We start from the raw sequence: 72,089 nt of genomic DNA, 5'->3' as shown, positions 1-72,089 counted from the left end.
CAAGAAAGTCCTTAGTTCCCACTGTGATACCATATGACACTTTGCGCTTGTTTGTGTAACGCAACATGTATACAGAGCCGCAACGTACACGCTCATTCACTGGTAATGAAAACACCTCATCAGTATTCAAGTCTGTATAACTTTGGCATTTCATCACCAGGGTGCAAATGTGCCATATACGAAAACGCGGATATCGATTACTGTAATATCAGCTGCACATTAGGCAAATTTAGTAAGAGCATGGCAGGAAAGAACGTCACTGTCACTTTTATTTGTATTCCATTGCACTGTAATAAATATGAACGTACAAGCCCAGTAACAAGTGCCTATAAGTTGCATTTATTCTGTAGATGGTCCTGCTTTTGTTGCTCTCGGACTTCAAGAAGGGTTTCGTGCTATAGCGCTTATCGCCTATGCAGCATGCCACGCGTAGTACCTGACGTATTCGCTTGACAAAGGTGTGGGGCCGGTTGAATACAAGGCCTGTTTGGATTAAAGGTGAGGAAGCTTGGGCGAGTTTGTATGCCTGCATGATGTAGCTCTACAGCTCGAAAAAAAAAAACGTTCGCTCAAGGCGACTGCCTCTTCTTACCTTAATTGAGTTACAGTGCCAAGAATGCGTGTGTGAACATGTGAACCAGGTTTATCAGATGCATCGGTTGTCTATATGCACGCTGATAAACTAACCAGAGACAAAGTGGAAGCTTTCCTTATTCAGAGATGGCAACATGTGCGTTAGCCAAGCGCTGCTGACTCTGCTCAAGAGTGAAGCTCATCTGATGAAAGAATCCGGGATCGTACAACACTGAACCCCATCGTCCACGCATGCACGCACACATGCGTTATGTTAGTTATCGTTCTCACTTTAGTTTCATGTCTGTAATGAATTTAGGTTGGAAGTCAGAGCTCTGCCTGAATTTTCTTCACCTATGTGCACGTTTTTGGCGCTCTGTGCACCAACACTCTGTTAGGAAATATGAAGTCCTTAGTTTTTTCTTGCTAAAAGATCTGTCGTACATGGAAGTGACTCTCTACCCTGCCTTGGTCTTACACTGCAATCTCTTGTGCCCTAATGCCCGTAATATGTATGCACTTGAAAGCCCATTAAGAAGTAGCAGTATATTACTGTGCGTAACACTAATTAGCGATAATAGGGTGTTTTTGACCGAGTAGGTATTTCTTCAAAAACAGTATTACGCCCAAATGAAAGCACGGACTAATTCAAAACGACGTTAGCCTGAGTGTCAAGCCCATGAAATAATGTGTCCTTCAAAAATTCTGTGGACTTCGTTCGTCTTTTCTCTTCACTTAATGCGCATGTATACTGGAGGCTCTGTCGCATTCTGTCTAGCGAGCGCAGTTGCCTCAGTGTAATAATTTGCACCTACTCCATCATCGGCCATAACTTCACCGCCACCGCGAAGTTGTTATTGTGATAGAAGCCCTCGAAAACGCATGATTAGCGATGTGATGTGAGATCTCAATGAGGCACCAAGTTTAAATTTTGAGAAAATGGAGTAATGTGAGACCTGATAAGCGGAAAAATAATGAAGTGTGTGCATAATTTCTGAGGCAGAAATTGCTAAGCGCTCGTTTTCTTCTGTTTGGAAAACTTGTATGAAACTTTGAAAAGGTCAGTGCTGGCCCGTGTCCTTGTAGTTCTCGCGCTGCGGCGAATTATGTGAACCAAGTGAATACAACCCTGCGTCACACAAGGTGACGCAGGGTTGTATTCACTTAGTCTAATCAATGATGACTGTCGAATAACTGAAATTTTGTGCGCTTTGATGTGATCTTTTCTCTTTCTATACTTAGCGTATATGTCCTAACTTTTCCGCCATAGTGACGTTGTAGGCACTATTCAATGAACTGACCGAATTCAACATTTTATGAGACTACCCATGCTTATCACTGATCGTATACTGATTCTGCATTATGCGTATGTACACCTTCAACTAAGTTCATTCTAGCATGTGTTTCTGTTACTATAAGCAATTTTGAAAGACTTGGATTGTTTTAGTTTTCGTTCTGGCTCCATTGTTCTCTAGATTAGTGTTTACTATTAGCGAATATTTGAAGATAGCGGGCTCTTCACTAGCCAAGCTTCCCACACTGTCACATTCAATAAGCATCAATGAGTAGTCAATCTTTGTAATCTTCGTTGGCGCTCTTTACCGAGGTTATGTTACAGATAAAGTTTATTTGATTTTCGTTTGAATAGTCAATGCACCCACCTTTTACTTACCGCATAGTTACATTGGAATATGGCGTTGTGTCCTTGCTGGACTGCTTTTCTAAAATGTTATTTCTTGTCTTAGATGCAACTACAATTTTGAATCGCAACATGTGCAGTGATGCAGCGTGTTTCATCTTAACAAAATTAGTAAGAAAATTTGCACAAAAAAGGCAGGTAAGTGGGATGCAAAAAATTAATGGCCAAAGAAGGGTGGGGAAAGTTCATCTGGAAAAATATATCATTAAAATGAAAGCTTTTCGTTAGATATAAAAGTTGAAAACTTGCACCGAAATTAAGACATAAAAACTTAAAATGCTATGCCAGCAAAGTTTAACTGAGTGGTTTAATTACGGCGACTACAAAAATGACGATTGGAACTATACTCCAAAAGAAGAACCACCATCTCGGAAAATCTCATTTAGATTCTGCAAGGCAGCACGTCTATTATTTTTCGCCGGCAATATATTCAAGACAAAACTTTCTATTTTTAAGTGCCTCTAAATTTTCAGTAAAAGCTGATGTCTTTTGTCTTAATTGTTGGCGGCATCGTCACCGTCGTCATTGTTACTATGGTTGCATTTTACTAGTGAGTTCATCCAACTTTAGTATGTGCCCTCACTTTATTGCACTTATCTGGATGAACGTTGTGTTGTTGATTTGTTGTGTACTTATGTGAAAGCACTTTACCCTGTTCGCTTCCAGCGTCCACATTGTGGGCACTTTTATAAAGCCAAGTACTCCTGAGCGAAAACTGGCGCGACACTAAAATGACGCGCATTTTTTAGCCTGTACTTCACTCAGTTTTCAAAGGAGAACACCATATCTCCCTTCAGGTGGCCGTTAACGTACAAAGATCATCACCGCGAGCTTTTTCACAAATTTAACTGTTCGCTACCAGTGTCCAGGGTTGTGAAAACTTTTTCTTAAGCCAAATAAATCTCAGCGAAAAGTTCCGAGGGATTCCACGAGCGGGATTTATCAGCCTGCATGCATCATATGTTCCCAAACGAACAAGACCTACTTGCCCATTGCAAGAAAACAACAAAAAGCTGACAAGAAAGCTTTGGTACAATTTTAGCTGTCTGCAAATCAGCCCATAGCGTTTCATAAAATTATTAGAGGGAAATGTGGCGCTGGTGATTACGGAAGCAGCAAGTTGGACAATTCAGCCAGCATGGAAATGATAAGTAGTACATAAATTTGCCTAAACTTCGTCCGTCTCGCTTTAAAATTTATTCGTAACATTGCAAAGCGATCATTTTTAAGAAAGTTTTGCATAATAAATAATTAAAAAACATCAAAATTTTCCGAAGGCAGAATTCGAACACAGGACGCCGATCACAGACGCCCGATATAAAAGCCATTACGCGACGGACAAGCGGAACCACTGCAATTAGCAGCGATTATGCTCGCGTGCAAATTCATATTACCTTCCGGATTAAAAAATAAAGTATAAAATGCTTTGACACTTGAAGCGGACTACTTCTGGAATGTGAAAAGAAGACGAAGAAGGAGAAGGGAGCAGAGGAAGAAGAGGGGTCGGCGGAGAATAATATTAAATGGCAGACAACACCCGTCTTACCGAAGTTATGTCTGGTGATTAGTTATTCTACCCGGACTGCTACATATTTTGGCGCAGCGGACGACGAACATGTGGGTTACGTTCTGCATCGACCAGACGTCGCCGCAACATGTTGTCTTCAAGAGTTACCAAGTGCAAGGAGAGCCATCAACTGACCTTCCACATCATGTTAGTTCAGCAGACCTCATCGACACAGTTATGAAAGAAGCCTCCATAGGACGCGAGCAACTTCTTCAAATGCAATCGGTGAAGGTGAATGTCACTACCGGCACTGGAACAACTGATCCTCGAGCCAATGCGATGTGGACGCTTCACGCAAGGAACCACTGCGGAGAAGGTGAGCATCGTAATGAAAATTATTGAAGAGCAGCAGCGACAAATGACGCAACACGGTCAACTAATGAAAACTCTAGCTGAGTCACTCAGCTTAGACAAACCAGTGCAAAAGCTTCTGGAGCCGGACATTTTTGAAGGCAACCACCAAAGTCCTCACCAATGGCTATCCTTTTATGAGTACGCATCGGAAAAGAATAACTGGATTTCTGATGTTGAAAAAATTAAAAACCTGCGATGTTATCTTCATGCCACCGCCAGGAAATGGCAAGATTTGCAGCTTCTTGACAAGGCAGCCCCGTGTTGGGAGAAATGGAAAGTGAGTTTCCTGGCTGCTTTCGAAATCAGTGCTGTAAAAAGATGGGATGCTGCTCTAAGTTACCAGTACGCATCAGGATCTCCTCTAAAGTATGTCCTTGAGAAGCGTCGTTTGCGGCATGCCGCTGAACCTAGGCTCGCCTCAACGACAGTTCTTGCCTTAGTTATGCAGGGTCTCTGTTTGGACATTCGAAATGAAGTTCAGATGAAAGCCCCGAAGACCCTAGACGAGCTTTTGCAGTGCCTCCAGAATCTGTTACCAGGACCAGAACTCGAACAGGAAGGCTCAGTGGGGAGAAGACAACTGGTTTTTAATAATCAGGACGTGAATAAGTTGAGTCCCCATAAGGAGTGCCTATCCTCGAACAGCTATGCAGGTAACTACATTCACAGTTCGGGCCAATCTGCTGATAATGCCTGGAACAGCGTCGAACACCATTCTATCAGTGCACAGGATCAAGAACCCTACCAACTAGAAGCAAAACTGGGTGAAAGTCATCGGCACCACCGTAACGATCACCATGAGATGGTGTACGTAGTGTCGTCAAGTTTACTACAGGTACCGGTCAAGATAGATGGTGTCGAAATGAAAGCCTTGGTAGACAGTGGAGCTTCAGTATCAATTATGAACAAGAATCGATTGGATATCAGTCGTTTTCACACTGGCAAAGCTGTTCGTGTACAAGGATACGATGGTTCGGTGAGCTTACACAACGAGTGGGCGTCCGTAGTAATTGAATTTCAAGGACATTCAGTCACCAGCCAAGTGTTAGCAATCCTAGATGTTACATATGACTTTCTGCTGTCTCGCCCTGACATGAAGAAACTCAGGATTAATCTTTATTGGGACGACAAAGTGCTCGTTGAAGAAGACTCAACAGTGAAGGCAAATGCTGAGGTACCTAGATCACTACGAGAAATTCAGTGCGATGAAGACATAAGAGCTATGTATCCGGAGCTCATTTGTGTGGGAAACTACCCGCCAGCGATGAAGTCACATGCGGTTCCATTTGAAATTGCTGATAAAAAGGTGGCACGAAAAGCTCCATACAACATGTCAAGAGAAAAGAAAATATGGCTTAAAAAGGAATTGCAAGCAATGTTAGAGGCTAATATTATTCGACCTTCCGTCTCACCGTTTGCCTCACCCATAACAATTACACCCAAAGAAGATGGCACCTTCCGTCTTTGCACTGATTATAGAGCCCTTAACCAGCAAACGGAACTGATACCTTTCCCTATGCCAAAGATAGATACCATTATTGACGAAACAGGTGGATGCCGCTGGTTTTCTCCTATCGATCTTTGTAAGGGGTTTTGGCAAATTCCGCTTACTGAGGACACAAAGAAGTACACCACATTTGTTACGCCTTTTGACTTATTTGAGTACAATCGCCTGCCGTTCGGTTGGAAGAACTCTCTGGCTTGGTTTCAAAAGATTATGAATGACATATTGAAACCGCACCTAGGTATTTTTTGTAATGTCTACATAGATGACATCATCGTTTTTTCGAGGACTAAAGAAGAACACGAGAATCATCTCTCTCAAGTCCTGAGTGCCCTCAGCGACGCCCACCTTAAAGTCAACTTCAAGAAAAGCGCATTTTTCAAGAGAAAGTTGTGTTCCTTGGCAGGGTGTTCGACGGGTCTACTAAAAGCACGAAGCACGACTCCGTTGAGAAAATTTCAAAGTTGGTGAAACCATACGATGTCCACTCTCTCCGGGTGTTTCTAGGCCTTCCTGGACATTTCAGGTCCTTCATCAAAGACTATGCGGTCAAGACCAGGTGTCTTACACGTTTGATGCAAAAGGACGTGCCTTTCCAATGGAATCTGGAGTGTGACAGGGCCTATGGTGAACTTGTCGAACTGATATCGTCAGATCCGATCCTGCGCTTACCAGACTTCTCGTTGCCTTTCGTGCTCAATACTGATGCGTCGCACTACGCAACGGGCGCAGTTCTATATGAGAAGCCACCACGACATTCGGATCATCAAAAGCACTACGTCGTTGGATATTACAGCTATACATTGAAGCCAGCTGAAGTCAATTATACTACCACAGAAAAAGAAGCACTGGCAGTTTTAAAAGCTGTGCAATATTTTAGAACTTACCTAGAAGGCGCTAAATTCACTATTTTTACCGATCATCAAGCTTTGACTCATCTCCTGGGCATGGCACAACCAAATGGTCGAATCGCGAGATGGGTTAATTACCTACAACAGTTCGACTTTGACGTTTCACATCGGCCTGGCCCACTACTGACAGATGCGGACGCTTTGTCTAGATTACTTGTCCACGAGACAAGCCAACATCCGCAAGAAATAAATCACCTAAAGTTGTGGGAAGGCACTGAGGAAATGAAGTTTGGGGACGGAAGATATCACGTGCCATCGACAATGGTTCCCAAGATACTTCAACTATATCATGACAGTCCAGAGTCGGGGGGACATGACGGCTTCTGGCGCACTTACAACAAACTGCTGAAAAGGTTTACTTGGCCAAGTATGAAGGACGACATCAGAAATTACATTCGCACGTGCCACCTATGTCAAGTGAACAAAGTGAATTTCAAGCAGGCGACAGATGTGATGATAACCCAAAAGCATTCAAGCATCCCATTTGAAGTCGTTCACTTAGACTTCGCGGAACATAAAAAGAAGGGAGAAGGCACAAAGAAAACTCAAGCGTTTTCACTCAGTATCGACGAATGCACAAGAATGATCACTGCCTAGGCAGGAAAAGAAGACGCCAACAGTGTTATTGCTCTTCTTCAAGCTCAATGCTTCCAAAATACAAAGACGATAGTGTGTGACAATGGCTCGGCCTTTCGGAGCAAAAAGTTAGCCAACTGGACACGAGATCATGGGATAACAGTAAAATTTTGCTCACCCTACCATCCTGCAGCAAACGGCCTTGCTGAACGTGCTATAAGGGACATCAAGCAATACATGAAGATGTACCCAAATTCCGAGGTGGCTGGAAGTGCTGCCTGGAGGCTGCTACAAGACACCACAACCGTTCCTATACGAGCGGTTTAGGATGCAGTCCTATCTTTGCCACTTCTGGAATTGTGCCTACTTTTCCTGCGGATTGCGAACTCGGCATCCTGGAGAAGCTTAGGCTTAGTGAAGCCAAGAAAAGCGAGAAACAAGAAGACGCCTACAGACAGCGCATGAAGAGGAACTTCCACAAGAGGCGGAACAGCGACATACCAGATATAGAAGTAGAAGACCACGTCCTAGTCAGGAAAGGAATTGGAAGTACCAACGCTACGTTTTACGGACCCTTCCCCGTGGTTAAAACGGCATCGCAGCTCGGTGTATTGAAGAATATTTGGTACCTGGGAGCCACCGGCCAAACAGAGTGCGCCTCAATCGGCAATGTGTTCAAATATTACACCCGGAGGTGTAAACAAAAGAAGCCGGGGAGGGTGAAGCGGACTGCTTCTGGAATGTGAAAAGAAGACGAAGAAGGAGAAGGGAGAAGAGGAAGAAGAGGGGTCGGCGGAGAATAATATTAAATGGCGGACAACACCCGTCTTACCGGAGATTACCGAAGTCTGGTGATAAGTTATTCCACCCGGACCGCTACAACACTTAGGCCAACTTCCTTGATAAAGCGTAATAAACGAAGCCGCAAGAACTTCACAAGCCTAACGCAAGAAGATCAGACAAATTCATCTACTATATATCCATCATTCCCATCCATGGTGGCCGAACGAATGCTGCGAAAGGGTTACCTCAAGTAATTGCAGAAAACTCCATGACTTAGCCTTATGCACAGCGGCTAATTTTCATTTCACAAAGAGCATGCTGACGTGGCGGCGTGGCTTGCGTAGTTCCGCTTGTATTCATGTTGACAGTGCGAACACCAGCGAATAGATGCACAAAGAAAAATCAAGAAGCGGGCCGACAGATGGAGTAGCAAACTGCGTTATAAATGTTATAAACAGGGTTTATTTAGGTATACATTTTTGAAAAGTTACTTATACATACTGCATCCTCAATGAGGCGTGGGATGAACAAACATATGAACATTCATGAACGTGAACAGGCTACCAAGAATTCTTTCAATGGTAGCGGAGGAATGTTTCCGGCAACGAGTTCCAGGCTTCAATCGTTCATGGAAAAAGGCTGTATGTGAAGAGGTCGGTGCGAGCGAAAAATGATGAATGTTAAGGGCGTGGTTCCTCCTCGTAGATAAAGGTCAGGAAGAAGTAATATAGTTATATAGAGTATCGAAGTGGGGACAATTGATTAAAGTGTAAAGGAATTTCAGGCATTCAAGATGGCGACGCATTGTAAGTGTAGTGAGACCAAGCTGCGGATGAAAACTGGACGGTGAAAAATCCTTGTCATATCTTCTGCACACTAAGCGCACTGGCCTTTTTTCAACGGACTCCAGGTAATATCACATTTTCTATAGGGGTTCCTTACAACGCAACCCTATTCGAGAATGGGACGCATGAGAGTTTTATAAGAAAGAAGTTTGGTTTCTTGAGGAGCAAGACGGAGCGCACGATGTAAATAACCTAGTCTTTTAAGGGCCTTGTTGCAAGTGAGATACATCATCATCATCATCAGCCTATATTTTATGTCCACTGGAGGACGAAGGCCTCTCCCTGTGATCTCCAATTACACCTGTCTTGCGCTAGCGTATTCCAACTTGCAGCTGCAAATTTCCTAACTTCATCATTCGATCTGGTTTTCGGCCGACCTCGACTGCGCTTCCCTTCTCTTGGTATCTGTTCTGTAACTCTAATGGTCCACCGGTTATCCATCCTACGCATTACATGGCCTGCCCAGCTCCATTTCTTCCGCTTAATGTCAACTAGAATATCGTTTATCCCCGTTTGTTCTCTTATCCACACCGCACTCTTCCTGTCTCGTAACGTTAGTCCGAAAATTTTTCGTTCCAGCGCTCTTTGTGCGGTCCTTAACTTGTTCTCGAGCTTCTTTGTTAACCACCCAGTTTCTGCCACATATCTTAGCACCGGTAGAATGCAATGAGTGCACACTTTTCTTTTCAACGACAGTGGTAAGCTCCCAGTCAGGATTTGGCAATGCCTGCCATATGCACTCCAACCCAATTTTATTCTTCTGTAAATTTCTTTCTCGTGGTCAGGGTACCCTGTGATTATTTGACTTACATAAACGTACTCCTTTACAGACTCTAGAGGCTGACTGGCGATCCTGAATTATTCTTCCCTTGCCGGGCTATTGAACATTATCTTTGTCTTCTGCATTTTCATCTTCAACCCAATTCTTACACTTTCTTGATTAAGGTCCTCAATCATTTGCTGTAATTCGTCTCCATCGTTGCTGAATAAGACAATGTCAACTGCAAACCGAAGGTTGCTGAGATATTCGCCGTTGATCCTCACTCCTAAGCCTTCCCAGTCTAAGAGCTTCAATACTTACTTCTAAGCATGCAGTGAATAGCATTGGAGAGATTGTGTCTCCTTGCCTGACCCCTTTCTTGATAGGTAACTTTCTACTTTTCTTGTGGAGAACCAAGGTAGTTGTGGAATCCTTGTAGATATTTGCTAAGGTATTCACGTATGCCTCCTGTACTCCTTGATTACGCAATGCCTCTACGACTGCGGGTATCTCTACTCAATCAAATGCATTTTCCTAATCTATGAAATCCATATAGAGGGGTTGACTGTACTCCGCAGATTTCTCGATTCCCTGATTTATGACAAGGATATGATCCATCGTAGAATATCCCTTCCTGAAACCAGCCTGTTCTCTTGGTTGGCTGAAGTCAAGTGTTGCCCTGATTCTATTGGAAATTATCTTTGTGAATATTTTATACAATACTGAAAGCAAGCTAATGGGTCTGTAATTCTTCAATTCTTGAATGTCTCCCTTCTTATGGGTTAGTATAATGTTGGCGTTCTTCCAGCTCTCTGGTACACTTGAAGTTGTGAGGCATTGCGTATAAAGGGCCGCAAGCTTTTCAAGCATGATATCTCCTCCATCTTTGAATAAATCTACTGTTATTCCATCTTCTCCAGCAGCTTTTTTCCCTGGTCATGCCTTTCAAGGCTCTTCTAACTTCATCGCTAGTTATAGAAGGAGCCTCTGTATCCGGTTCATCACTATTTCGAATGAAAGTAGCTTGGCTGTTTTGAACACTGTACAGGTCAGTATAGAATTCTTCCGCTGCTTTAATATGTCATCGAAATCGCTGATGATATTACCATGCTTAACTTTCAGTGCATACATATTGCCTTGTCCTATGCCAAGCTTTCTTTTTACTGATTTAATGCTGCGTCCATATTTTATGGCTTCCTCAATCTTCCCCACGTTATAATTTTGAATATCGCTTACTTTCTTCTTGATCAGTTGGACAGTTCAGCGAATTCTATCTGATCTCTTGAGTTGGAAATTTTCATGTTTTGTCGTTTCTTTTATTAGGTCCTTTGTTTCTTGTTAGAGCTTACCGCCTGGTTGCCTTGGTGCCTTGCCTCACAATTCAACTGCTGCTTCTGAGATCAACCTTGTTACGGTTTCATTCATTACCTCTATGTTGTCTTTATCTTCCTTTTCTAAAGCTGCATATTTTTGCGAGTAATAGCCTGAATTGGTCTGCTTTTACCCTTACTGCCTCTAGGTTGGCCTGTTTCCTCTTGACTAATTTCACTGTTTCTCTCTTGAAATTGAGAGAAATCCTAGACCTCACTAACCAACGGTCACTGCACTTTACCTTACCTAACACTTCTACATCCTACACTATGCTTGGATTGGCAAAGAGTATGAAATTTATTTCATTCCTTGTTTCTCTATTAGGGCTTTCCCAGGTCCACTTCTTGTTGCTGCGCTTCCTGAAGAAGGTATTCATTATTCGGAGCCTATTCCTTTCAGCGAATTCTACTAACATCTCTCCTCTTGCATTCCTAGAATCGGTACCGTAGTTGCCAATTGCTTGCTCACCAACATGCTTTTTCCCCACTTGTGCATTGAAGTCGCCCATGACTACAGTATACTGAGTTTGCACCTTTCTCATTGCTAATTCAACATCTTCATAAAACTGTTCTCTTTCTTCATCATATTGACTAGAGGTTGGGGCGTAGGCTTGTACTACCTTCATTTCCTACCTCTTATTCAGCTTTATTACGACGACTGCTACCCTCTCTATAACGCTGTAGAATTCGTCAATGCTGCCCGCTATGTTGTTATGGACTATAAATCCTACCCCGGATTCTCTCTTATCTGGAAGACCTCTGTAGCAGAGGACGTGGCCGTTAGTCAGCACTGTGCAAGCCTCACCAGTTCTTCTAACCTCACAAAGGCCAATAATATCCCAGGCAATGCCTGATAATTCTTCAAATAGTCCTGCTAAGCTAGCCTCACTCGAGAGGGTGCGCGTGTTGAACGTTGCCAGGTTCAATTTCCGTTGGCGGCCTGTCCGGACCCAGAGATTCTTAGCACCCTCCGCCGCGTAGCAGGTCGGACCACCGCCTTGGTCAGGTGCTCCACAGATACTGGGAACTGAGGGCCATGGGATAATTGTCGGAGTCATGAGGGAGGTAGTGGCCGAATACTGCAACAGGGAGGCCAATTGCTGTTCTGGTGAGGGAGTGACTTTGATGAAGCTTTAGTGGGCCTTCCTAGTTTGGTTGCACCTGAACTAGTATAGCCCCACTAGCTCTCGGCAATATTTTTTTTTCTTGCAGGTGTCAGGCACCCCTCTATGCCTGAAAATGTGGTGGAGTGGAGTAGGATTCGAACTAACGACCTTCAGATTTGAGGCCGGGTATTCTACCTCTCGGAGTCATCAGGGAAGTAGTGGCCGAATACTGCACCAGGGAGGCCAATTCCTGTTCTGGTGAGGGAGTGACTTTGATGAAGCTTAGTGGGCCTGCCTAGTTTTGGTTGCACCTGAACTAGTATAGCCCCACTAGCTCTCGGCAATATGTATTTTTTTTTCTTTGCCGGTGTCAGGCACCACTCCATGCCTGAAAATGTAGTGGAATGGAGCAGGATTCGAACTTACGACCTTCAGATTTGAGGTCGGGTGTTCTACCTCTACTCCACGCCACCACTGAATGAAACTATGAATGAAACCGTAACTAGGCTGATCTTAGAAGCAGCAATTGAAGTGGGAGGTAAGGCACCAAAGCAACCTGTAGGGAAGCTCTCCCAAGAAACAGAGGACCTAATAAAGAAATGACAAAACATGAAATGTCCAACTAAGGAGATCAGATAGAATTCGCTGAACTGTCAAAACTGATCAACAAGAAGAAAGTAAGGGATATTCGAAATTATAACGTGGGAAAAATTGAGGAAGCTGTAAAATATGGACGCAGCATGAAATCAGTAAGAAGAAAACTAGGCATAGGACAGGGCAAGATGTATTCACTGAAAGATAAGCATGGTAATATCATCAGCAATTTCGATGACATAGTAAAAGCAGCAGAAGAATTCTATACTGACCTGTACAGTAGCCAAAACAGCCAAGCTACTTTCATTCGAAATAGTGATGAACCGGATACAGAAGCTCCTTCTATAACTAGCGATGAAGTTAGAAGGGCCTTGAAAGACATGACCAGGGAAAAAGCGCCTGGAGAAGATGGAATAACAGTAGATTTAATCAAAGATGGAGGGGATATCATGCTTGAAAAGCTTGCGGCCCTTTATACGCAATGCCTCACAACTTCAAGTGTACCAGAGAGCTGGAAGAACGCCAACATTATACTTATCCATAAGAAGGGAGACGTTAAAGAATTGAAGACTTACAGACCCATTAGCTTGCTTTCAGTATTGTATAAAATATTCACCAAGATAATTTCCAATAGAATCAGGACAACACTTGACTTCAGTCAACCAAGAGAACAGGCTGGTTTCAGGAAGGGATATTCTACGATGGACCATATCCATGCCATCAATCAGGTAATCGAGAAATCTGCGGAGTACAATCAACCTCTCTATATGGCTTTCATAAATTATGAAAAGGCATTCGATTCAGTAGAGATACCAATAGTCATAGAGGCATTGCGTAATCAAGGAGTAGAGGAGGTATGCGTGAATATCTTAGCAAATATCTACAAGGATTCCACAGCTACCTTGGTTCTCCACAAGAAAAGTAGAGAGATACCTATCAAGAAAGGGGTCAGGCAAGGAGACACAATCTCTCCAATGCTATTCACTGCATGCTTAGAAGTATTCAAGCTCTTAGACTGGGAAGGATTAGAAGTGACGATCGACGGGGAATATCTCAACAACCTTCGGTTTGCAGATGACATTGTCCTATTGAGCAACAATGGAGAGGAATTACAACAAATGATTGAGGACCTTCATCGAGAAAGTGCAAGAATTGGGTTGAAGATGAATATGCAGAAGACAAAGATAATGTTCAATAGCCTGGCAAGGAAACAAGAATTCAGGATTGCCAGTCAGCCTCTAGAGTCTGTAAATGAATATGTTTATCTAGGTCAATTACTCACAGGGGACCCTGATCATGAGAAAGAAATTTACAGAAGAATAAAATTGTGTTGGAGTGCATACGGCAGGCATTGCCAAATCCTGACTGGGAGCTTACCACTGTCGTTGAAAAGAAAAGTGTACAATCATTGCATACTACCGGTGCTAACATATGGGGCAGAAACTTGGAGGTTAACAAAGAAGCTCGAGAACAAGTTAAGGACCGCACAAAGAGCGATGGAACGAAAAATCTTAGGAGTAACGTTAAGAGACAGGAAGGGAGCGGTGTGGATCAGAGAACAAACGGGGGTAGACGATATTCTAGTTGACATTAAGCGGAAGAAATGGAGCTGGGCAGGCCATGTAATGCGTAGGATGGATAACCGGTGGACCCTTAAGGAATAAGGATTATAAACAGGGATAAGGTGCAGTCAGCCATCTTTTTTTGACGGTGGACCCTTAGGGTTACAGAATACCTACCAAGAGAAGGGAAGCGCAGTCGAGGACGGCAGAAAGTCAGGTGGGATGATGAGGTTAGGAAATTCGCAGGCGCAAGTTGGAATACGCTAGCGCGCGACAGGGGTAATTGGAGATCGCAGGGAGAGGTCTTCGTCCTGCAGTGGACATAAATATAGGCTGATGATGATGATGATGATGATGATGATGATTCTACCTCTGCTCCACGCCACCACCCTGAGATACAAGCGAGTTAGAAGTTTGGTCCATTACAAAGTAGCCACTTATTACCTTATTACTTATTACCTTACTACCTTATCCACTTACTACCTTATCCCATGACAAGGATAACGTGCGTAAGAGAGGGATAGAGAAAGGGTCAACTTTATCTGCTCCAGACGTGGGTTTCTGCAGAGCGCCTGTGGATGGGTCCTCAGTCCAAGACTCCCGAGGCTTTCACTGCCCGTCTAACCTTTCTGAGACTGGCCTCTCTGAGACAGCTTATCACTTTTTTTCTTTTATACCGCAAATTACAAAGAAATCACATGGGCGGGACGAGCGCTGGACACCAACAGTTTTCTCAGAAAGCGCGCATTCCAGCTTTCCTCAGAAGCGAGGGTGCATATTGCTATGCTTCAACAAATACCTGAAAAGACTCTGAAAACAGGGATTATCGATGTTATAAACAAAAATATGAATAACGGGGCCCGTGACAGGACAAAACTGACAATTTCACGCGTTCCATGCATTCATTCAATTATTGTAGCTATTTGTGGGAGGCCAGTGGTGTTGCGCTTATTTAATTGTAGCTTTTGTTCATAGCGACTGCTTTGATTTAGCGACGGACATGAAGCCTTCGTTTATTATAAACACGATTGAGGGCACTGATAATTCAATTCCGAACTGCACATATGACTTTCCTTTTTCATATAATTAGCGGGCTTTTTTCAGAGACCGCAGGACGAAATCACGTGAGCGATAACTTCATCCGAACAACTTCATTGGGTGTTGCAGAGCACGTAGTGCTTTTACAATACAACCTATGTTGTAACATTAACAGTTAAAAGTTCCATAAATAAACCTAATTAGCGAACTAATCCAGCTTCAGAAAGCCGTGTCAACCAGTCAACGCGGAAGATGACAAGGTATCGATCGACATACATTGTAAACGAAAACAAAGTTTATTTAAGCCAGCACTTGCGAGAGTGAAACTCTCTTCATCAGGTCAGTTTCACAGTTTATGCGTCTTTCGTCGTGGTAGCGTGTTGTATCCGCGGTGGGGGTTTCCCTCACTCTCGAGCACATTTGAAGACGAGGAGAGGGTGGCCCGTGCGCCCGGCCGGTTCTGGTTCACTTCTACGCTGGAGCTGCCTGTTGTATGTTGGACGACTTCGAAGGTGGTGCAAATGTGGGCCGTTCCCGTGGCTATGTGCCACTCTCCAATGAACCTCTTTGACGCGAACTTGGGTATGTGCCACTGAATATTTGCCCCATGGGCTATTAGGTGCATACCTCTCTGCAGTGCGTCTTTGACACCATGTTGTATCCGCTGGGTATCACGACAACAACAGAGAACACCATGTCCTGCACACCGCATTAGTTTTCAACGCGTCGCAGAAGCATTAAACGTTCGCTGCAGAAGAGTTACATAATTCGTAAAAACCATTCTCTACTAAACCAAGCATGCTTCGCATTACACAGATATCAATTGAATAGGTGAAGATTTCTTTTTTTTTTTTTTGCCGGCCTCCCCTTCCCCCTCCTTCCCTCTGTACATAGTTTGGAGGCAGTAAGTGAGTTCTTTTTTCGCTGAGCGCATGACAGCGGCCCTGAGGCTGATGAATCGGTTGATACAGGCTGTTTCAGCTAAGTTTTGCAAGTCGTGAATAATTAAGCGTGCACTGCGCGAATGCCGCGCACCCAGTGTTGCTCACCGTTACGTTTGGCTGCCTAATCTATTTTTTTACTATATTTTTTACTATGAGCTTACATTATTTCTTATGGATACTTTGTCTGCCAGAGTGTAAAGCACGGATTTATACTCAACACATTCATTCGAAAGATTCCAGAGGCTATACACAGGTACGCAACTGGGGCTAGATTCACAAAGCTTTCCTTTCGTAAGTTCACTTTACCATTGGCTGGCCGCCTACACTTATGATATGTCTGGCATCCAGATTGGCTACAATTCCTACATAAGGAAAATTCAAGCGTAAGAAGTTTGTGTGAATTCGGGCCCGGATTTTTTGCACGAATATATGCGCTACTGTGATTTTCATTTTTCGGGGGGCTCCAAAACGCGCGAGCTTTAAAAACGTACCAGGCGGGCAGACACTGGTGTGTTGCGACATTTGTTTCAGCTTTCAGGTACAAAATAAACTCTTTATGTAGCACGTAGACGAAACGCGCGAATCAACCGCAAGCAAAGCTATTGGTAAGGAGGCGACTGTCATGATCATTGTTTTCGATGTCGCGTCAGCCACCACCAAAATCAACTCACCCCTTACGCCGACTGTCAACTGCAAGAACGGTGACAGACCTCCAAGAAATGTGATACGATTTAGATGGCTTAATTTGCTCCATCGCTGCAGCAGACAAGATTTATTGCCGAAAGTTGAAGCTGCTGTCTGCGATCCATCTCTGTTGTTATCAGTCTATTCACGCATCTCGTTAGCCTGCAGCATCCGCCATTCGTTCGAACCAGGTTTAAGGGCACTAATGCAGCTGTACGTGAGTGCTTAGTCACGTGGTACGTTTTGCAGATCTCGCGCATTTCCTAATGTGCACGTAAAAAATGTCGTCACACGAGTCAAGTTCGTGGAAGAAAATCGGTTGGATATTGCGTAACAAGGTTTTCAGCTTGTTCGTTTAATTTTCGCGTTTAAATCAATCGTCTTTATATATTAGACAATCTGGTTAAATAATGACAAGTTCTCAGAGTAAAAATTACGCTGACTTGAGCAAAACGACAGTGAACAATATCAAGGTGGTTGCATTTGCACAGAGGGCATGATTTTCTAAATGCTTGGCACATGTTTGCTGAAACACCCTCTACAGCCATCTGCAATGTTCCTGTAGAAATGAGCCACTGGTCATCCCTTTTCTCTACTGAATTACAAAGTCAGAAATTGTGCAACATTGCATAGCCACAATATTTTGCTGTACCGTGACCCTAGGCAGGTACGCTATTGCAAGAGCTGATACCACCAAACCTGCGTAGAGCGAATTTTTAGCTTTTAACATTTGAGGCAGTTCCAGAAAATGGATTATACTGCAGGTGATTCGGCTGACAGAGAAGCAAGAACAATAAATGAAGAATGTATATCTTCAACAAAATGTAATATTAAAGGCCTACTAGGCTACTTCTGGCCTACTGTTGTAAATACTAAGCTAAAAATAGTGTCCTAATAAGACAGGCAGACTATTTCTACAAGGAAATCGAAGGATTGTGCCTACAGTCTATCAAAATTTGATAAATTCGCGTAACACTTAAGTAGGAACGTAAGTAGGAACAAAAGATGCGTACTGTTTGTTGTCTATAAAAATAAATTATCTCCTGTACATGTAATCGAAAAACAAAAACATAGTTCCTGAGCAGAATGTTTTCTGCAGTCGACAGAAAACTTCAGATATACACGACGCACACAAGTAAACACCAAATAAATAAAGATGAGGTCCTTTTTCTGGTATATTTGACCGAGTGCTTTTCAAGATGCGTTGAAAACATGCCGAGCACTGCATAGCCAAGCTTATGCATGCGTAGCATTGCAATACACCTGCGCGGCCAAATGTGTCGTACGGACTGCATTGTTATTAGCTCACCGGGGCTTGCAAGAAAATTCCCGCTACAACACCTACATTGGAACTAACAAGATGGCACGGGAATTAATTCGGGTGTCTGCATGGGTTCTTTGGCTCCTGCTAAATTTGCAAGTGACCTAGGCGTACGAGATCTGTAAGTGCATGAGTGAAATTTCGACTAACTTGATATGCAGTTTCAATTGTCATCCAGCCTTCATGAAGCAAAAGTATTGGTTTCATGCGCACCATGCCATCCTAGTCAAACATTTTCAGACAGTGTTCAGAAAGTCTGTGGGAGTTTTGTCATTACGTTTATGCCTGAACACTTAGTGCACTGTACCTACAGTCTTGTCGCGCCCACTAAATTGTTCATTTATTGAAGTGCGTTTTTTTCACGCTCCAAGTTCAATTCATGTTAAGTTTGGTAGATTCATTGGACAACCAAATGTTCTGAAATGTTTTGAAAGGTTACTAACATTTTAAGATCATCAACTAAATCAACTAATAAAATCAGTTATAGAACTTCTATAAACAACCTGTGATCTTAGAGGTAAACATTTTCAGGGTTATTGGCATTTTGCGCGCAATTCATTAGGGATTGCACGCTCCGCCATACAACAACGAAAATTGGCTTGTTAAGCGACTTTTGTAGCAAGGCAGCTTGTATTTTTTTTGTATACTCAGAGCGACAGATCTATAAACACTCTAACAGGTCTACTTGAAGTAAGCAGCCAATGCATACGCTTTTTCTTGAGGAAGACAGCGCAAACAGAAACGAGGAAAACAAACAAAAAAAAAGGTTCTGCTAAACATTCTATAGGGTGTATGGATTTATTGTTCAAAAAACAGACTCATGGTTTCATCAAAAGTACATTTATCGTGCTTCAGGCGGTGCACGTGCAATTCGGTATTTAGGGAGTTAAATCTTTGCAGGTTGACATTTGACACCAACTAGCTGTTACTTGTGGCTCATCATTATAGTAGCGAAGGCAATTCGTCCTTCACCACATTTTCGTGGTTGTCCAGCGACACTTTGCCTCCAGACAGGCCAACTTACATAAAAACAATTTAACTACCGACAGCGGCAGTTGTTCGACTATCAGTTCCTTCTCTCTCTCTCTCCCCTTCCTCATTCTTTGAAGCTGGATTAAATACACTTTTGAACTTATGGCGGAATCCTGCGTGCATTCTTCTTACCGACGATTTCTTCTGCACATAAAATTTTCAAACGCCAGAGTCATGAACCATCCCTATGGTAACCGTCCTATCCAACCTATCTCCATGACTGAGGCTCTCAGGTGCCATGTGCCCCTCTATTCTTTTATTGATGTCACGTGCGTGCTACGCTATGGGACTCACACAAAAAGTCTATACACCTAGGCCAATCCGACTTCAGTTCCGCAAGGTCATTGGCGTCACACGAAAAGTTTATATGCACTTATTGTGTCTGTCATCATGTGGCGGCACACCTTGTGGACCCCGCCAAGTGCACTCTCAGTCACTCAACCACTTTGAACATGCCACGGAGCCTTACGTATGCGTGGCGACGCGGCTCCCGTGTCTCCAGTTAGTGGCGCTTGACCAACAGTGCAAAATGTCCATACAATCGCCGGCGTCTCAATGGAAGCTCGCCCACATCAGCGGTCATTGTATTAGACAGCCGCACATGTTTAGGAACGCTATCGAGCGCCGCCGGTTTCGAAACAATAAACAATCGGCGCGAGCAGCTCGTCGGTTTCACCTCAAGCGGGTTCCGTGTAGCTGAGAGCATACACGAGCTGCCTTCGCGTCATCACCCTGTTGCAACACGCGCAACGCTATTTATCGTCTAACAGGGCACAACGAGTGTTAATTTGTAACATTTGTGGGCATCCACCTCAGTACAAGGCTTAGTAAGCGTCACTTAGGGAATGCCTTTCGAAAAAAGAGGTTATCAGCCAAATAATTAGCAAACTTAAATAGATTTTATTGCTCCAGTCACCATTCAACTTTACCCGAACACGTATTAAGCTCCTTTTTGCTTCTGCTACGAGAAGATTGAATATTTGTTGTTGATGCGGTTTGAACGTGCCAGCTTAGTGCGTCCCTACTAGTAGTCCGTGTTTGCTAAGGTTTAAGCCGCTATAGATGTTTTCTAATTGTTCGTGTTATGTCTGGCCGGTGCTACACTTTAACCACAAGTAATGTGGCGTACTGTGTAATACGACTACTATGGTATGGATTGATGCTATTCATTCATAGTTACTTTCAGGTATAGCGCAAATAAGTACACCTACTCACACAAAGACACGACAGACGCGGATGAGCGCTACAACCAACTGTTTATTACAATTGAAAAACCCTCCGATTTATAAGATGGACCACGTACACCAGTGTCGCGCCCCCTTTCCCATGCTTGGTGATAAAAAACAAATCTAAAAAAGTTAACAACACTACTATCTGCCTCAGGCAACGCAGATCAAGTAGTTCAGTTCGGCACTGTGCAAAAGAATTGACGCTTTGCTTATACAAATAGCTGAATTCTTGTGGATCCCACAGAAGGACGGCCGAGATGCTGGCGGTCCTTCAGAAGTGTATTTCTAGTACATTGGGCCCTTATTTCTGTTGAAGGTAACTATGTTAGACCAACTAGCCCCAACAGGCGGTCCTTCATTCATTTCTTAAGTAACCAGTGGTAGTTATCTGCTGTTGTGGCGCAGTGGTTGCGCCGGTCTGCTGCAAAGTAGAAGGTCGCGTGTTCAATTTTAGCCATGGCGCTCGAAATGACGCAAAACGTAAAAAAAAAACGTTGGCATACTGTGCATTGAATGCGCGGTAAAGATTCTGAAGTATTCGAAATAAATACGGAGCGTCACATTATAGCGTCTCACATATCGCGGCTTTCCGACTTTAATGCCAGAGATTAATTACTTTTTTCATCCGTGCCCGCTTTACCCTCACTGTTACATCACTGATGCCTGTCTATGCATTGTTTTCTTTGTTTTCCGCTAGACAGGTGCCAATGCATAGTCCACTCTTTTCCTTTCAATGAGCCCACTCGGAGCACCGTGAGCGCATATAAAAGATACGATCGCCTCACGATCTTATCAGGCAGAACGAGATGAGCACTCGACCTTTTTCATCTGCAAATGTAATAAAATGTAGTACGAATGTAGTAAAACCTGAGGTAGGCACATAAAATGCCGCAATGGCAGCCCTGTTCTTCTCCAACAGAATATGTAACATCTTGACCCGCAAGTAGGCCAAGATGTTGACCGCTTTATACCCACCAGCAGCTTCTGCCAGCATACCGAGATGCTGGACATGATATTAGCAAAGGCTGCCCCTGCTTGGCATGTACTATCGTGAGCAATATGAAAGGGAACACGCAAACGCGTGGCAAATAGCCTCGAAACTGAGCTACGGCGATACGCGCATGACGTCCGCTGTCAAAAACAAATTGGAAAGGGGGGCGCTCTTCCGCTAACTGTTGGCACTTCCACCGCGCCTGCGTTTGTCGAAAACGGCAGCTTACGGCGTTTCACTGGCCGCCGAACGCCGGTAAGACGGTTATGTGCCGCAGTGACTTAAGCGAGTCATTTTTTTATTCTTTATTGTTTATTTATTTTTCGTTCTTTGTGCAACTCTATGACGGAATTTTTTACCTTGGCTACAGCGTAGGCTGTTATGGGCTCATTCCAGTAGCCGTTTCGGTTCGCAATGATGCCGCCGCCGGCGTTCGGCGAACGCGTAGCCGCTATCGCCGAAAACGCGAAAGAAGTACTCGATTCCCGCCGGGATCAAACCCGCGCCCGGTGCATGAGAGCCAGATACTCTACCCCTGAGCCACGCAAGCGTTTGTTATCGGCCGCCGGAAAAATGACATTTAAATCAGGCGCAGACGATCCGAGCCTCCGCTAGTATGGTAGCGCCATCTAATTAAGGCCCCTGCAAACATATCGCCGACGACGAGATGCCATTCAGACGAGGTGCGCCATAAAAAAAATGCTATTCCCAGCCTCCGCCAGTATGGTGGCACCATCTAGTTACGGTGCCTGCAAACGTCACTTATTTACTTACTAACGCGGCGTGCCCGACATGTAAGTTGCAGTTGTAAGGCTTGATCGGGCTCCGCAGACTGCTGTGCCGAGAGCATTACAAGCCGCAGCTCGCCGTCGACGCCGGGTAGACAGTTCAGATCGTTCTCGTCAAAGCGAGGCGAACAGACCGCCGCGAAGACCCTGTTGTGCGTGGTGCCCAAATTCGGAGCTACTCTTGAGCCGCTCCACCAGCTTACGCTGTGACTGTGCTGCGTGTGCCGCGCAGGCCTGTGACTTCTTTTATATCCATTGACGCGATGAGTTTCTTAAGCCTTAAAACAGTGCTACTTTTGGCCACGCTTCGGCGCAGAAAGTTACCAGTAACCGCAATACCAAACAGTTATCACTGTGCGCTGGCGAGAAGTTCCGCACTTTGTGTAAACAGACCCATGGTGGGAGTACTAACAGTTATTAAAACAGCGTCCCCCTTTTCCACAATGTTTTCGACGGCGGCGGGCCGCGTATCGCCATAGCACGGTTAGAGGCTATCTGACACGCGCTCCTGCGTTCCTTTTCATATTGCTCACGATAGTACAACCGAAAGCCTCGACAGATCCAGTTTGTTGCGCAAAGATTATTGACCCCTAAAAGTAGGCAGATAGCTGATAGAGAAACCGAGACACACTCAATAGTTTCATTCAGCGTAATTCTGCCGGCAAAAGAAATGTTCTCATTGTGACCGTGACAGTGGTGATACTGACAGTGTCATTGGTTGTCATTGATACCGACAGTGTCAGTGGATCTATAAAAGCTTCTAGCCACCAGACTTTTATTTATTTCATGTAGCACGTTACTATTCATATCAGCTTCTTGGTCACCCAATTATGAACTGGCTGAATGAAGAGATAGGAATCCCAGATGCGGGCTTTTTTCTTTTGAATATTTTCGTTGTATTATTTCTATCAATGCTGAAGTTCCATAATGTGCTACCGACATGATGTACTGGGCTTGCGACGATCGCACTACGTCGAGGAACTGCAGCCATCGCTACATAATGGCACGTATTGCCATTACATCGCTAATATAAAAGCAAACAAACACATACAGTGACAGTTGATATCGTAATCACAGTCGGATGCCCCAGGCTCACCGGCGTTCTTTTTTCAAAAACTAAGAAAATGATAGCAGATACAAAACATAACAGACACTGGTCTCTACTACACTAGAGATCAGTGACAACCCAGGCAGTGCCTGTCAAAAGCGAAAGATCAGCAGGCACTGTAAAACAAAGTATACATGATGCTTTACCCTAATGCTATTTTGACGAACGAGCGAGATGTTGGTCGCCTAACCGTTGACAGAACTTTTGGTCGCCTAACCGTTGACAGAACTTTTAACTGTGGATTTTCTCGCAGTCGACAGTGTCATCAACGCCCGTAGAAGGGAAGTGCTCAAGATGAAAGCTGCGCATTGGAAACCGTTCCTGCAGCGCCTCGACTACAGCCTTCACCAAAACCTCGAAGTCAATGCCACTTGCCTCGAAAACATGCGGCTGTTTGTCGATTTCATGATGCTGCAAAATGATGCCGGACTAGAGCGTAAGCTTTCTTGAAGACCATGTCTTCCTTGGCGAGTCTGTTTGTCTGCTTGTAACGTATCTTTCTCGCCGCTTGCATGGGCTGATCTCAAAATTAGGCCAGTCTATGATTGGGACAAAACTGATTATGGTGATGCAGATGATGATGATAATATTAATATTATGATGATGATGATGAACCATGTCATTTGCTCTCAGAGCTGCGCTGATGATGCCAACGATGATTCGACGATGAGTTGGTCAAATGCATGCGAGTATATGCTCTCTTCTGTGTTTGCGTCGTTTTCACAAGTAAATATTTGTGCTGCTTAATAGCTAATTTGTATTCGCTTTTCAGGAAAACTGCAGTATCGTGCCAAGCCTCCATTACAATGATATATGTATGGAACACTTGGTTTCCACTCAAAATCGACCCGATGATAAGCGGCAGTTACCTCTCGAAGCAAATGCAAACAAGACCGAGTTCTCCGGAACTAGGTATTTGCGGCTTGTGACGCACTCGCCTAACATCATTGAGCCTGCGAGTGCAGCGTCGATTTTTACGGTGAAGCTGTTATAGGCTAGGTTCTAGTAAATAGCGTTTGGCAACAAAAATAGATAGACCGGAAGTACATCAACAATTTTCGGCTCCATGTGCGTCGCGGTTTCCCGTTAGCTGTGCCTTAGCACAGGTATCAAAACGGATGTTGGATTGCCCATTGTTATACTCCTCGCCACCGCCGATGCCTGTTTCAAAAGTGTCGCGATATTTGGCGGCGACACGTCCAACTAATCGGTGTGCCCTTTTATCTCGTGACGTAGAGATCACGCTGTTATCAGCAGATTCCCTTCTAACTCGCTATGGGACGTACGCTCGTTTAACCACATCCTTCAGGACCCTGACGATGCCGTGCAGTGTGCCGCGCCTATGAAAGATGTGGCTCATACGCTAGTCTACAGGTGTATGACGATGGGGCGGACTTGGCGCAGCAAACGCACTACTTGGCTATTGCGCAGGGCGAAAACACGACGCCGGTGTCCTTGCTCTTTGACGAGCACGCCGAAGACGCTCAATATAGTCAATAATGATAATATATAAATTCACCATAGCAATATTCACTATAGCCTACCCGCTATAATCACAGCTTAGCTGGCTTCCATTTTCACAGTAGTGGAAGGGCTCTGAACAATTTTTTGTTATTGACAAGGGAGCAGCTTTCGGAGCTTCTAACACCATGTTCCAGTCAGTGCACCATTGGGCAACTTTCCATAGGGAGTAAATAAGTTCCTGTATTCACAGTATTTTTCTTCCTGTAACTTTATGCAATTATCTGCGAATAGTCAAATGCTAAGGTCAGTCTGATTCGCTGCATAACGGGAAATGGGATTATGTGTAACGGGAAATGTAACAGGAGCAATACGGAGCTATGTCTTGCATCAAAACGATAAGGGCGGCTGTATTTGATACCTGGTCACTGTATTCACGTCTAGTGGTCTGACAGATACATTAAACGCAATTTTGTTTTACATTATTTTATTTCGCATCTCCCATGCCATGGTAGTCAAGACGATCAGGGACCGTTCCACTATCGTCCGTTTTAGTGTGTGTGCGTGTGTGTGTTTGTGTGTCTTACACAATGTGCTTGAGTACTGTTTCGGCAGCTCAAAGTAGCCGGATTGCCTATATATCTCCGACAACACACTGATACTCTGCTGTTCTTGAGGTCAGAAGCTGCGTGTCAGCATGGAGGCGGCTGTCGGTACGAGGAGCTTACAGCCGATTTTGAATTCATCAGACCCCCCAGCATTTGCAAGCACATCGATTATCTCAATGGGCTACTATATATTTTTTCTTGTAAAAGTAAAACTGAAGTATCCGCCGACCATATTGCGCCCCTTTTAAATTCGTTGCTCTCATTCGCGCACAATCATTTCCCCAGGCCTTCAGTTTTAAGAATAGCGCTTGGAGTTGCTTACGTTCGAAAACAATGTGCTTGCGTTCTGCCACATAATGCAGTGCTTGACTCTCTCGGATCCTTGCCCAGTGGAATACTGCGAGGGTCGTTGACGGATGAAGGATCGTACGAAGGGTGCTTTTCAGCAAACGTCACGGGCAAAAATGGACACTTCGTTGCGAGGAAGTTCTGCGACGTCGTTGTGTATCATCGAGAAGAAATTCCCCATTTCCCAGAAGTTCTTCATAACCAGGTGATGTAAACAACGTCATTCTTCGCTAATACACATAAAATCACTTTCATGTCACCTATCAAACTAAAGGTCGTTGATGGGGTTAAGATGTTATTATGCTCTGCACTGCAGATGTTTACTCACCTGTGAAATTCAATGTAATCCTCTTTTTCATGAGAAAGTATCTTCGCATGACTCGCATCCTGGGCTACAGGCGTGGCGATGCCCACGAGATAAAATGCAAGGCAACATGTCAAAGGCACATTAACCACACGAATCACAGATTTTTTATCGAGCTAACGTGCAAATGTATGTTATACCATCATTAAAATGTATTTCTTCAACTTATGTGGGAAACACATAAAGGAAGCACAGGAAGCATAAAACAAGCTTATGTAACGACGGATTAAACGTGAACCGCAATGTATCATAAGGACATAACGAAAGAGTAATGTTACATACTATAGATGTAAGCGCCACTTTATTGTCTAAAATGTAACAGAGTTAATACACACAGAATTTTTGTTTATTTCACTTGTAATAAAAAGTACACTTTACGTAAAAAGGACGTCAGAAAAGTTTAAACATAGTTGATTTACTGTCTGGACAGCTTGTAAAAGTGGGAAAAATATAATTCGCCACATTTTTCGTCTCACTTGCAACAGGCGCTTGAAATGGTTCGTGCACTAATTGCATGCAGCCTTTCATTTGCAAATGCAGAAAGCTCTTTCTTACATAAGGCTGGAATTAAATACACAAAATTGAATTGAAGCACAACTCATCCAGTGCATGTTGGGACGTGTCACTGTCGTGCTCCTTATCTTATTGAAAAAAGGACATCCTGCAAACAATGACAGATCCAAAGTTACATTTGTACGTGCGTACAACTAGATAACACGAAATCTTTCAGCTAGGGTTCTATTCTTCACAGGTTCCCTGCTGTCATGTGATAACCCACTCCACTTTTACTACATTCACATTGCAGCAAAGAGAAGCAACAATGTTCGCCTTCATGCAGTCGTTGGTTAAAATAGGCGTATGCATTCCGTCTTCGTGCACTGGTGAAGATTTCGCAGTCATAGTGAACAATGGTGAGTGGCTTCTGATTGCTGTCGCGACCAATTCTAAGCACATTACACGTGAAGCTCTAAACCGCAAACGCGCATTGCCACTGTAAAAAATGGATATATCATGAACACAAAGCAACAATTAGACTCTATTTTCCTATTTATATAGATTTCATTTGTGCGCATTCTTGCAGAAAAGAGAAGGAAATAGGGATGCAGCAATCGTTGTGGAAAGTTTCGAATTGAAAGATCAACCAATGCCAGATATTGATTCTTCACGGCCAAGAAATATGTCAAGTCAGCAGTTTATCTGCCTACACTAGCCAGCCTTCAGATATGCTGACGAATGAAAACGCGCACAGCTTAATTGCAGCTTATTTACTTTTGATGAAGCAACGCTAATTACCATAATGTTAATCCTGAAAGCCTACCCCTGAAAATGATCCAAATAACATCCTCCCATATACTTTCTGCGGCTGCTTGGTCAGTGCGCTTCCCATTCTATTCCGCAGTCCCAGCTACTTGCAAAGCGAGCCACCAGGTGACACCTGCAGATATGGTGGAAAAAAGATTTAATTCAAAGGATGGTGCCATACTGTTTGAAGCCATATGACAGTGTCCGGGAACGTGTAGTTATAGCTGAAAATTTCCAAACGTGGAAATGGTATAGAAAACAATGAACATGTTCTTTGAGAGTCTCATAGTATCCATGTAGCAATAAATGTGGAAGTGTATGGGCTTGACCGTCGCGTTAGAACTTAGGAACAGTAGGGAAAATAACTACTGCTTTTGCAAGACTTAAAAATGCAGCTGGCAAATTGACACTGCAGAGCAAAGGCTAACGCTCAATAAAGAGCACATTCTAGAAGATTAATGCAGCTTAGAGTATAGAGGTAATGTCATGGTCCATCATGACGCCGAAGGGAAGACGATGAAGACTAGCGGGGCTTAAATAGTGGTCGCGTGGTACTCTCGTCTTTTTAACACAGCGTTGTAATTAGGCCAGCTTAGAGAACCATAACAACATCCAGAGATTTAAATGCACGAGAACATTTTTTAAGTGATCTTCGTCGCATGTGCAGCCGGCCCGTTTCAAAGGGATGGTCATTTCATCATCGTCAGTTCAGACGAACGAATAGAGATGCACTCATGCAATCAGCACGGTGAAACCATTGATGAACGTGCAAGGAAAGCCGTATGAGAATGCAGAAACAAAAATGATAAGCTTTGTCCACTTGTGTGAGTTCACGGGAGACATCTGCTTCACATATGAAGGACAGACTAAAGTGGTATAGATATGATGAGTGGCACATGCACATTAACATACACCTGCCATCTTACGTATCTTCCAAACGCCCTGTCTATGGCGTGCTGTCTCCGTTTTAATAAATCACAAAGCCACACCCTAACTCATAGTCATGCACAAGTATCATAAGTCTTTTTGTTTTATATGCAGCTACGTAAGGAAAACCAAAGTACTATTTGCTGCTTTTCGACTACATGAACCTACCATGTTGAAGGCCCTTTGTGACTACATAGACCAGAGCATCGTAGCAATACAGCCTTAGAGACCTTACTCTCGGCCACAGCGCAAACAACATTACTGCTGACAGATTCTTGCAGAGGTTTTGACATTGCTCCATCGGCATTGTCAGCCAATATATGTCTACTGCAGGACGAATGCCTCTAGCGTATTTGAGTTGCCCTTACCTTGCACTATCTGACCCCATCTTACGCCTGCGAATTCCCTTCATTTATCACCCCACCTAATTCCCTGCCATCCGCGGCTGCGTTTCACTTCCCTTGGCACCAATTCTGTAACTCTAATCGACCACCGCCTATTTGCCCTTTGCATTATACATATCCTGCCTAAATCAATTTGTTCTTCCTAATGCCACTCATTAAAATAAATTCTGAGGCATTACGTGCTAAAAATACGATATGGCTGTGAGGCACGCCGTAGTGTTGGACTCTGGTAGAATTTTTACCACGTGGAGTACTGTGACGTGCACGCAATGCACGATTCGCGATCGTTCTTGCATTTTGGCCCCCATCAAAATGCTGCTGCCGCGGGTGGGTTTTGACCGTCGCTGGCGGATACCAAGTCCACCACGCCACCATCGCGGATTATTAGAATATCGGCCACATTCGTTTCCTCCCTAATCCATACCACTGTATTCCTGTCTCTCAATGTTACGCCTGTCACTTTGAGCTCTATCACTCGTGGCACGGACCTTAGCTTCTTCTCAAGCTTATTTGTTACCCTCCAAGTCTCTGTTCCATACCCGGTAAGATATAATGACTGTACATAAACTTTGACATTCCAGGGTGGCGGTACGGTGATGGCGATGATGGTAATGAGCTTGTTTTGCCTGCGGTATGCGCTCCAACCATTTTCATTCATCTGTAAACTTCTTTCTCATGATCATGATCTGGCTTTACGTATGCCAATCACTCATTCTCACAGCCGTGCACTTAGTTTCGCAGCATCGATTTGCTTTATTCCTTTCTTTCTTTTTCGATGTGACGATGCTTACTTCAGGGATACAAAACTGCACGCCTGTCTCCCTATCTTTCGTTCCATCCCCCATCCTCTATCCCCCTTCCTATGTGTAAGGTAGAAAACTGGACAAAGTCTAGTTAACCTCCCTGTCTTTCCCTTCTCTCTTCTATCTCTCTATTTCTCTCTCCACCCCTGTCTTAATGTCCGATCAGGCTGTCACTGGGCCCTCGATGTGTTTTGTTTGGCATAACTAAAATTCAGATACCCCAGTCATAGCAAGCGCTGAAGTGTCCACAGTGAGAACCAAGCTTGCTCGATTTCTTAGCAAGTCCTGAATAAGTGCCTTTGATTGAATTGAACGAGAAGAAAGGGAACCGAGGGGCCCGATTTGTATTAATCATATAAGTAGCTAACAAACAAAGACACCAAGGACAACATAGGTTGTCCTATGTTGTTCCTATGTTGTCCTTTGTGTCTTTGTTGGCTTCTTATTTGATTAAACTGGAAATTTGTACGTCTTCATTACCAGTTAGTTGCAGCTTTATGATCATTTGAAACCTAACTTTTAGCATCCACTATATTACTGTCTGAAACGGAAATTATTCCTGTGTTGAATACTTTTTCACAGCAGTCTTTAAGTACAAATATTAGGGAGGCTGCACTTAGATGGTTTCACATGCATTATACGTTGGTTTTGGTTTTGACTCCCAGTTCAACACACACACATGTGTATATATATATATATATATATATATATATATATATATATAGAGAGAGAGAGAGAGAGAGAGTCGTCTAAACGAGAGCAAAAAGGAAACCGAGGATCCCGTTTTGGTGAATCGTGGTCTTCTAAAGCCAACAGACAATGAAGCCAAGGAAAGCATCGGGGCATTATTCTGTGCTTGAAACTGAACTATAGAAAATTATAGAGGAAAGGGAACTGAAAGTGGAGGAAAAGATAACGTGTCGCCGGTCGGAGCCGAACCCACGACCTCCGCATTGGTAATCCCACACCCGTGTAATGAGGAGGTTGTGGATATCTTATATATGTATTGGTTAGGAATTACTTTAGTCGACATTCCGATCTCATATCTTCACCGTATTATCGGAAGGGGGAAGTTAGCCGCACAAGATCCTCAGTGGGTTCACACTGCTTCCCGTTCTGCATGTTTTCAAGCGATGCTTCCTTTGCAAATCCTTCCGGATGCGGCGTGCCAATCTGCCGGTGTCTTTACTGCGACGACATGCGCCAACACACCGCGAGCGCGAGCAGGCAGACTAATGTAAATTGGTTCTCGTAACTCGATGTGGCAACATATTTCACCTTCCACAGTGGTGACCCGGACATGATCCCTACATTACCCGGATTGTCTCGAACGTTGCTTCTATCCCGCCGAATAGCTCACACCTAACAAAAAGTTGAAGTACGTGCCTGATTGTAAGATCGAACCTCGGTTTCTGAACACCGCGGCACGATGTTCTAACCATTAGGCCACAATCGCATGTTTACTTATATCGTTGCCCACGCCAACTAGATCATTGAGATGACAGCCGGAAGCGTTACATTGCGTACCAAGGGTCAGCTATAGCACGTATGCGCCTTCACCAATTTCCTTCACGCCAAAAGAGACAAGAATAAAGTAGACAATATTATGGCATTTGATGAACCACTTCTCGAAAGCCCCGCTGCACATACATTCCAAGATATGCGTTCGATCTGCACAATTTTTTTTGTATTAGTCACATGCAGTAAGCTACGTCCAGGCAAACTACTGATGCATCATGTTCCTGATATAATCTCTTTGGCAAAATTTACCGAAGGTTATGTTACATGTCTGTCTCACTTCTACGTCAACTTCAGCGCCGCTATCATTTCTCCTGAACGAACCGGGATAGCTGTGTGCACATTCATTGATTCAATGTTGAAAGCATAAACATGCTTTCTTGTAAGAAATCCTAATGTTGTGGCGAAACTTCCCTGCTGTATGTTGTAGAGTCTTTTCAAATAACAGGATGTGATCTAACCGTTCTTGCGCATGTGGCAGGTTATGATTTCCGACCTGGTGTCCTTTATAAAAAGATGGCATTGACAAAAGGCGACAAATAGCCTTCAGGCGGGAACATCGGGAAGCTTTTTCAGCTGTTAATTCCAATGCGCAGAGATCCTTCTGAACAGCAAGCACAAAAGTGATCTACCAGAACTGGCCAACCTATCGTAGAAATTTCCTACTCAAGCCGGCCTCTCCAAGTAACCTCTTGTTTTTTTTTGCCAATTGAAGACATCGTGAAGTCCTCATTACAAACACGGCAGTGTACTTCGGCTTGCTGGGCAGTCAACTTTTCCAGTTCTGCTTTCAGACGCTGTTTCACAGGACTTGTCCATCAAGCTTCACCACTAGTACACCTCGTAAAACTCTACACTGTTGGTCGGCATCATGTGCTTAATAAAATCCTTACTTCGCACTATCTCATGGATTTTTCCGATGGATATTTACGATAACGCAGTTACTTGAGAGTTTGTAGATTGTGATTTTTAGGTGAGTCGGATAGGTTTCTTGCAATGTTCCCGCGTGGTAGCTAGCTATTTCAGAAGCTGTGTGCGACGCCACCACCTTGGAATCGACCACTACGTCCCAGTCCTCATTTCGTAGCAGGTAAAGCTGCGTAGAAGGTTTTCAACATTGTGCCACCTTCAGGGTCAGTATAGGCTGAAGCCGTTTTAACTTATCTTTGTCAGAGAACAAATACTATCCTCGCTGAAGCATATATCAAATGATCTAAAATATTAGATGCACGATTGTACAACACCGAGTCGCAATTGACGTCAAAGTGGCGTTTTTCTCGCTTACGACCATCCATACCAAGTACCAATATAGCACCCAACAATAGGCAAGTCGTCGAAATCATACCGTCACCGCCAAATGATCGTAGTCTCCACGGTCGTATTCTTGCTGCTGCCGTCACACACATATAAGCACTTCACTTATGCACGTTGGTCCACATGCCAAAACATTGCGGAATCCAGAACAATGTTGGAAAGCCAGCTACTCCAAATTCTTTGCAAAATTTTTATTCCCACAATCTATTTGCATTATTGGTATTTTTCATCCTATCCCAGTAGGAAGTTCTTCGTGTATTTGGTCTTTTGCAGAACAACGAATTTTTCGAAAACTAACTGTAGCAAGCACACATACTCATTGGCATTTTTCTTTTTGAATCGCTTCTTGGAACGCTCAATTACTAGTTACCTAAAAATGTGCCAATGTTTCCCATATTATCGCGCATATTGTTTAGTGTAGCTTCTGATAAATAAGAATCATCTTGATAAGCTTGTGTTGCCTGTGTTTTTTTAATTCAGCTGATGTTGACCATTTAGTATATTAGTGAATATTTATATTGATGTCTGAGTAATAATTGATTTGGTAATGCCAAAGGAACGAACAGAAGAGAAACAAGTGCGCAATGGCCTATTGAAAGCAGACTGCTCTTGTACCACTTTTTTACAACTAAATACTTGCACCGCCTGATAGCTGTACCATGCGTTGACACAAGTAACGTGCCAAAATAAATATGCTGCATACAGCAAGTGGCCTACTTGAGCAGGCCAACGATGTTGTGAAACAAACGTTATAATGTGAGCGAAAAATGCGACTTTGCCGCTCTCGCTGCTTTCAGCTCTTTCACAGTGGAACCTCGCCAGTGTCGTTGCAATCTGTGACGACAACGAACGACCGGAGAAGACGCCTGTGCTAATTATGTGAGTAGCCTGCGACAATTTCTCACTGTTCATTCAAACCTATAGCAAACGTACATGAGCTCCATATTGAAAAACATTCGCCGCCAACTATGTGATTACTAGTACGAAATTCTACAATCTGTTCTTTATGGAAGCATTTCTTCAAAGGTGTGCCTGGCTAAACCGCATTGTAACCGTTCAACGTATCGGCGTACGCGTCACAATCTCATATACAGTCAAATCCGCATATATCGAGCCCAAACTTTTAATTTTATATATCAAATTATCTATATAACGAACTTTTTTGTTATCAACTTCAGATTCGATATATCCGGATTCGACTGTATACCGTGTCAATTTATTTATTGCTGCTACAAGCTGAAACAGAGTGGTCATACTTTTCTCCCTTCACAGCTGCTAGTATGCGATGTGACAGTATTGGCTAACGCAAGAGCCACTGCTTCGGAATAAATCTCATTATTCTACAGTATCAAAGGAGTGGACTGCAGTCTCCTCTGCACAGCTCTGTATTCTCCAAATCCCACGGTGACGCAGTTGGTTCAGGATTTCATTATCAGCTTTGCAGGCTAAGAACAATTCGGAATTTGTCATGGCTACCGGGCGCGAGAAGGCAGGATGCATCCAGTGACTCTATGGTGCTCGGAGACAAGCAGTAAATTGTAGCCCGCTGTGCGCACTGAGATGGTGCCAATAGGCCGCTAAGCAGTTATGCGACAACTGCCTCGCCATACCTGTCCTTGTTTGTCATCATGTGTATTAACTCCTTAAAGTCGGCACGTCACTAACAGTCGTAATTAATTCCACACAACAAGTCCGTCTTCCTTTGGTCTGGCGACAGTATGCGCAAAGCCATAAAGTTGTGCCTGTCAATTTTCTGCCAAAATAGTCACTTAATAGTAAAGCGCACTGGAGAAGCGCGTCAATCGTAAGCGTTCGCGCCATCTCTGAAGTCAAGCGTCACCACGCTGCTAGTTGTCGGTGAAATCCCCGCTATGGCAGACATGCATAACTTACCAGCTCCGATTTTGCAGTTGCAGCAGTCGGCTTTCAAATATTTGTCAAGCATGTAATTAGCGAACATTTATTCAACGAATAGGCTATCGGCCGTTATTGCCGAATTTCCGATGCCTGTCGCTAGCATGAAATTATTCCAAAACTATTAATTGTCTCCAATCACCTATAATTGACTATTTGTTACATTGCAACCTAGCGCACCAGTATAACCACGGAACTCCATTAGCAGGCCGCTCCAGAATATGTACTTTGGCTATCGCATAAGCCAGATGCTGTCCCGCGTTCTGCCCTCCTGTGTGTCACAGAGCCTAGTCCTCTGGCTCATCCTGTACTCTGGCCGCTTCTCGTAGATTAGCTTGGAACCGGCACATGCCACATAGCGCTGACTGAAAATATCGCTGCTAGCAACTTTAGAAGGAAAACAGGTATCGTAATGCATTCTTTAGCGATCTCTAACACTGCGGATTATTCGATGTCCGACATAAAGTTTTAAATCACAAGCCTCATGAACGGGAAAATTGTCATCCGGCCGTACTGTAACGTGAAGGTGAACGGGAGATTTCACCTTTCAAGTAGCTTGACCCCCATCGCGGGTTCCCGCAGAACTCACTTGTCAAATAAGAAGCTTCTTCGTTTCAAGGGACCTATCGCCACAAATTGCCACAAATTGAGGAAGACCAAAGTGATTATCGTAAGAGGCAAACCGCGTTAAGGTGTCTCACTTGGTGGTGGTCGCCTCAAGCACAGTTTTGCGGAAGGGGAAAAAAGCAGAAGGAAAAAACGAAAACAGTGAAAGCGCAGCGCATTGTCAGCGTATTAGAATATCTTTGGTATGTTGGTGGGGTTTCCTAAACATGGTGTTTGGGCACTAGATGGGACGTACCACAAGCACGGCGCACAAGGCGCGTGTGTGTGTGTTTTCTTCTGTATGTTCCATCTAGCGCCAAAAAACCATGTTTAGCATTGCCATTTATGTGGCGTGCATGATCGAATTGTCCATAAAAACGAAATAATGAATGTGAACTGTGCAACTCAAGTTGAAATGGCGTATAAACATGGCGTTTCTCACGTTTCATATCAGCCTCGTTCTTGGAATATTTGGGGCCACGGTCGCTCTGGCCACACTTCTGGATGTGCTCAGTCCAGTGAAGCCCACCGCCCAGGACCATCAGCGGGTTGTTGCAAACACAGGTGAGGATTCAAGTGCGTTATCAATTAGGCGCGAGATAAACAAGCGCGACTAGCACTTCGTTTGCATATCGCATAATGGCTGAATTTAAAGCAAGTAAGACAATCTTGCTCTGAGGTTTTACAAGTCAAAACCACACTCTGATTACGAGATGCGCCGTAGTGGGGGATTCCGAAATATTTTTTGTCCGCTTGGGGTTGTGTAACACACACCCAAATCTAAGTAAATGAGTGTTTATGGAATTCGCGCCTATCTAAATATGCCGCCGTGGCTGCGATTGAACCAGTGAACCTCGAGCTCAGCAACGCGACGCCATAGAAAGTGGGCTACCGCTGGGATAGATCGGAGAATTATCAAGCGAAGAAGCTGTTTCGGAAGCTAATGCCTTTACGCGTATTTACTTCTCGCGAGCTACATTTCTTAAAGGGACCTTGAAACGATTTTGACGATTTTGTACAAACGTACTGAGTCGTTAGAGTAGGTCCTTCTGATCAATAATTGACGCATCTAAACACTCCACGTAAAGCGTGTAATTTATTACAAGGTTTTAAAAAGGTACATCGCTACCGATCGCAGCACGCCAATCGGCTGAATTTTGTGCCCAAGTGACGCGATTTGCCCATAACACGTCACTGGGTCAGCTATTCGACTGGCTGCCCAGGGCGCCTCATCGATAATTTTTCCAACATTATGGTGAACAAATGTTCGTAATAGTTTAGGTGTTAGTTAATTTGTTTCTATACAAAAAAGTAACAGAAAGAGAATGCACAAGGACATGTATCACTACACTAAAAGCACTTCCGGCCCACAGAAAGTGTCGTCTGCTTGTGTTAAAACGTGCTCCGTGTTGACGAGAGCTGCGCGGTCAGTGTTGGTCTTGTTCTTTCTTTTCGCGAGCACCATGGTTCTCCCTTGTTGCGTTGTGGGCTGCAAACATAGCGATAGGCGACATGTCAAGCTGCTACATCATGCCCCGCTGCAAGGCAGCAGGCGAGCCGAGGGGCTGCAGCGCATTGGACTTTCGGTATCCAAACGAATCTAAACGGCGCCAGCATCTACACGTTTGCGGCCGTCGCTTCACGTCGAAGGTTTGTCACAATGGAGTTTAGCGTGTCCGGTATTCAGGTAAACGCAAGCGCAAGTGTACTGGCCGCTTTACCACGTTTTGCGTGAACGGAGGTTCAAACAAGAACTGCTTGCACGGTGCAGCCACCTGGCGGCACAAAGCTCAACCAAACGCACAGCTAATATAGCAGTAACCAAGGTTTTTTTTTTTTTTTTCTACTTAGCTGCTGGCTCAAATTTTTGGCAGGAGCATAATCTGGAACACGTTGTCATGTTTAAAATGTTTTACACTTGGTTACAGGAATATTAGCTCTATTTATGGCTGGTTATGCTCTGCACCACCAGATTGCTGGACCGCGCATGCCGATCAGGCCACTCACGTACGTCTACGAAGCTCCTTCATCACAGCGGTATGGAGGGGCTTTAGTTTACGCCTCTGGCTACCCGTCAAAACACCCAGCTCGCCTGTGGTTACCGGAATACTGGACACGCTCGGCGCTGCGACAGAACGCTCGCAACGCACGCTGCTTGATCGCTTTCGCTGGGGATCGACGGCCGGGCGGCTAGCGGGGAGGTTGGCGAGCCTTCACGCGCTGGCTCCAAGACAACCGGAAAGAGACGACAACGTACGTCACAACATGACGTAGAGCCAGCGCAGGCAGAGCTTAGCCCCGATCACTCGGCGAGCGAGTTGAGGAGGAAATGCATGGCTAGGGAGGAAGGTAACTTGTAATCGCCCGTAGCTCTCTTAATATGAAACGCTTCACTTAAATTGTGACGCGAATGTTTTACTGTAGCTGCATCCTACGCATCTACAATATTTGTCCGAACCATTTCAGGGACCCTTTAAGCATTTCCCGCATGCAAGCTAGCGCGTTGAGGCACTTGGCTTGTTTCATTGCAATATCAATTATATCAACACTGTATGTGATCTTCCGCCTTCGCCGATAATTACACATAAACACATTTATTTGTTTAGTTTTATACGTCTTAAAAATCATTGTTAACATTAACTGTACGCTTTCTCTTTTCGTCAGAATTTGAATGCCAGGTAGCGAAATATGTCTATGCGCGTTCAGGTTCCAATTGCACAAATTGGTGCACAGAACAAGCCGTATTGTAAGACCTGAGGGTAGACAGCTTTGCTTGGTGGAACGAACTGTAACGCATCTATGCAGACCCCGCCAGACTGTGCCATCGTTTTCTCACACGTATAGTAGCCGTGGTGGTACCTGTTGGTTTTCTTAAATTTTTGCGCGCAAACAAACAGGGACGAAGAAAACGAGACACAAGGACGAGCGCTTTCTAACAACTGATGTCCTCGTCCTTGTGTCTCCTTTTCTTCATCCCTGTTTGTTTGCGCGCAAAAATTTAAGAAAATGAATCTGTTCCAACTAGGCCGACTCGCAGTTATACCTGTTGGTGTTGCGTTTCTGCAGCGAATCACCCCGTCCTTCACATCGCGCAGACCTGCCTCCACGTGTTGTCAGAACGCCAACCAAGAACCTACTGTGAAAAGCTAATCGCACTGAAGCAAGAAGGGCCCGCATGCGCGCAAAGACCCCTCCATCGCCCAGACGCAGGAACAACGTGCTGCTGCGTGTGTAGAACACGCCGCAGCAAGGTGTGGACACCGCGTGGGCGTCCACACCTTGAAAGCGAACTGCAATGTGCTGAAAGGGCGCCGAGTGCTGGAAGCTTCGCATGCTCTGTGATTTCGACGCTTATTTAGCATTGAAGCGAGGCGCAGCATGACGGTAAATTCGCTCGCTGCTGCTGCCAACCCGAGCAGTGTCTGTGTGTTGTCTTGTGGTGCAACTGTAGATGCGGTAGTTGGTTACCATGCCGAGCAGCGTCTTTGTCATTTCCCAAAGCAAGCAAAACTTTGCTATCGCTTGACAAACTTGGTTTGACCGCCTTAAACCATGGCAATTTCTTTCGTCCGGTTCCGTAGTGTCTTGGGCAGTCAGTTCAGTTGCGACGCGCGAAGGCGTTCTGCTTCAGGCTGGCCTGCCTCTCGCCGGACCAAAGCGAGATTCCCCGTCGGCGCCGTTGCCTTTCTGCGCCACTTAGCGCAGCAGTTTTCTTAGTTGCGGCCATCGCAAGTGAATCACTAGGCGGCGCGTAAGCACTGCTGATGCACGTTGAAGCTGCACTACGTCGGCAAATAGTTTCCACAAGCTAATCCAGCGCAAAAGACAAACCATGTGCGGAAAGTGCCAACACAAGGCTATACCGAGTCGCGCTGTGACTTCGGAAGCGCTCCCTCTCGGCGATCGTTAGCGTCATGACGCAGTACATCGCTTCCCCGCTCCTATATAGAGGTGCCATCCCTGTCAACAAAGCTTATTTTACTCGTTAGCGCTGAACGTCAGATCCTTAACGCAAGTTCATCGCAAACCCCGGCATAAAAAAAACTTTCGTGCTTAAAGAATGTAGTACGACGCTCCTGCTAATCCCCTCACGCGAGGAGTGACGCGACAAAGAGCGGTGCGCTGTGACTCCGCTCCTATCTCACGCCCAACTCACTCAGGAAGATCATGTCTTTCGTAGACTTCAGCTGGAGGCTCAATCGCCGTCCAACTTTTTCTATCCTAACAGGACCTGCGTCACGCTAAATAGTAGCTCTGTATTTTGACGATAACTGCTTCGATAACTTGCTGCGGTAGTGCAGTCGCTATGGCATAGCGCTGCCCAGGTCGAGGTCACGTGTTTGATCTAGAGGCCTAGCTAGCCCTATAACTCGCTACTGGCCCTAGCAAAAACATGATGTTCCTGGGTTACATCTTTTAATGTCAGCATCTTAGGCACGCCAAGTCAAAACTGTTCATTCCAGCTAGCATTTCGCGGCCTTCATTAGAGAATTATAAGGGGGGGGGGGGGGGGGTCGTCCGTGACACAAGCCTTAAAACGTATAACAAGCCAAAATTGTGACTTAAATTTCTGCATTTTTAGGACAGCTGCAATTTCCTCATTCATGATATAACAAGACCATGCAGCTTACAATGCATCTCGCTATTTCGTATAGGACCAACCTCCCATAACATGAAGTTAATCGTATCTTGGTTACAACTTCGTTACTAACTCCTCATGGATTGAGCTAGAGTATATGCACAACCAGTACGAGAACAGGGTTACCATGCAAAGCTATATACAATACAAACGTAACAATCCGCTCGAATGCATCGTCTTATACCGTTACAGGACGAAATATTTACAGCAATAACATTTTCATTTCAACAATTCTTACTATGACGCTCAATGTACACGCATCAATATCTGTAACAGGCTTCAATAAGGGGAAGGTTATTGCTGTACTAATTACAACAACAGCACAGATGACCATCACTAGGAAAACCCTGTATACTATTAGGAAAAAAATAAGAATTTACAGAATTAATGTACTGGAAATGTGGAAACCAAAGATATATACAGCAGTATATGTACGCAGATAATACATTCGTACACACTATTTGACACTATGTATACTCTGTCTCACAAGTAGCTTGCAGCACTGCCAAAGGTACGTGGCGCACACAGGCAATATCATTACGCCACGTAATATAGTTCCGGCCTTGACTCTCTCATAAATGGTGGGATGAGAGAGCTTTGTTTTTGCTTGGTACATGATTTATTCCAGTGATACGTAAAACGTTCAGCCCTTTGCGCATGCACGTCATATACGACGAAATAACTGTGGCGTTTACCACCGGTAAAAGCAATAGCCTCCGTAACCGCGATTACGCATCAACATGCGTCCATACCACCCACGCCCATACCACCCAGACCACCCGATTAGATCCGATTTTGCGCTTGTCGGCAATTTGCACTTGTCGATTTTGCGTTTGCGCCTCTCTGCCCAGACAGAAATAAATGGCAAATCCAGTCATCCCTTAGTGTAAATGCACGCTGAGGGCAAAACATCAGGGGCGCTATAACGTAAAATGATTCCATGACTGATTTGATTCCAAACTCCTGACGTCAAATTTACGTAACCACCAACGCAAGCATCGGGCGGTGACCCGCAGCGTTGTCTGAACAACCCAATCAAACATTCTCCTCGTTTATAGGAGATCACCTTTGTTCGCTTTCAAGACCAATAACATTGTCTACACTCAGCGGTTTTTCTTATCTAATTGGCTGACAAGAGGTGAGGAGCACGCTCTAGTGGAGAGGGTTTCGATGGGGCCGAGTCAGCACAGTGAAAATAGATAACCGCATTAAGAGGGTGGTGCCGGCTTCTCCGGCACAATCCAGTGCCGACTTTGTGCGCACTGGATTGATGCAGAAATGTTTTCGCGTTGTAACCATACACTGTGCTTGCTTGAATGCAACAGTGAGGCTCAGCTTTCATCTATGCGTTTTCTCAGCAGCTCCTTGCAGCCTCCTTAGCCAGTACTAATGGCGAACGGCTCGTATAAATGTTCACGCGTGCCACATCGAATGCTCGGCGTCTACTTGGCGTTTGCTCGGATGGTATTACGAACAAGATTCTCCGCAATCCTAAATGACGAATCCATCGCGGCAATAACAAAGTACATGAACGCGTGCTGGGAACAGGGTGCAATACCGCCGCAGTGGAAATCTGCGCACGTAGTGATGGTCCCCAAACCCGGGAAGAAATTACTGATTGAGAACCTCAGACCCATCTCTCTAACCTCGTGCGTGGGGAAGCTGATGGAGCACGTCGTTCTCACTAGAATAAGCAACTACATGGAGGATAGAGGTCTGTATCCGCTCACGATGATCGGGTTCAGGCCGAAACTGTCCACGCAGGACGTCCTGCTCCAAATAAAACATCAAATCCTCGACGCGCGGGGCAGAGGAACGGGACTGAAAGCTATCTTAGGGTTGGGCCTCACCAAGGCCTTCGATAATATTACGCACAAAGCGGTCCTAGGGAACCTTCAGGACCTGGGGGTAGGTCGCAAGGCCTACACCTACGTCCGGGACTTCCTCTCGAACCGCACAGCTCAAATCACGATAGGAGACATCAAGTCGGATGACATAAAACTGGGTAGTAGGGGAACGCCGCAAGGCTCGGTATTGTCCCCCTTTGTCTTCAACGTGGCCATGATCGGCCTGCCGAAAATCCTCAGTAAGATCCGCGGCCTCAACCACAGCCTGTACGCCGACGACATAACGTTGTGGGTGACAGGCGGCAGCGAACGCCAAATCGAGGAAACTCTCCAACAGGCCACCGAGGCCGTCGAACGCTACGCGGCAGAGAAGGGGCTCAGTTGCTCCTCTCAAAAGTCCGAACTCTGGTTGCATGCGGAAGGCAGAAACCTCGGTACCATCAAGGCGCTAGAAAACAGCGCACAGCAAACACTAAGGCTAATCAAACGGATTGCCAATAGACGCTACGGCATGATGGAGGTCAGCCTAATTCGCTTAGTGCAGGCCTTCGTCATAAGCCGCGTCGTCTATGTGGCACCGTACCTAAGATTTGGTGTAGCAGAAAAAAACAAGATGGAATGCATCATCAGACGATCATTCAAACAGGCAATTGGTGTCCCAGTCACAACACCCAACGACAAACTCTTAGAGTTGGGGCTACACAACACGCTTGACGAACTAATCGGGGCGCACACTACCGCCCAATACGAAAGACTCACACAAACCCCAACGGGGCGACACATTCTACAGAAACTCAAAATTCGATATGAAGCGCAACACGGCACCAAACTAAGCATTCCACTAGAGACGAGGAGAGAATTTAAAATTCCTCCACTGCCGAAGAACATGCACCCGGAGCACCACAAGGAGCGACGAGAGGCAAGGGCACGCCACATTGAGCGCAAGTACCATGACGTAGAGGGCGTGGCCTACGTAGACGCCGCGGAATACAGAGAACGCAAAGGGATGTCCGTAGTAGCGGTAAACGCGGACGGAGAACCCTTCGCGAGCGGCACCGTGAGAACGGACAACGCCGAAGTTGCGGAGGAAGCCGCCATAGCATTAGCGGTGGCCTCCACGAAAGCGCGAGTGATCATAAGCGACTCCAAAATTGCAGTTCACAATTTCGCGAAAGGACGCATCTCGCCAGAGGCGCTCAAAATTCTAAATAGTAACAGCTACCGTCATCGTGGGACGATCCAAATTATTTGGGCACCCGCGCACTCCTCTCTCCCCGGCAACGAGGCGGCTCACAACGTAGCTCGAGGACTTACTCGCCGAGCAAGTGAGCCCGCCCAGCCGGGAACGAGAGGAGACCGCATGGTCAGCTACAAAGAAATAACCGATTACTATCGGCTGGGAAGGGCCCGGTACCCACCAGCTCATCCCGCGCTAACCAGGAAACAGGCGGTGGCCTGGCGCCTCCTGCAAACAAACATGTATCCAAACCCGGTGGCCTGCAGCAGATTCTATCCAGGGCAATACAACGATCAATGCAAATTATGTAAATGTAGGGCGGATCTGCCACATATTCTATGGGCATGCTCGAAGGCGGCTCCTTTCGAGGGCCGCAAAATTCAAAACCGGCAGCAGTGGGAGACCCTGCTGCTCAGCTCAGACCAGCAAGACCAGGTCTGGGCCGTCCAGCTAGCCGAGGCAGCCGCTGAGACCCAGGGGATCTCGGCCGTCTGCTAGGCGGAGGGAGGCTGCGTCCGCCCTCGTGAATTGCTGGCACCATTAAAGTTGTATCTCTCTCTCTCTCTCTGCATCAATCCAGCAGCCGAGGAGGCGGTGCGGAAGAACACAATTTGAAGGGCGTTTTTCCTCCCTATTTGCTAAAATGTCCTGTAGCTTTTCCATAACCACATAAAGCCAAGAGACAACGAAGCCAAGGAAAGCATCGGGGAAATTAAGTGTAGTTGAAATTGGAATATAGAAAATAATGAAGAAAAGGGAAATGAAAGTGGATGAAAAGATAACTTGTCGCCGGTGGGAGCCGAACCCGCAACCCGTAGCACAATTGGTGGTGCAACGCACGCGTAATGCGGAGGTAATCGAGCCCCTCGGTTCCCATTCTTCTTTTGTAGCTTTTCCAGAGATACAAATATTTACAGAGATAAAGTATTGGCACGGCCGCTGTGGCAGGCGACACCTTCATTTTTGTAGCGTTAGCTACACTGGCCTAGCCAAGCCCGTTTCGCGCGGCACATCAAGAGCCGTGCTGCGCATGCGCAAGGATCAGTGATGTCACACGGCTTGCGTACCGGAGCCACCGCAGCCGGCACCTCTCGCGCACTCCGCCGCCGCCGCCGCGACTCACCGCCGCCGGTCTGGGCATTCCAGAGGAGTGACGTCGTAGCCGTGGTAGACGCGCTGGCGCCGGCGCGCTCGCTGTGCAGTCGCCGTCTGACACTGCGCTGGAGACGCTGCGCTTCTGACTGGCGTTTGCCAGTGAGGTATAGCATGGAGAAGGAGAGCGCAAATGCTGCTCAACAGCGCAGAAGAACGGAGAAGCTTGACTCATCGGATCCCGAAGTAGTTGCCTGGCAATTAGCGGTTGAGCGTAGGAGGAATGAACAGAAGAAGGCTAAACGTGCTGCGGAGACACTGGAGCAAAGGGACGAACGTCTAGCAAAGCGGCGTCGCCAGGAGGCTGAGCGACGTGCCCGACCACCCCTGCAGCAACAACAAAACGCCGTCGATGACGTCAAGGCTCGCCGATCGACTGAATATACTGTGAAACTCAGCGAAAGCGCCAGTGCGACTCGGACCTTCAGCTGAACCTTTGCTAACGCTACGTATATCCTGGCATAGCCGAGCTAAGAAACACACAATTTTTTATCAAGCGGCCGTGGTCTTGGTATGGTTACCACGAACATTACATAGCATAATACAGCAAAACCGGCGTTGCATTCGAAGCCAAGACCGAGCGCTAATGCAGGACGACGCGAAAACTTTCCTATATTGAGCTCTTTGGTTTCAGCAACCACCATAGCGCAAGGTTTTCCTGACCCTTTTCTAAAACTGCCCATCTATAATACGATCATTTCTGTATGCTAAGAAGCTGACAGATTACCTTTCCAGGGAGCGCCAAGTCTTATTCGAAACTACTGAAAACAGAAAAAAGTTGTTTTACTACTTAGGTACTGGAGCAGGGGATTATTCTAGCAGATCATTGAAGAATTAGGTGCAGAAAAAGAAGAAAAAATTCAGCAGACTCCACTGCATAATGAGAAGCATGCTTGGTTTGGTAGATCACGAATTATACAAGTGCTCAGCAGCAAATGGTAACTTCTTTTGTTATGTGTATATCCTATGGGTCCGACGGATGTTGGGTTACGAGCGTGGGCGCTAAGCACGTGGTGGTCGAGCTTGCGTTTGGCGCTGGGTAAGCAGCTCTGACGAGCACGCTGATTGATCTCGCAACAAACTACTGATAGAGCGGAAGTGATGGTGTCCGTTGATGATGTGCACGCACACGCACATTCTAGAGTGCCTCGATGCCATGCTCGATGCCCTCCTCGCCCACCACTCCCCTTCCATTGGGAAGTCGTGTTTGCTCTCCACCGTGCGTTCGCTCCCCGTGAAAGCGCGCGTCCCTCGCCCTCGCGCGCTTTCACTCGCACATACAGGATACGGCCAATGAGTTTTTTTTTTTCTATTGCCGGACGCGACCATCGAAGAGTGAGCTCTTAGAAGCTTCGCTGTAAAAAATGAACCGCCAAGCCAAAGAATGCTTACGCATTAGTAGACAACTCTCAGAATTTCTGTAGCACTTATTGTCACTTCAGAGAAGTGATTCTGTTAAATTTGTCTGGAACCTAACTTACGCATAACGGCATGCAATTCGTAAAATAACGCATAAGTAACGTTGAATAAAGTTAAAAAACACGACATTGAAACAAATACTGCAACTAGCAGCTTTGTGATCTGCTTCTCGTGATGTCAGTGGTGACGTTAGTGAGGTACAGGTCGGGAAGGAGAGATCTGATAGACAAATATGCGGGAAATATGTTTCCCAACTGATGTATAAACTCCTTTTAAGATGAACTCGAAATAACTGTTCAAAATATGTTTGTCTTACCCTAACTTCGTAACAGAAGCGATCTAAAAAAACCGGAAATGCATTATTCTTTTCGTGCCCAATATCTCAGGACAAAAAACAATAAGTAAAACTGCATTAATACCAAATGAATGTGAACAAAGAAGTATTTTAGCGTAGATGATTCAAAGTATTGCATTTTGCATATTCGAGGTTTTATTGCCATGCCGACCGGTTCTGTGCAGACCTCTGCACCGTTGCAAATCATTGCATTTAACATACAAGACTGAAACATTGTTCAGTGGTTCTCACTTTGTAGAAAAAATGTGCAAAAGGATTCGAAACATTATGAGCTGCATGATGTGCGAACACTGCTGACCGGTGTCCTTACCCTGATTATCAGCCTAAGAGGGTATCTCGAGAATCTCTTCAACTACGATGTTTGACGTCAGCTCTGCGAATACGAACGTCATCATCGACGCTATCGTAACGGTTTGTGTCAAATAAACACCTTCTACTTCTTGTGTGGCCAGCCGAGTCGCCTCCCTCAATTCTGCCGATGCGGCCTTTTCGCTGATTGAGCATTATAGCCAACTGTGGCGGCCACGGAATTTCGCATCAACCGAATTAGTGGTTCAATTTGGGCGCATTGCTGCTGTGTTGAACCAATAGGAAACGAACTAAGTGTTGTGCTGCGCGACCGACTTGAGCTGCACGACTCTTCTTCGCGGAAGTATAAATTAACAATATTACTTGATGAAGGTCGCGTTGCTGCACGAAGCAGCGAAGAACGTAGTCACAATAGTCTCTCGTTGAATGCTATTTCGCAAGGTGCCGCCACCAACACAGCCATGTATACCTCTAGTGACGTCACAAGCCGCGAGCACAGCGTGGCCAGTACAAGTCGTCCGTTTGAGGCACGAATGCCAATGTGCTACACGTGTTTCTGGTTTGCAAAAAGAGCGTCAGCCACGGGCCCTCCCTGAACCCACTACCCCCTTCTAGCACTCCGTAGATTTGTGTTAACGCCGTCTTGCAGCCAACGCACAAGCTCCCCATGACAACGTAGTTCTTGGCAACGTTTGCACGAGCCTAGCTAATCGCTTGTCCATACATCGATCACATCGTGTTCTAAAGGAGTCAAAACAGACTGAATGTTTACTGCGTCGCACCAACCAAAATAGGAGCGCACACTTTGAAAACCGTGACGTCACAGTGACTTACGCCACTAAGGTTCGGGTGCACAATTCAGAAAATGAAAGATCCGCCTTCAACCTGTTCTTTTTCTGGGAATAAAGCTCTTGTGGCAACAAGGTTTTTAGCGCATCATCTTACTGCCTATGAGTTTGTACTCTGCAGGTTGCGTTCAGATCCGTATGCCTAAGAAGTCGGTTTGTCTGTGGGTCTGACATAATTCAATTACTAATAGGGTAATGCATTTTCGAATGGCAATAAGACTACGCATTTTCCTCTGAGTTTCAATCTGCCAATTGATTGTAGTTTTTATTTACTGCCTCCTTTCGTTAACGCTCAGGCGATCCTGGTGGCCGGCAACTTTGTCGCTTCAGTCGGGGCGGCATTCATGCTGCACGCGCTGTTTGAAAAGCCGGTTGCTTTGTTGGCTGCTTTGCTCGAAGTGCACTTCCTGCCACGAAGACGGCCAGTGTCCAATGGTCCAATGGCTCCATAGGAATTGGAAAGCATCAAGATGTCACCGGAGGGTTCACCGCCAATGATGACAGCGACCACATCAAGTCATTCTGACAAGGCATCAAACAACACCCCCCATGCCGAGCTACGTGTTCTTGGGCCTTCCGTCCTTCACCCTGTCAAAGTTTTCGTAACAAAACGTTTTCCCTTCATTGCCTGACATCCAATGCCAGTGTGCACTTGCCTGTGTGAATAAGGTCGTACGTGACCTTAATTTGAAAAGTGAAACATGCTACGTTACCTTTACTTCTTTCGTTGTGGTTGTTCATATGCTGTGTCAGGTTCAAGTGAAGGCTACAAACTGATCACGGACCACGCCTCATAATTTGTTTTTCTACTTGGAATAAGTTTGTCATCGCATCACGAGCATGCGGCGATATGTTAGTAGCAACATTACTCAGACAACATTAGTAGCAAAATTCAGGATCTCTTCTCATTTTAGCCAAATTGCTTGCAGGCATAGTCTTCGGCATTTTTTGCTTAATTATAATCAGCAAAGCAACTAATCGTTCGTATGTCGGGTACTCCCGGTGCGATCGCCGTATCTACGGGACAAGGCACGCGCTCACATCGGACTTGCTTTGAGTCGTGCAGGAGCATTCATTCGTTGTTCTCGCGTAGGTACGACGGTAATTTTATTTTCTTACTATCCCGTATTATAAGTTCAATATTATCTAATAAATTAGGAGAGTAGAAAGGTGATAGAGTTGATTACTGTTCGATTTGTAATAAGTGCGCAGGGCACAGCAAGACGAAAACGCACATAACTAATCACCTTATTGAAGAATAAGAAACATATAAAATACACCCCCAGCATACTACTTATTACGCGTTCCTTCATTTCACTTATTGTTGTTTTTATAGCTATTTATTCTCGTGATACCGCCAGATTATTGATCGCTTCCCTAGAATAAGCTTCTGGTCTGGGTTCAGTGGTAAGTGTTTGAAGGTCCTCAAAGTTGCCTTTGACAATTTGAACCCATTTTCTATAAACATCTTTCGCGAACATCACCGTGCAATTCACCGCGAGGTAGTCAAAATTCAAGGGTTACACAGGTTCCCGCCTTTTGGAAATCGATATTATACGAAGCGCGTTGCAGTTACCTGGCAATCCAGGATCAGTTGGGGCCCGTAAAGCATTGCTAGATGGACGAACACGTTTCCGTACGGCTGAAAGCTTAGTACGTGGTAGCGATATGTGTTATATCGAAAGACAGGCGTGCAATCAAGGACACAAGGCATCTGTGATGTCCTTTTCTCTCCGTGTACCATGTTTCCATATTTGCCTTTCAGTAAGATATGTCTGTGTAGGCGAGCAATTTTCCGCGTGACGCGAGCGAGCGCATAACAGTGGCAATGCGACATCGACGATAGCATGACGGTGATCAACTAATGGTCCACCGGTTGTCCATCCTATGCATTACATACTGTTCTCAAATTATGTCCAATTTCCACCAGAACGTTGGTTGCCAAGCATGATAATACGTAGGATAACATTGCTGATTAGCTGCTGTCTGTATGCAGTGCTATTAATGCATCGAGCAGTAAACGTCTAACATTGCCTAATATTTCACTAATCGTCCGTCTATAACGGACATTTTTCCTATTGGTATTGTCCCGTTCACCATCGTGGTGCAACGCCTCAGACGCTCGTTTTTGCGCTAGCGTTGCGAGACGACAGCTGGCAGCGCGCCTTTCCTTCCACTCAGAATGAGTTGCCATGCGTACTACGTCGCGCTTACGTGTCATACCCGTGTGTAGTTAGAGCACAGAGTTACTCGCCATAACACCTAGAGGGTAATCTGGCGCCACCGTCAATGTGAGTTTCCTAAAACGTGCTGTGCCGTTATGGGAATTACGGGATATGGGAGGAGGAATAAACTTTTATTGCGGAACCAGCACTTTAAGATGGCCGGGCCTAAGCCTCCCATGAGGGGACGTCGAGGGCTTGCCTCGCCGCCGCCTCACGGGCGTGCTGGGTCGCCCAGGTTTGGTCGTCGAGGGCGGAGCTCCCCAGAGCCTCACGCAACCTCGACGAGAGGGTTGTCGTGTTAATGTGTGTGTACTGTGCTGGGCACTCCCACAGCATATGCGGAAGCGTAGCCGGGTGAGTGCCACAGCACCGGCAGTTCAGGGTATTGTAAACTTCAGGGAATATAAGCTGGAGGCGGGCGGGTGAAGGGTACGTATTTGTTTGTAGCAGACGCAGGGTGGTAGCCTGCGCCCGGCTGAACTTGGGGTGAGGTGGGGGGAAGGTTCGGCGACTAAGGTAAAATGGCTTAACGAGATCGTTATAAGTCGTTAGATTGTCCCTTGTGTCTAACTCGTCTCCAGTGTCTCCGGCGCGGTTGACTAGTCCTCGCGCAATGGAGTGGGTGACCTCGTTGAGGTTGGGGAGGTGTGGGTGGACAGTGCCCGCGTGGGCCGGGATCCATGTCAGGGAGATCATGCTTTCTTTAGAGTGTGGTGCCTGGCGGAGGATACGAAGAGCTTGAGGAGAAATACGGCCTTTGCTGAAGTTAGTGACGGCTGAGCGAGAGTCACACACGATGGTGTGACAGGTGGGATCTAGATTGGCCAGGGCGATGGCCACTTCTTCAGCCGTTTCGGCAGAGGGGGTAGTGACGCTGGAGGCGTGGTGTAGGACTGCATCGCGCGTGGCGACGGCCACAAATCGTGTGCCATGGGAATATTGGGCTGCATCAACAAATGTAACGCCAGGTACATGAGCAAGGGCTTTTATGATTGCTCCCCCCGAGCTTGGCGCCGGGCCCTGTTATATTCAGGGTGCATATTTCTAGGAATAGGGTCTGTGTGGATCCAGCTACGGATGTCAGTCGGGATCGATTTTTTGGGGCCCTGTTGCTGATGGTAAGTAAAGCCAAGCGTAGATAGAATAAAGCGTCCCGTTTCAGTAAGGGTGAGCCGTTCAAGCTGAGAGCGTTGTTGTGCTTCAATGAGTTCGGCAAGGGTGTTGTGAACTCCTAGTTGGTTGAAGAGTTCAGTACTGGTGTAATGCGGGAGGCCAAGTGCATGCTTGTAGACCCCTCGTATGAGGGTGTCGAGCTTGTTTTGCTGAGCCCGGTACCAGTTGAGGTACGCAGCAACGTAGGTGATGTGGCATATGACAAATGACTGCACGAGGCGGACAAGGCTTTCTTCTTTGAGTCCCCCTCGTCGGTTGGAGATGCGTTTAAGAAGGCGTAGGGTGTTTTGAGATTGGGCGCAGATCTTGTTGAGAGCCAATTGGAGCCATTGGTAGAGATGGTGAGAGCGAGGACCTGGATACTAGGGACGTGTGGTATAGGACTGCCATCTTGAAGGCGTAAGGTGATAGAGTCACAGGGTCGGTGCTCAGATTGGTGTTTTGGAGGGCGTCCCCGCTGAATGGGCTTGTAGAGAAGAAGCTCCGATTTAGCCGGCGAACAGCGCAGTCCGGTTCCTTGGAGATAGGCTTCAACCGTGTCAATCGCCGTTTGGAGGGCTGACTCCACTTGACCATCACTGCCTCGGTACGCCCAGATGGGGATGTCATCGACGTAGATGGTATGGTTGATATTGTCGACTCGTTGTAGATGCTGGGCAAGGCCAATCATGACTAAGTTAAAAAGCATGGGAGCGATAACTGAACCTTGGGGGTACCTTTGCTGCCAAGGGGAAGCTGGTCTGATCGTAAATCCCCGGCCGAGAGGGTGGCCGTGCGATTGCAGAGGAAGTCACGGATGTAATTGTAGGATCGCTCTCACAGGTGGAGGTGGGAGACCTGGTCAAGGATAGCTTCATGGGAAATGCTGTCAAAGGCCTGAGTGAGGTCGAGTCCGAGGATGGCTTTCGGGTTAGGGGAACGGTCGTTTAGTACTTGATGTTTGAGCTGCAACATAGCGTCTTCAGTAGAAAGGTGAGGGCGAAATCCAATGATGGTGTGGGGATAGATAGAGTTGTCTTTGAGGTGTGTGTTGATGCGTGCTAAGAAGGCGTGTTCCATCACTTTGCCTACGCATGAAGTGAGGGAGATAGGCCTTAGGTTGTTGAGGCTAGATGGTTTGCCAGGCTTTGGGATTAGGATAACATTGGCAGTCTTCCAGGCAGCTGGGATGGCGCCATTGCGCCAGCAATCGTTGATGTAGTCAGTTAGATGGGACACGGACTCGTCATCGAGATTGCGAAGGGTTTTGTTAGTGACCCCGTCTGGGCCTGGAGCAGAACGACTGTTAAGCTTGCGAAGAGCAGCATGTATTTCAGATGCGCTGAAATCGGCGTCTAGTGTAGGGTTGGGATTACCGATGTAATTTCTCTGTGGACTGACTTGTCCCCTGGAGATATATCTGGTGCAGAGGTAGTCAAGCACTCGTTGTGGACCTTGCTTAAGGGTCTCCGTGCAAAGGAGTTTCTGCAACCGATCCTGTTGGGCAGTGCGGGTGGTAGTATTGTCAAGCAGGTGTCTGAGGAGTTTCCACGTAGATGGGCGATGAAGTTGTCCATCCACCGTGTTACACAGCTCTGTCCACTGTTGCCGGCTGAGGGTTTGACAATGCTCCTCGATGGCTGTATTGACTTTAGAGATCTTACTTCTGAGGCGACGGTTTAGGCGCTGCCCCTTCCATCGAGCTAGGATGGAGGCCTTAGCCTCCAGAAGATGGGCGAGGTGGCTATCCATGCGTTCAACTAGGGCATCAGTAGTTACCACCCGAGTAGCTGTTTGAACGTCAGTGCGTAGCGCTTGCATCCAGGTGTTGATGTCGGCAATGCCTTATGCTGAGGCAGCACCAATGCGTATCTTACGAAAAGCATCCCAGTCGGTAATGGCGAATACTTTAGGGGGGGCAGGGATGGCAGCGAGTTGGGGTAAAGATATAGCAAGGATATAATGATCGCTGCCCAGGTCTTGCTGTATATTGGTCCATTGTGCATTGTTGATATGTTTGATGAAGGTGAGGTCAGGGGTAGAGTCCCGGGTAGTGGAGGTACCGAGGCGTGTGGGAAAGGAGGAATCCGTGACAAGGGTTAGGCCTAAGTCGTGGTAATCTTGCCAGAGATTGCGAGCTGCAGCTTCCGTGCGAACGTAACCCCAGCCTGCATGGGCGAGGTTCAAATCGCCGCCGATGAGGAGGGGGTACATTCCAGCTACGTGAAGAGCCTTCTTAAAGAGGGTGAGGAAGCGACACTTTGCTTTGTCCTTGGGGCTATTGTAAATGTTCAGAAGGAAGATGCATTCTTTCCGGTTACGATTGGGAATTAATTCGAGGAATAGGTGTTCGATGTGAGGACTATGCAGATTATGTTGAATAACAGGGACACGACGCCGTACTAAGGTGGAGACCCGCTGAAGATGGTGGGTGGTATGAAAGGTTTGATAACCAGGGAGCGTGGTGGGGGCGTTATTGCTATAAATCTTACGGGATATGTGTCTGCGAGATTTGTTATGGCTGGCGTTGTACGAGGCTTCGTCTAAAACGTGGATATGGGTGCGCAAATAATGCGTTCTTAAAATAAAATCTACATAAAAGGCTTTCATTCCCCCATATCGCATCTCTCAATAAATTTTACTCGCCTACAATGCAGAATCAAGCGAAGAAGAACAGACTAGAAGTTGTACCAAAGCGATCGAGAATCTTGTCGTCTGTCCTGCAACTTTAGTCGGCAGCTGATCCTATTTACATTTCATGTAATTGTGCATCCAACAATATGTCCTCAGAATTAAAGAAAACATGTTCTTGGCTAATAACAAAGTTAAACAGCTTTTTCCGTGCTGCTTTCGTAGAAAATGCGAGATGTGAGTTTTAGCAAGATCATGGTGACAGACGGAACGATGCTAGCCAGGCGCGTCTTCAAGGCGTGCAGGCTCTCCTAAGAACGATGCCAAGCCGAAGTCACAATATACCGGCCGTCCCATGCATACCACAGCGCAACAGCGTCAGATTTCCGTCTAGGTAATAGAGTGCGAAACTCTATGATTTAGACCATCGTTCCAGTAGTCCAAGCGCAACGGTAAACCTTGCATTCGCTGTCAATGGGGAGCCTTCATGGGCGCGCCTGCATAGTGTAGGGTGCCTACATGAAACGCCGTTTTAGGGTAGTTACAGGCTTTGTAAGGTTACTTGCCGCCGCCAGCTAAATTGGCGGGTTAATTGTGGGGACAAAAATGGCGAAAGATCAGCCGACAGACCACACTTCCCGCAACCCTTGGTGACGTGAAATTAATTAACTTCTTTTAATAAACTTTGGCCTCAGCAGCCAGAGACCAACGGCGCGTCTGAGTGCCGTACACGGCACGTCTGCGTTTTAGTTAAACAGATTAGTATGGGCAGCCTTTTTTACAGCACACTTCGAAAAGCACCCTTTATATATTATGTACAACTGGAAGGCAACGACAATACTTAATGCAGTTCACATTCTTGGCGTGAGATAATCCTACCACGAGCACGTCATCGTGCCTTATAACTTCTTGCTTTATATGTGTCACACGACATGCAGTAGAAAGGTAAGGGTGATGTGTTCAAATAAATGGAAAAGGCAACTAGTATATTAAAGATGTATGCAGATTTCTTGTGCACACTGGTGGAAAACTAAATTAAAGAAATCATAGAGATCACGTGCCAACATGAGTACATCAGAGCATGACAAAAAAAGTTGCAGTGGCTCAGCTCGGCTATGCCAGGATATACGTAGCGTTAGCAAAGGTTCAGCTGATTATTCTTAGCTTTCCTGGTTGTCTCCTACGCTCAACCGCTAATTGGCAGGCAGCTACTTCGGGATCCGATGAGTCAAGCTTCTCCGTTCTTCTGCGCTGTTGAGCAGCATTTGCGCTCTCCTTCTCCCATGGCTATACCACACTGGCAAACGCCAGTCAGAAGCGCAGCGGCTCCAGCGCAGTGTCAGACGATGACTGCACAGCGAGCGCGCGCCGGCGCCAGTGCGTCTACCACGGCTACGACGTCACTCCTCTGGAATGCGCAGACCGGCGGCGGTGAGTCGCGCGCGGCGGCGGCGGAGTGCGCGAGAGGTGCCGGCTCCGGTGACTCCGGTGCGCAAGCCGTGTGACATCACTGATCCTTGCGCATGCGCAGCACGGCTCTTGATGTGCCGCGCGAAACGGGCTTGGCTAGGCCAGTGTAGCTAACGCTACAAAAGGCCAAACCAAATTCAACACCAAATTTGGCGGTAAATAGCAGTCAAAATTTTGGTGTTGTCACTACCCTAAAACGGCGTTGTATGCAGGCACCCTAGCACTAGCGTGTATGTGTATGAAGGCTTCCTAGCTGTCAGTGCTTCGGCCTTAGGGTGAAAGTACTTATTTCTTTGTTGATTTATCTAACTAGCGATAGAGGGTATCTGCTTTTCACAATCCTAAAAATGAGGCGTCGAGATAAAAGGCTTACGCCTGGGATAGAGATGCACGACGCTGAATAATACTTTTTGGCCAAATATCATCTGTAAAGGGAACTCAGAAAATAATCACGGTAGATAACCAGAAGTACAGTAGAGGTTGTACATAGTGGTGTCTTCCTGGCACAGCCAGGTCCATTGGCTCCAATCGCAGTGCACTTGCGCTATTCGCCTGAGCAGGAGCACCTCTCACCTGATCCCATTCGACAGAACGACTCGGTCGGTAGCGCTCGAAAGTTACAGTAATCAATAGCGACACGAGTAGCGTGGTATCAAGCGCCTCCATCTACACGTCCACGTTCGCCAAGGCCGAGTGTTTCGACATCGCTGTGGCATGATTAAAGATCGAGAGCACTAAGTCGGGAAGGCGTGCATCGTCATCATCTCAGATTCGCAAGAGTGAGTGAGTGAAAAACATTTGTTGTCGCTATATACAAAGAGAGAATTTGAGACGACACTGAAGGGCCCCGCGCCGTACAAAGTCAAGGAGGGGTTCCTAACTTCCTAGTCAAGGACCCCCCTGGCTTTTGCGGCCACTTGGGCTCGGTCCACCAGGGCACATTGGTTCTGTATGGTCGATCAGCCAGCTCTCTCGGAAAAAATGGGGGGGGGGGGGGGTAGGCCTGGTTGCAGGAGGCGTGGCGACTCTTGTTACGAACGACCGCCTCCCATTAACCGTACGAAACCTATCAGTAAGGGAACTGAAAAAAAAAATCGGAGCCCTTCCACAACTGCGAAGTTGAAAGCCAGCGAAGCTGTGACTATAGTGCGTCTGCTGTGGTGAATAACGCTATAGTGATTTTATATATTATCTTTATTGGTTATATTCAGCGTCTTCGGCATGTTCAGCAAACAGGAAGGACACCGGCGTCTTGTTTTCGCCCAGCGTGATGGCCATGTACTGCGTTTGCTGTGCCAAGTCTGCCCCATCTTCATAGACTAGCGTATGAGCCACAGCGTTCATAGCCCCGGCACACTGCACGGCAGCGTCCGGATCCTGTGAGATCTGTCCCGCTCCGGCTCTCGACGGCTCATACCCACATAATCAACGTGGGTCCCGTAGGACCGAGCCTTGTCCCTCGTAGTCCGTAGCGCTGGTTTTCATGGAGACCGCTAGGGGTGCTGCGGTGCACGAGGGCTGTATAAGCGGTATATATATATATAGCGCTCACGGATTGAAATGCGGCAAATTAGGCCTAACCAATGCGCATGCTTTTGTTTCCAACGGCGGTAGTTTGTGTGGCATCGGCGCAATCTCAACTCGTACGCTTATATCAGTGTCCAAGTCACCTTTCGTGACCAGCTTCGAAGCAACAATGCATGGTACTCTCGAGTAATTGCACAGAAAAAGAGTTCTACCCAATATTTGCCTGTCACGTTGCAATCCGTGCGCACTGTACATATATATATATATATATATATATATATATATATATACAACCGGAAGCCGGCTTCCGGAGAATGCTTCCGTCGTTTTGCCCGAATGGTCCCGCCGCGCATCGCCCACTCATCATTCACTTCGTGGATATGCAGTGTTTTTTTTCTCCTCTCTTTATTTCTTTCTTTCTTTTCCCTGGCTAGTACCCGCATATCCCTGACTCGTACCCGCATATCCAATGCAGGTATACGCCACGCGTGATTTGATGATCGTTAATCCTGACCTGAGGAGCACGTGATTTTATTGATGTCATAACCTATCAGTCATGCAAGTCATCGATCCATTCTGACACCTGTGCTAAGGAACAACTGGTGGAAAATCGCCACGCACAAGGATCCGAAATACAGATGATGATAGTTTGTTTCTGCACGCGGATGCGATCCTGAGTGAACAAGCTCTTAACAGCTTCACAGTAAAACACTTATATGCTGGTCTGGAGCACGCGATTTGCCAGCCTAAGCTTAACGAGAGGGCGGACGTCCTAGCTCGAGAGCTCAAGAACCGAGCGGAACACTAGCCGCCCTCCCAATTACAACTAATCCACACGACACAGGACGGCCTTCGCGAGGAGGAAGACAGTGACCCTGCTCGGTTGGCTCCGCGCGAGATTCTTGCTCATCAGCCATATTCAATTTAAGGGGAAGACGCAATGAACCTCCGTAGCACTCAAGGGGGCTCTATCCAAATTGATAGGATTGCACAAAATTTTTCCACATTTGGATGGGCACGATTGTCCGTGGTGTCGCGACTCACCACCGACCTTCTACCACATCTCATGGGGATGTAGTAAAAGACCAGATAAACTAAATTCATTGCAGAATAGGTAAAGAATGAAAAAATAACATCATCTCAACCTACGGGTAACCATGGTGGGATGCGAAAGCATCGCGGGGGGTGCGCATCGAGTTGCCGTTTCGTTTCACGTGGCAACACAACCCAATGAAAGTTATAGTGAGAGAATGTATTGAGAAGAGAGGAGACGTTTGTACGGGGTTGTTGCGTCTTTATTTAGAGATCATACGTGATGCCTAGCGTCGGTGCGCGCGGTATCTTGAAGACGATCCCGAAGTTCGGGGTCCACTTGACGACGCTGACGTTTACGTTCGGCTTCCCGAGCCCTCCTCTGCTCCGCGGCGGTGGCGCTGCTGCTGAAACTAGCACCGACGTTGACGTTGTTCATGGCGTTTCGCACATCGTTGCACAGATAGAGAATGACGGAAGCACTGCGAACGCGTGCTTTACACTGCGCCGCAACACTTGCGCCGCCTACCGGCGTACCCTTAGAGAGAGAGTCACCGAGAGAGAGAGAGTTATATGAAATGATTTGCTGCGCCGCACCTGTGGCGGAGAGGGGGAGAGGGGAGGAGCAGAGTGCGCACCTGCGTAGGAGAGGAGAATGAGGGAGAGTTGCCCATGCGCCGTATCGTTGCGGACGCCGCAGAACGGACACTGCCCCGAGCATAAGATGCTCTCGCATGTAAAAAATCTCTGGAGCAATGGGACGCACTCATCGCTAGCTCGGAGCCCAAAGTACAACAAGCGCTTCTGGGCCACGTCCGGCTGGCGGCAGAAGCCAGTGGATCCCTAGACTTGGGGCCCCACCGAACTAGCTCCTTAAGCCCTTTGCTTTTACCTTCTCCTCGGCTTGCTTGCGAGACGCGATGACCGGATAAAGTAGCAACGCTACGGATCCACCGGCCTGGTTATGGCAGCGGATACCCAAACGAAGGCGAGAACTTGTGCGGACAAGCAAGGCCCTGGCGTTGCTGTTTCCGCTCCATCGAGGCGATGTCCTCACCCGTGTTGCTCTCCACCGGCTCTTCCCTGACCACGTGACCCACTTTTGCTCATCGCAATATGATTTAGGATTTCCAGCGAAGCGCCGGTTTATCATACGAATGGGAGATAAAACCAATAAAACCTTTTCTATTTTGACGATGCGTCGTCCCGCCGATAAGTATCCGCTGCCATCACCGGGCCGGTGGACGCGCGCCGTTGCTACTTTATCTGGTCTATCGCGCCTCGCGAGTGTCCTCACTTGAATAGTGTACATATATGTTCCACCGTGGCTGCGATCGAAGAGCCAGGGCAGACTGTCCGGGCAATGTCTCGCCTTATTTTGGGCGTCTCGCACGAAATAGCATAAGTGACAGATCAATAGCGAAGTTACAGTCATTAGCGTTTCGATGTTCCTTCTCCGACGATGTTGACGCGACGAAGAACGCCAGGCAACTGCTGCTAGGCAGCAGGAACGGCGCCAGGACAGCAGCCAGGTGTCGTGACAACGCTTACGTGATCAGGAACGTCGCCAGTCGCGTCACAGGCGTGGCTCCTCCAAGGCGCACGAGAAGAGACTCATGGGGAACCTTCAGGATCTATGAGCGACCAGTGAGTTATTAGACAACGCTAGCTTGACGTTTAGGCTGCTCAGACCAGAACTCATACATGTAGCAGCTCAGCAGAAACGCTCATTCCAGCAGCGGAAAGCAGAACGCTGCCGGTACTCCGCCAACGAGGTTATTTGGCGTAGCATATTTGGTAGGAAGAGGCCTTCGTCCTGCAGTGGACATAAATATATGCTGCTGATGATGATTTGGTAGGCTGGTTCCAGTGACTGCCTCAACCCACTACGTGGGTTAGGCATGGATTGGGCGGTACCCAGTAGGAAAAAAAGAAAAAAAAGTTTTTAAGAGAAGATAATAAAGTAGCGTTGATAGTTTTACAGCGAAGCTTTATAACTGTACCCTCCAAGGCATTTCTCGTGTCCATGGGCTAAAATAACATCTTGTGCTGGATCGATGCCGGAGGTAGTATGCTTCAAGCACTCCGCCCCTAAGAAAAATAATACGAAGAGTAAGAACAATATTAAATGAAATAAATCAATAAATATATAGAGAGAAACATGCTTTAATGAGATGCATTGTTTCAAGTCGGTGGGTATAGTCGGCATTGTTTGTGAATGCAACATGGATTCACGAATAGGAGGCATTGCCATATACTCAATTGACCAAATGTATGTACTACCATTCACTCTCGACTCGCAAGAATACAATGCGACTAAATGTGGGCGTTACTGTGCGGTACAAGCGTACGATGCAATTGTCATATCAAATGTGCACATATCTCCAGTCACACCCAAGTGTGACATTGAAAGGTTCATGACCACGAACTTTGCAGTGGGTTAGCCGTGCATGACACTACCCTCCTGACCATCGTTGGATAATTCAATGTGGACATATCAAAACCATACAAAAAATAGTTTACTCAGATTTTATTTGAAGAGTTCCGTTTGAAGTGCCACAACAATCGAAGTCACACAACTATTCAAGAACAGTCGAGTATACACCTAACTTTGGTCATGATTATGTCTTAGGTCGTAAACAAACCAGTCAGTGTATATCACACTAATCACAAAGGTATCGTCACTGTCCACTACCATTACCAAATATGAAAAATATACATGCACACTTCTATAACCCTGTGTCATGTGCTACAGCTTTGCTGATCATCCACCTTCACAGAGTAAAATGGATCCTCACATTGTTTTTTTATTTTGTATAGCCAAACGCCATCCGCGTGTCTGGATGTACGGGCTGTAGATGCGGCCTTTGGAGATCAGCTCGACAGCGGCTTCGGCATCATCAGCATAATAAAACGGAACGGACTAGAAAGGAACACGAAAGGAACAGGGACCCTGCCCACCGACAACTGCCGCTCAAACAGTTGTCAGTGCGCAAGGCCCGTTTTGCTTTCTTGTTTTTTCGTCAGTGTCGGTCTGTTAACCTCTGCAGCGCATCAGTTCAACTTAAGTCACACCACACCAGCCAGCCCCATTCGAAGAACTTTTGAATGTTATATTGGGCTCAGCAGACTTACCTCTCGTTCCTCTCCTGGCCTGATAAACGCTGCTTGGTCGGCTTCTCTTCCACTAATCTGAAAAATGACATTTTCCTACGCACCGGACTGGCCGACGTTCCCGTGGCCCTAAAACCGACAAATGGAGAGTACATTTGCATGAAAATCCCTAAAGTCATTCAGGGTGAGCTTCGAAAGGCGACACCATACTATAACAACTAATAACGTCGCCAGCGAGCGAAGGTACCGAAAGTGGCCGACGGCGCCAACGATTAAAAACACATCAAGAATGCTCTTATTGACGTCAAAGTCCTCAGGGAGGTTCCTGTAAACAATGTAAATCAATGGCTCTTTGAAATGCAAATTTGGTAAATTTCGATCTGGGTGGGAATAAATTCGCGCTTCCGGAGTGCGAGACGAGCAAGCTTCCTCGACGTCACGGCAGCTCTACGGCTCTGGCTGACTACAGCTGTGGCTTTTCCGTGAGTCATAGCACATGTCAGTTCGTAGGAATCTAGGGGCTAAAGGCGGGGCCTAGTGCGTGCATCATTGGGCACGTGGCGGCGCAGCCAATAGTAGGACGTGTTACGTTATGAGTGTATAAATTGAGTGTATAAAATAAAAACTGTCTGCCCTTCCACTGGAGTGGAGATGGAAGACCAGCGAAGCTGTACTATGGTGAGAATTATGCATTTCCAATTATGACTATTAAGATGTGATGGTGTAATTGGTTATTTCAACTGCAAAAGAATGAGAAATATAAAGGATCCGGTGGTTTTCATTTATTTAGTGGCCACAGGGACCATGACCTTACGGTCGCTACGGTACACCGCCATAGGGTGTACGGCAAAGGTTGGCACGTTCTTCATGAACACGTCACCAACGCCGCGCGCGTTCGGTGCGAACGCGGGCAAAACGCCGCCGTCGTCGACAACAGTTCTGCGCGTTGTTTGTGTGAGCGCACACAACCGCTGTCAAAACGCTGGGGTGAGCAAACGCGCCAGGAGCAGCAGTCGAAGGTTCCTGGGGTCCATCGCTTCAACGGAAAAAAATCACAGCATATCCACGGGGTGAATGATGATGAGTGGGCGAAGCTCCGGAGGGAATCATCGGATCTCCCGCTTAAGGGGACGCTAGCACAAACGCGTTAGAAACGTGCAGTACTCTCTAGTAAGGGGGAGCGGCCACAGCGTCTTACGCAGCCATTTACACATGCCGGAACGTGCACCGCGTTTGCCGACGCCATCACATGACTGCTGAGAGAGTATACCCACCCGTATTCATAAACGCTCCTCGACTTGTGATTGGCGCTGAGCCGTGCTCCCTCAAGGGCTGCAGAAGATAGCGCCAACCTTTCCCTTTCCCAACGAACCACTTACTACTTGAGCTTGACTTGCCACCGGCTTGGGCAGCGCGTTCGAAACGCGTTGAAGGTAAGGCGGAGAGGCCACAGCGTCTTACACCGGCTTCTTACACGGGCCGTAACGCGCTAGCACAAACGCGTTAGAAACGCGCTAGAAACGCGGCCTTTCGTTAATGTTGGGTATTTATTGCCATCGTGGTGCGTGTGTCCATGTGCGCTTCGTGCTTGTAGACGCGGCTGACTGTTTTGGCCGCTATGGAAATATCTTACGTATTCGTAATAAATACCATGAAAGAAAAAAAAAGCGCTTCGTGGCATAGTGGGCTAACGCCGCGCGCTCGGAAGCGAGGGGTCCCTGGTTCGATTCCGCGCTACGGACACAACTTCGGAATTTTTAACACGAAAGTGTTTTATGCCGGGGTCCACCAAGACTTCACTGACGTATTTCCGTCACGGAAATACGTCATAGAACATAATACAAAGAAAGAAACCAGAAGAAAATGTTCCACAAACATGCAAAATTTGGGAATCGAACCCACGACCTCTCGGTCCGCGACGATAGATCGCCGAGCGTTTAACCCATTGCGCCACAAACGCATTTGCAGAGAGTTACACAGACGCGCCTTATATATCTAACACTCCTCCGTGTACCCGCGCTCTTGTTCGGGGCGGTGCCGCCGCCTACGAGCAGAAAAGAGAAGTACTGCATTATGACACTAACGCGCACCGACAGTGAACGCTTCGGTGGTCTCACCACTACGACGCCTCGATGCCAGCATTCGAAGGGACGCTGGCATCAAGAAGCACTACCAACGCCACCTAGGTGGCGTTGCTAGGTGGCGTTGGTAGTGGCGTTCACCGTACTCAGCACAGCGGAGCATGGCCTCCGCAATTAGCTCTGAAAATGTTTCTGAAGTTGATCGCGGAGGCTGCAATTACGACGCGCTGTACGCGCTGATTTGACTCGGTGACGATTCAGTTACGTGCTTTGTCTTGCGCGTTGTATTAGTGTGTCAGTTACGTGCTTCGTCTTTCGCGTTGTGCTAGCGTGTGCAGCGTAGTGCAGCTTCCATATGCACGACGGTTGCTCATGGTCATCGACGTTGGTAGTCGTGATGGAGGAGACGTGCCACCAGGCGTCAGCGTGGGTGCATCAACGCCTAAGGGCGCTTTAGCCACAAAACACCAATAGACATTATATATCAATGTGCAATAAACATTACACTACTTCTGTGAAGACACGTTTCACTTTCGTGTTCTATACCGATTCCTATATAAGAGGGATCAACCACATTTTTTCTCATTTTTCTCAGACTGGTTACACACTACTACCGTGGCTAGAATAGGGGAAGTGTGATTACCGCCCGGCGGCTCTTATGGCAACCGCCGTCGCCGCCTTGTGATGCATCCGCCGGGGGCCGCTCACACTCGTTTATACGTCGAGCTGAGCGCCCGATACGAATTGGCCCGCGAGTTTCTCCCGCTTTTTGTTGGAAATTCTTGTGTAAAATTATGTTTTGTGCGGCGCTGACAAGTGCTCAGGGATGAGCCGCCGTCAAAGTCACTGTTTTGTGCCTGGCTGCACGACTGGCTACAAATCGTACAAAAAGAAATTGTCGCTCTTCGGGGTACCTAAAGACCAGGAGACGCACCGAAAGTGGCAGCGCAACATCCCTCTAGCCGACAAGCCACTCGAACGAAATGCCGCTGTGTGCGAACTGCATTTCGATCCGCAGTTTGTGTCGCGTCACTTTGAACACATCATCAATGGTGAGCTGGTGCGCCTGGAAAGGGGCAGGCCATTTCTACAGCCGGATGCGATACCGACGATTTTTCCAAACGTTCCCAAGTACCTCTCCAAGCCAGTGCCCAAGAAAAGGAATCCGAAAGAAAGGTTAGACCCACAGTTTGCGCCTCCACAGAAAAAATCGCGAATCGACGTGTCCTCACCTGACACATCGGATGAAACACCCATGCTTGCCGCCGACTCTGTGGATTACCAAAATGTGATCATGCCGTCCAATCAGTGGGGTAAGCACGTTTTTTCTGAAAGTCCCCTTTTGGTCGCCTATAGCGTCTGCCTACCGGGGCCAAACATGAGCTTGCTTCATGCCCAAAAGCTTGTGCTGTTTCGTGGCGGGGACAGCATGATCGAACACCAAGTGTTTGTACGTGGTGTAGAGCTGTCACTTGATGAGCACTGCGATCCTGCATCCCTCCTACAGGCTGTTGACAGCATGCAGCTCTGCTCTGGCGCAGTGCGGTCGGTGGAGTTCCCTCTTGCGCGCAGCTCCAACATGACAACGTGGAATGAAGGCCTCTACCACACGAAGTGCAAGGGGGTGGTAAGTGGCCCTGAAAAGTGCTGCATCGCATGCAAGTACCTCAGAAGGCTACTGCTCAACCAGAGGTGTCGAGCTAGGCAGCTAAAGCGTAAAAAAAATTACGCCAGGAAGCTAAAGGCAAGGACCCAAGCTACGGTGCGCCGCCTAAGAGCCAAAGCGAAAATCGTGGCGGGGACAGCATGATCGAACACCAAGTGTTTGTACGTGGTGTAGAGCTGTCACTTGATGAGCACTGCGATCCTGCATCCCTCCTACAGGCTGTTGACAGCATGCAGCTCTGCTCTGGCGCAGCGCGGTCGGTGGAGTTCCCTCTTGCGCGCAGCTCCAACATGACAACGTGGAATGAAAGCCTCTACCACACGAAGTGCAAGGGGGTGGTAAGTGGCCCTGAAAAGTGCTGCATCGCAAGCAAGTACCTCAGAAGGCTACTGCTCAACCAGAGGTGTCGAGCTAGGCAGCTAAAGCGTAAATAAAATTACGCCAGGAAGCTAAAGGCAAGGACCCAAGCTACGGTGCGCCGCCTAAGAGCCAAAGCGAAAATCTTGGACGAGGCTTTCACGCAGAAAAAACAGACAAATCATGCGATTAAAGAAAGTGCACTTAAGAAGAAGATCGACAAGCTGCCACCCAAACAGAAAGCAGCAATCATGTAGTGCTTTGAAGCTGCAAGCCGGAAGTCACCGAAAGGGATGCGGTACAACCCCGAGTGGCTCTTAGAGTGCATTATTATGCACATGAAGACTCCCCGCCTTTATGAGCACGTGCGGAGGGAAAAGATACTTGTGCTTCCTAGCCGCACTTGTCTCAGAAAGTACATGAGGCAGTACGAAAGCACGTTTCGATTTAATGCTGCTGTCCTCTCTGGCATAGCAAAAAAGACCCAGAACATGTCTGAGCTTGAACGTCATGTTGGCATAATAATAGATGAGATGAAGTTGGCTGAAAACTTCGCTGTCGCAGGTGGCACAGGTAAAATTGACGGCTTCGTTGATCTTGGACCATTCACACCTGAGGCTGACAAGTCTGTTATCTGTGACCATGGCCTGGTGATTATGTTTCAGCCACTTTCAGGACCATGGCACCAAATCCTTGGTGTATTTGCCTCGAGAGGCAATGTTAAAGCACCCTTGCTTTCAAAGATGATCTTGGAAGCTGTGCTGATAGCAGAGAACGCTGGACTAAGGGTTGATTACAGTACTTGTGATGGGGCCACGTGGAATCGTGGAATGTGGCGGAAGTTCGGCATTTCGGCAACAGCAAAAGTTATCAGGCCATCGGCACCTCATCCATGTCGAGATGACAGACGTCTTTTTTTTTATCAGACTTTCCACACTTGGTGAAGTGTGTTCGTAACGGCTTCAATGGTGGAGGGTACAAGACACCAGAGGGGCATGTGGATGTCAAGCCCATCAAAATAGCTCATGAGCACGACAAATGTGCGATTACACTAAAAGTAATGCCCAAGATAACCACGGTGCATATTAGTCCCAACAACTTTGAGAAAATGAAAGTGAACGTGGCCTTTCATCTATTTAGTCTAGATGTTTTGCGTGGCCTATATTTTTGCAAAGAGCAAATCGCAATATCCTGTGATCATGGTGATCAAACACGGAAGTTTGTTAGTTTCATGCAGAAGCTTATCATAGTGATGACGTCAAGAGTGCCGTCAGGTGCACTCAAACCTTCCTACAAAGAAGAGGAGCTATTGGAAGGCGCTCTTGATTACATTAACAAATGGGAAGCAGCCACTGGACCCTCAAAAAGAGGTTTCCTGTCGCCTGGCACGGCAGAGGGGCTTAGAGTGACTTTGAAAGCTACACTGGATCTGCTAACCTATCTGTCAGAGAAGGCTGGCTGCAAGTACCTCCTAACGTCACGACTAAGCCAAGATGCCATTGAAAAGCTGTTTGGCATAATTCGACAATTTTGTGGCTGCAATGACCACCCGACTTCTGCACAGTTTCTGACAGCAGTTAACTGTCTCAGCTTTTACAATTTGGTTAAAGCTCCAGACACTGGAAATTGCGCAGGTGGAACGCTCATGTCGTTAGTCGGAACAAACGAGCTGGCCAGCCATGTAGATACTCTTCTTGACTCTGGGAAGCTGGATGAAGCATCGAACACTCTCCAGGCCTCTTCGTTACTCCCTGATCACGTGTATCCTGAACAGACAAGTGACGCAAGACTTGTCTATTATTTGGCTGGCTATGTTGCCCGGCGAAAGATCATGACAACGAAATGCCGTGACTGTTTTGAGCGTCTTCTCATGTCAGCAGATGATGCGGACAAGGACATTTCGTCTTTCACTGCGTTTTGTGACAAAGGCGGGCTGCGGTACCCATCGCAAGAGCTTTTTTCCTTCGTACAAGCTCTTGAGGATTCCTTCACCCTTTGGTTTAGCTGGAATAAGCTTCACAGAGACAGCATAGCCGAAGTCACGCATTGCTTGCAAAGTATACCGCATGTCGGCTGCACTGCTCACAAAGATACACTGACTAGCAGCATTGTGAAGTTCTTCATCATGACTCGCCTTCATTTCTACATAAAGTCCCTAAACAAAGAGCGCGCATCCACAAGAGAGAAAAAAAAGCACTTGAAACTTCGCAGGACGACATGAGAACCATGAAAGGGAATGCCCATTGTTTTCAGTTACACCCCTTCGTGTTAAATATTAAGCACAGTGGCAATAATAGTTTTTAAGTGTGTTAATCGACTTAGTGCGTATGCTTTCCTTGCTTTACAAGAATGTTGATTAAAATATTTTATTATTGGTTCTTTACTCATGTTTTCTCTCGGTTGTGCACAGTTGTTATTGTTTCTTTTCTGTATGCGCTGCGTCGAAATCGGTATTTCTACCTTTGATTTATGCGCATTACCATTACATGAGGGCTGCAGTAATTTTGTCTGTATTGTTGATGCCCTATGCTGCTGCTTTGCAATGTAAGGTGCGAGAACCTATCAACTTGCGCACTTAATTTTTGTCCCTTTGTTATCCCCATTGAAACTGGGCAAGCAAAGGAAATAAGAAATATAATGTTCTCATTATTATTTTAAATGCACCGTCAGCTTTTTTCAGTGTTCCCATCAAATGTGTTCGTTTTATTTATGTTCCTTCAACCGAACCTGTTTTTTATTCTTGTAAAGTATATCACTGGTGTTCTGTTTGTTCGAAACGAATTGAAAGTTTGTTATGAGCCACGAGCTCGAAACTAATTATGTTTCCTCGTAAGATTTATTGAAGCGATACTTTACAGTACACGGCAACACAGTTATTGATAAAAATTATCAATAATTGCATCATATTTCGCTTATAACATCCCAGTTTCCAAGAAATCGCGCAAATGTGAAAATATTGAGTAAGCCAAGGCAACTTATACGCAAAATAATCATCGGTGCATGCCAAATAAGGGCAGTTACATATATTTAAGTGCGATCCAATTGCATCTTTCTTTAACGAACAACTCAGGGACTAAATTCATCCTTGCAAGCAAGAACAGTTGTTTTCGTTCAAGCGTACGTTTATAAACAGCAATTTGCGCGTAAAATAAGACCGCAGTGACGCAAAACTCGAGGCGCGTCTGCGCGGCCCCCCGAGATAAACATGCCAAGACGGCCTAGATATCGCAAGCAAATGACGTGTTATACGCGAATTTATAGGGCGCATATGTCGCTCTAATGTTGCTGCGATCTTCGCGAACACGAGCGGCTCAGCAAGATGTACCAATCGAGGTAAAGAAAAGGAAATTCGCCTAGCGAATCGGGGCGCTTATCCGGCTAGTCGACCGTCGGGCCTGGTCGGGCGACGTGAATGCAAGCGTGAGCGCCGCCTTGCGGCTGCATCTCAAGTGCTTACGCGAGCGGCGGGGCCTTCGGCACACTTCCCTATTATACACACTGTAACACTACTACTACGACGACGGGGACGGAACGGGTGCCGCTATTGACCCTTTTCGCGGAGCAGTTTGTTTTAGAGAAACGAGATGGCGCTCACGGCGGCGCGCCATTCCTCTCCTCAGCGACCGCGCACGAATACGAAACCGTTACCGCTTCTACCTTGCTTCTGTGCAATCAGCTGTTGGAAATGCCTTGCTTCTGTGCAATCAGCTGTCGGAAATGCCACTGAGTTTTCGCTAACGCACTGTGATCCATTCATGCTGGTTTGAATCGTGTGGACTGAAGACGTGTGCAGTAGTTGGCTGCAAAAATAGTGACTGGCATGTTAAGGAATGTAATGAATCTGTGTGGCCAAGTTCGCGGACCGCTGCTGCAACTGTCCGAAGGTGTTACCGGCACTTCGTGATGTACGGCTTTCCTCGAGGATACAGAAATTTGCTCATCCGCCAGCCTTGTATCGCTAACCTTCAAAGAAAGGGCGTCATCCCCAGAACGTCGGCAAGAGTGAGTACCACTCGTTAAACAATGACAAAGGGAGTAGCGCGCTTCCTGTCATAGTAAGTTTCGCGCACGTTATTTATACACATCTGTCCCAAATGGCAGGAAAACGTACGCCCACTATATCACCGACGTATTAAGAAAAAGTGAATGGGCGCACAATTGAATACATGCGCACTGTATACGCACAATAAATGACGGACTACACCTATGGCGCACGAATGGTCGAAGCTGAATGTTTTGTGACGGTCCACAAGAGTAAGCGAGTTACTAGCTGTAATATATATTTGCTACAAGGTATTACAATGTACAAAAGAGCTACGTTTCAAGCCTTGTGCGCAGAAAGAACAAATCTATCGGAACTGAGCACACCCGCGAGCGATTAGGCAGAAAATAATCAGACAGTGGCCGCACCGAGGAAGTTCACTGAGTCAGAAACTGACAAGCCACTGCTTCAAAATATTTGTCGAATAAAGAACAAAGAGCAAAACACACTAATCCTGACTGAATTCATAATCGGAAAGCTTGGATAGCTTGGAATACATGTTTAACCCCGCTTTTAGAACAAGCATCATATACGCTGCTTGCGCCGTTTGGACATAGCTTAATCAGCCCCGAAAGCACTTTGGCATGTTCTCTGAAGCTGTGATCAAAGCTTCGTGTCGTCCACCTAGTCACCGTCTACGATATCTCCGAAAACAGAGGTTTTCTAAGCCGCGCCGGTGTCATACACTTCCATTGTAAACAAGGAGGCAACGAAGGCAGTTGAGGCAAGCAATGGGCGCGTCACCACGTGATCAAACATGGCAGCGCCCACGGGATCGCCGTGAAAAGGGTCAATAAGGAGCTTCGCTCCTAAAACAGCGCATACAAAGGTAGCTGCCGTGTTCGAGATTGCTTTCAAGATTAGGTGCGCGCGACCGCATGGCGCCGCGCAAAGTACAAGTTGCTCGCAGAGCAGAAGCCGCAACCCCTCCCTCCCGCGCTGTCTTCCCGCTGTCCTCCTTTCGTGTGGGAGATTGAGTGGCCAGTTCCCCGTCGCTCGTTGCATTGCTCCTCCAAGCGAACGGCACGTGGCAGGGCTATGGCGAGTCGTAAGGGCAACTGCTAAGAGCGCTACCGCTATGTCTACGTGAAGGAACCGCTAAACGCCGTTGTCGGCACTGTTAGGAGAGAGGCGGGCGAGAGCCCAAAGAGAGTCGGCGGCACAGGCGGCAGAGGTCTGCAGGGCTGCGCGCCTACGCCACAGTGGGAGAGCGGCATGCACACGCACAGTCTATGGTGCTTTGATGCCCTCCTCGCCCACCGCTCCCCTTCCACTGTGAAGTCGCGTTTCCTCTCCGCCGTGCGTTCGCTCCCCGTGAAAGCGCGCGCCCCTCGCCCTCGCGCGCTTTCACTCGCACATACAGACTACGGCCAATTAGAGGTTTTTTTTTTTTTTTACATCCGCACGCGACCATCGAATAGTGGGCTTTTAACAGCTTCGCTGTAAAAATATGCGAGTCCCACGCACTGTGGGAACCGATGTATGCGAAGCTTTTTATACTGTTTGCTTTGTTTGACGATAATTATTGTTCCGCTTGTCATTTCTGGTCATGGTGCTCATTGCGCTAGTCGTCTTTTATAACCACCAAGGTTGTGGTTCGCCTTGCCTCACGTCTTCGAGCCAGTATACATTCGCGGTCTGCACTACGTTTTCCTGCGTAGCGAAGACGCTCCTGTTCCAAGCGACGCTTCTTTCAGGCCTGGATGTGCTCCAGGCCGAGTGCACGCTTTGGAGCCATTTCGCTGGCGCGTGTTTACGTGCTCCTTCTGCACACGTGACGAGCACGCTGTTGAGACGCCAGCTGCAAGCGCTCTCTTCAGCTTATGGACGATTGTAATGGTAACACTATCACAGCCCAGCACCTGCATTTTTGCCGCACAGGAAAGCAAGCACAGTACGCGCCATAAACAGAAGCTCTGAAACGCTGCCGCGGCGGCGTCGACCACAATAGGGAGCTTGAATGTAGGCTCGCTATGGATGCGCGGAGGCGAGCGCCATCTGGTGGTGTTGCAAGAAACCGGGCATGTGCGAGCGAGATCATCATCACAGCAGCCCCCGGTGCCTAGAATATAAGTACATTCTAGGCACTCTAGGGATACTGAACAAAAATGTAACAGAAAAATCAGGGAAGCAGCGAAATACGGCTCGGAAGACGCAGATGTTCCAAAGCACTGTGTTTATTTCGCGTATTTTTTAACGGATGGCTGTATTTTTGGTGGATTGTGAGCGCGAGGCGGATCGGCGCCGACCGTCGTGACTTCATGTGAACCGGCTTGCAGCAGCAGCAGCAGCAGGAGCAGCAGGCGGTGTTGTAACAAGGCATTGAAGTTGTGTCGAAATTATTGGCGTTTAAGTTTCTGAACACTGTACATAAACAGGGCGGCAATTTGCACGTTGTGTCCGCAATGTACGCATGCATGCAACAGCAAGCGCAGGCATAGCGTCCGCTACAACCCAACGGCTGTTCGTATCTGCGCATAGAACAGCCATGGCGTCCGTTCGGCGTCTCCCTCCACTCCACCTTCTGCTTCTGCCAGCGCTGTGTTGCGTCCACTGCGGCCGAAGCGTTTCGCGGACGTTTCTTGACCAGATGGAAAGTACTGTAGAACCGTGCTACGTAACTATGCTGCTACGATGCCACACCCTGAGCAAAATTGTTGTAGAATTCTAGCCTTCCGTTGATGCCTTATTGCTCAATCAACAGAACCTCAGTTGAAACAACATGGAGCTATCATTGGAAACTCATTGAGCATTCTTGAAAAGGGGCCACCGTGGAACCATTAAAATTTCATTTACCTACCAGCTTTTGCGTTGATTTCATATGGGATTCCCGTCGAATAAACATTGCATTTCTTCAAATGTAAAGGCGAATGCAACATGAAAATTATGGAATTCAAATTGAACTACAATGGTAAATCAATAAATTTTGACATTCGCCGTCGAAGCAATGGCGTGCGTTGAACACTTTCAAGCTATCATTCGTAGTATTTTATTCCAAGACCTATTTCCCTGTATAGTTGTGGAACATAAGTATTCAGTTTGGTAATAAAGAACAACCATATGAATGCTTTTTGATCAAGCTTTTCATATATATATTCCTCCTTCATTTCACTGCCTGCATCTAAAACAGGCTACTTGTTATGCTGGTGCACTGGTCGATGGGAAAATGGGGCATGTGTACTCTGGAAAGAAATACAACATACGATTAGTCAAACATATATATACGATTATCAACCATATCCACTTTCTCAAAAGTAAATTCTTCTGCTTTCTAGGATTTTACGTGCCAAAATGAGTTTTGATTATGAGGAACGCCGTAGTGGAGGGCTGCGGATTAATTTTTACCACCTGGGGTTCTTTAACGTGCACTACAAAGCAAGCACACGGGCATTTTTGCATTTCGCATCCATCGAAATGCGGCCGCCGCGGCCGGGATAAGTAAATTCTTTATAACAGGCACGGATTTAAAAGAATATCCCAGTCAACTCCTCGGCTTTGTTTGCTTGTACCTGTTGACTGGAGTGTATTGAACTTGTGGATCAGATATGAAGGCGGACATATCTTATTACACTGCGAAATGACATGAAAATTAGAAACCATGGAAATGATTGTGCACAAAAAAGAAATTTCCGTGGCTTTATGTGCGAAGACCACGGTATGTCGATTATCGCGCCGTAACGGGGGTTCCAGAAATATTTTGACCCCAGCGGTTATTTACTGTGCACCCAAATGCGCTTTTGGTGGCACGAGCATCGTGTGACACTTTTGCTTCTAACGCATCACTTCTAGTTCACCTTGTCAGAATAACGAGGACGAAATTAGAAATTAATAAAAACATACAAAACATACAGTACACAATTCATGGGTTTCGTTGTTCTGGGTGCTCAAAATTAAGCTTTACGTAATTTTTTTAATAATTGCTTGTGGCAGGTCGCTTAATTCTGATCGTTGAGCTGGGTTATTCGAAGAGGTGGACATTAGTAGCACGAGAAATGGAAACAGATATTCAACGAATTACCAAAATTACCTAATGAACTTCTTAGTTAAATACTTTACGACACATATTGCAATTTAAGAA

At 46.5% G+C, this 72,089-nt stretch overlaps 2 protein-coding genes across 2 annotated transcripts; both read left to right on the top strand.

The window, feature by feature from the left end:
- Positions 1 to 18,219: 18,219 nt before the first annotated feature.
- LOC125941066 (uncharacterized) lies at positions 18,220 to 35,525 on the top strand. The gene is made up of 6 exons (XM_049657987.1): positions 18,220 to 18,312; positions 23,593 to 23,775; positions 25,771 to 25,961; positions 26,926 to 27,031; positions 33,186 to 33,267; positions 35,363 to 35,525. Exons 2-6 carry the CDS (start codon positions 23,634 to 23,636, stop codon positions 35,523 to 35,525), a joined length of 684 nt encoding a protein of 227 aa, XP_049513944.1. The 5' UTR covers positions 18,220 to 18,312; positions 23,593 to 23,633.
- A 27,099-nt stretch (positions 35,526 to 62,624) lies between these two features.
- On the top strand, positions 62,625 to 63,756 carry LOC125941065 (uncharacterized). Its single transcript, XM_049657986.1, has one exon. It carries the CDS (start codon positions 62,773 to 62,775, stop codon positions 63,754 to 63,756), a length of 984 nt encoding a protein of 327 aa, XP_049513943.1. The 5' UTR covers positions 62,625 to 62,772.
- Positions 63,757 to 72,089: the final 8,333 nt, after the last annotated feature.

The sequence above is a fragment of the Dermacentor silvarum genome, chromosome 10, assembly GCF_013339745.2.
Source record: "Dermacentor silvarum isolate Dsil-2018 chromosome 10, BIME_Dsil_1.4, whole genome shotgun sequence".
NCBI classification, from domain to species: domain Eukaryota; kingdom Metazoa; phylum Arthropoda; class Arachnida; order Ixodida; family Ixodidae; genus Dermacentor; species Dermacentor silvarum.
The sequence above is the reverse complement of the archived record's forward strand: the minus strand, read 5'-3'. Positions and strand labels throughout refer to the sequence as shown.

What these genes read in the sequence shown, in the direction of transcription:
- LOC125941066 (XM_049657987.1), top strand. Translation starts at nt 23,634, where the DNA reads ATGAAAGCTGCGCATTGGAAACCGTTCCTGCAGCGCCTCGACTACAGC. An exon ending in CAGAAGTTCTTCATAACCAG is followed by an intron (nt 25,962 to 26,925) that starts GTGATGTAAACA and finishes TTCACATTGCAG; the next exon opens with CAAAGAGAAGCAACAATGTT. An exon ending in AAGACGCCTGTGCTAATTAT is followed by an intron (nt 33,268 to 35,362) that starts GTGAGTAGCCTG and finishes GTTTCATATCAG; the next exon opens with CCTCGTTCTTGGAATATTTG.
- LOC125941065 (XM_049657986.1), top strand. Translation starts at nt 62,773, where the DNA reads ATGAGCCGCCGTCAAAGTCACTGTTTTGTGCCTGGCTGCACGACTGGC.